The sequence below is a fragment of the Mizuhopecten yessoensis genome, unplaced genomic scaffold (genome assembly GCF_002113885.1).
Source record: "Mizuhopecten yessoensis strain PY_sf001 unplaced genomic scaffold, ASM211388v2 scaffold10383, whole genome shotgun sequence".
Taxonomy (NCBI): Eukaryota; Metazoa; Mollusca; class Bivalvia; order Pectinida; family Pectinidae; genus Mizuhopecten; species Mizuhopecten yessoensis.
The window spans coordinates 352,434-424,522 of record NW_018408519.1 but is presented as its reverse complement, the minus strand read 5'-3'; the positions used below and the strand labels follow the sequence as shown (position 1 = coordinate 424,522).

The 72,089-nt window shown below is 35.7% G+C and overlaps 2 protein-coding genes across 3 annotated transcripts; one reads left to right on the top strand and one right to left on the bottom strand.

The window, feature by feature from the left end:
* Positions 1–29,158: 29,158 nt before the first annotated feature.
* LOC110460403 (39S ribosomal protein L20, mitochondrial-like) lies at positions 29,159–37,890 on the bottom strand. Of its 2 annotated transcripts, XM_021513279.1 has the most exons (6): positions 37,722–37,890; positions 33,997–34,107; positions 32,795–32,872; positions 31,264–31,329; positions 29,279–29,411; positions 29,159–29,247 (listed from the first exon to the last, which is right to left on the bottom strand). In XM_021513279.1, the coding sequence occupies exons 1-5, from the start codon at positions 37,806–37,808 to the stop codon at positions 29,292–29,294; spliced, it is 462 nt and encodes a 153-aa protein (XP_021368954.1). In that variant the 5' UTR covers positions 37,809–37,890; the 3' UTR covers positions 29,159–29,247; positions 29,279–29,291. The 2 variants fall into 2 exon arrangements, with proteins under 2 accessions (XP_021368954.1, XP_021368953.1); XM_021513278.1 differs by having other exon boundaries at positions 29,159–29,411.
* Positions 37,891–38,145: 255 nt separating this feature from the next.
* LOC110460402 (6-phosphogluconate dehydrogenase, decarboxylating-like) lies at positions 38,146–69,380 on the top strand. The gene is made up of 13 exons (XM_021513277.1): positions 38,146–38,262; positions 45,139–45,214; positions 54,505–54,684; positions 55,188–55,253; positions 55,674–55,792; positions 56,308–56,374; positions 57,856–57,990; positions 59,401–59,526; positions 61,169–61,232; positions 62,886–63,016; positions 63,292–63,425; positions 64,340–64,562; positions 66,056–69,380. The coding sequence occupies exons 1-13, from the start codon at positions 38,249–38,251 to the stop codon at positions 66,173–66,175; spliced, it is 1,455 nt and encodes a 484-aa protein (XP_021368952.1). The 5' UTR covers positions 38,146–38,248; the 3' UTR covers positions 66,176–69,380.
* Positions 69,381–72,089: the final 2,709 nt, after the last annotated feature.

Sequence of the window (72,089 nt, the reverse complement as noted above, 5' to 3'; positions counted from 1 at the left end):
CTTTTGAACAATTGTTTACTGAGCGTTACACCTTTACTGAGGGTAAAATGATGTCAGTAATGAAAAGGATAACAAGGGGAATTCAGACGAGGTGCATCTTTTTGGACTAAGACAACTTGGAAAGGGTTCACAGGAGGTGAAATAAAATAGATTCAGCACAAGTGTAGTATATCATATACACTGTAACGACCGACCTAACACGTAATAATACAACATTTGATATAGCGCCCTATCTAGCTAGAATAAGCCACTCTAAAACGCTTTAAAGTACATAGATATACAGTTTATACAATCAATACAACTAGCTTATACATCAATAGCATACTTACTTGCCCAGACCGTATATTTCCTTACTCACAAATAATATCCTTTTCTATATGTGTTAACAAGTGAAAAGCTTACCAAGCGTAACAAAAATATCTCCGGTGTAACATAAAAAAGTAACCCGCGTAGAAAACTACCCGGGGTACTAATCTGGTCCAGTCAGAACCAACATATGTTAAAACACGACTGTTCGTCCCAGATTGCTTAGTTTTATTCGAGGAAGTTCCAGGTAAAATATCACCAACAGCTTTATTAATATACAGCATTAATCATTGCGATAACACCGCTAACACGTAAACAGATAACGTTTACGATACAAAACATAGAACTCGAGATGATATCACTAATAAACAAAATTAAACAACATTTAAAACTCTTTGAAAGGGAAGGAATTTATTCGGAGATGTTTAATTGGGGGAGGGGGGGGGGGGGTAAAGCTAGTTATGTTATGTCTGAGTTGAGTACCGGTATAGTGTTCGAGTAACACACACACACACACTCAAACACTCACACAAAACCCCTCCCCCGAAAAAAAAAAGGAGCGCTCTGATACGATCTCGGGGCCATTGTTAGTGTATAATTATGCTTTATTACTGATTCACTTTTATGTATTATCAATTCCAATTAAAACATATTACAGTATGAATAAAAAGCATCGGCGAATGTAGCGATTTTTACCTTTTACAACAAAACAAAATCTAGATAACCCAGAATTTTTGCCCCCGTCTTCTTAAAATAATGTACAGAAATGTAGTTTACAACGCTCTGTGTTTAAATGTTAGAGTGCTAAGAAAATATCTGGTTTCTAAAGGTTTTTTTTCTGTGACATTTTGTTATTTTATCGTATGGTCTCTAAAACGAACCTTATAAGAATTAGCAAGGGGGTGTCTTAAACCATGATACAAGAAAGGGTTATATGATTGAGGCGAATTATGTGTAGTGTTAGAAGTATTTGATTTGATCAATTATTGATACAACCACACTGTGTAGGGAAATAACGATCAATTATTGATACAACCTCACAGTGTAAGGTAGATAACGATCAATTATTGATAAAACCTCACAGTGTAAGGGAGATAACGATCAATTATTGATACAACCTCACTGTGTAAAGGAGATCACGATCAATTATTGATACAACCTCACAGTGTAAGGGAGATAACGATCAAGTATTGATACAACCTCACAGTGTAAGGTAGATAGCGATCAGTTATTGATACAACCTCACAGTGTAAGGGAGATCACGATCAATTATTGATACAACCTCACACTGTAAGGGAGATAACGATTAATTATTGATACAACCTCACTTTGTAAGAGAGATAACGATCAATTATTGATACAACCTCACTGTGTAAAGGAGATAATGATCAATTACTGATACAACCTCACTGTGTAAAGGAGATCACGATCAATTATTGATACGACCTCACAGTGTAAGGGAGATAACGATCAATTAATGATACAACCTCGCAGTGTAAGGGATATAACGATCAATTATTGATACAACCTCACAGTGTAAGGGAGATAACGATCAATTATTGATACAACCTCACAGTGTAAGGTAAATAACGATCAATTATTGAAACAACCTCACAGTGTAAGGGAGATAACGATCAATTATTGATACAACCTCGCAGTGTAAGGGATATAACGATCAATTATTGATACAACCTCACAGTGTAAGGTAGATAACGATCAATTATTGATACAACCTCACACTGTAAGGGAGATAACGATCAATTATTGATACAACCTCACTTTGTAAGAGAGATAACGATCAATTATTGATACAACCTCACACTGTAAGGGAGATAACGATCAATTATTGATACAACCTCGCAGTGTAAGGGAGATCACGATCAATTATTGATACAACCTCAGACTGTAAGGGAGATAACGATCAATTATTGATACAACCTCACTTTGTAAGAGAGATAACGATCAATTATTGATACAACCTCGCAGTGTAAGGGAGATCACGATCAAGTATTGATACAACCTCACAGTGTAAGGTAGATAGCGATCAGTTATTGATACAACCTCACAGTGTAGGGGAGATAACGATCAATTATTGATACAACCTCACACTGTAAGGGAGATAACGATCAGTTATTGATACAACCTCGCAGTGTAAGGGAGATCACGGTCAATTATTGATACAACCTCACACTGTAAGGTAGATAACGATCAATTATTGATACAACCTCACACTGTAAGGTAGATCACGATCAATTATTGATACAACCTCACTGTGTAAAGGAGATAACGATCAATTATTGATACAACCTCAAAGTGTAAGGGGTATAACGATCAATTATTGGTCTCACTAAATACGTCACTCATATTCTGTACTATATTGAAGATAATGTACAGAAATACTACAAACTAGCCATTTATTAAATACCGTAACTAAGATATAATATCGTGTTTGTTATAATTATCCACGACACAGACTCTATATTAAACTTTATGAAATGGACAAACGTATGAGACTCCACGTGGTTAAAACGACAGAATGGACTGCTCTTAGGATATCGCCAGTGTTACAATGTATACAAATTCCATCTTTTCTGTCTAAACCATACAATCTACCCGTTTCAGTATTCAACGTACAAATGTAAGCGATGACAACCGAATTTTAGCAACTATTTGTATGTTTTGTAATCCAATAGATTAATTGAATACTGTTTAATGCAAAAAATACCACAGATCCATTTATAAATCTAGAGACTCCTGTTAAAAATTGTCATGCATTCTACATTTAATGATACTCAGAATTTTACCTTCATTACCCTCTGTTTTCCATAAATACCCCAAACCTAACCTAAATAATTAATTTCTTATCTTATTTGTCCAATCGCTGCCCTTTTCAATCATCTCATCGTAACAAACCTTTAAAATGCAATTGTTCGAAATTCTGAGTTTAAGCCAATATTTAAAAATTCTAAATTTTCTTATTATATGTCAAGATAGTCCCCCTAATTCTTGATAAATCATTACAATAGGTGTGCTTTTCGTAAGCCCCAAAATTCGTTTACAAAAATTCACACTTTCTCAATATCTGGAACTTTGTGAAAGCCCAAACTTCAGCTCCATAGTTAAGGATACTGCACACAAAAGTATCAAAAACGCTAAGTTGGGTTTCAATATTGAAATATTTCCTTTTTCAAACATTGGATACAGCATATAGTGCTTTCCTACCTTGTTCTGCTTATTTCTCTTGTGTAATACTAAATTTACGGTTGAATTTCATTAGAATTCCAAGGTAGCTAAAACAATCAACATTTTCTAAAACATTACCATCATAAAACCATTTTTCTTCCTCCTTCAACTTACCACCATTTCTAAAAAACATGATTTTTCTTTTTCGACATTAACAGTTAAATTTCATTTCTTGGTGTATTGTAACAGTGTGTCTAACATCCATTGCAATCCCTCTGCCGATTCAGCTAACAAAAACGTATCATCTGAGTACATTAGAAGAAAATAAGTTAATAGTTTGGAGTTCTATAGAAGGACAGTTATCAGTTAAAAAATTCATTTCACAATCATTCACATAGAGAGAAAATAAAATCGGTGACAATAGTTCACCTTAGTACAGACCGTTCCTGCATTCGAAGAAATTAGACATTGAATTGTTGATTTTAGCACAATATTTTACATCATTATATAAAGAACGTTTCATATTTATCAGTTTACCTTCTACTCCTTCCTTAATTAGTTTAAACCACAAATTATATCTGTTAACAAAATCGAAAGCTTTCTTATAATCTATGAAACAGCAATATAGCTTCCTTTTCTTCTTTAAAGTTCTATTAATCAACGATTGCAAGGCAAACACACATCAATGGTTGACATATACTTCCTGAAACCAAATTGAGCGTCACTTATTTGGAATAAGCGGTATCAAATTATTTAAAGTTGCTGTAAATATTTTGGCTAAACAACTAACTAGAATAATTCCTTTATAATTATTTGTGTCATTCTTATCCCCATTTTTGAATAAGGGAATAATATTACCTATTGACCATATGGAAGGATAGTTACCAGATTTGAATTTTTTATGAAATAATTTAACAAGACAAGGTAATAAAACCTCTTTACCTCTGATAAAATAAACATGCTTTATCTGTGCTAAAGTTATTGATAACTTTACTAACTTCTTCATTAGAAATGTCAATGTCCAGTTCATAAAACATAGCATTAGGTATATTATTAGAGGCGTCATGATATCTCCAAAAATCGGTTACAGCCTTATTTTCACAAAGTTTCTTGAATGACAAATTACTAAAATGAAGATAAAAATCGTGTTCATCAAGTGAAGACTTCATATCATTCTTTCTGTTATTACAATATCTATGAAAATGTTTTGGGGTTTTTTTTCTCATGAAATTCAACATGTTTCCTTGATGTGTTTTGTACTGCCTCTTCAACTTAAATTCCATTTCACGAAGTTTGCAAATTTCACTGAACCAGTGTTTATCTTCTGTACCTTTTTTCTTATAATCACGTACAGGATGGGTAACAGCACTAAGAGGTAATAAAAGTTCTTTCAGAAGATCAGTAAACATTTTAACACTTTCATTGATACCAATTTGACTCATATCATTACTGTCACAACAATACGAAAACTCGTTTCTATTATTTTCGAAAATATGACGTAAAGTTTCTGTATTATTATCATTCCATCTTATACGTGTCAGATTCTGATTACCAACTTGTTCCTGGACATAATTTACAACATTTGAACGCAAAGTAACACATATCTGAGAATGGTCTGAGAAAGCATTAAATACGCCATTTTCAAAATTCCTAATATCTCCAATAACGGTATCAAAAATTAATACATAGTCAAAAAGACTAGTACCTCTACTATCATAGAAGGTAACACTGACATTTGGATAATTTGTATGCCTTCCATTAACTATTCTTAAGGCAGTAGTCTTGCACAAGGATAAACGTTGTCTACATAACTGATTAATAACTGGATCTGAATTGGAGCGTTTAGTTGGTACAGAATCTGGCACATAAGTTGCAATATTGGAGATAACATTGGCGGAAAACTCTGGGATACTGTCATTATTAATATAATCATTATTGTTACCCGTTCTGCTATTAAAATCACCAATCACAATTACCTTACCCATATCTTTGTACTGACACACCATTTCTTCTAGACTGGAAAACATATCATTTTCACATTTTTTATGACAAGAGGCCCATGGGCCTAAACGGTCACCTGAGTCCTACAGTATTTATTTTTGTTGTTGAAATATGTACCAATTTGAGTACAAAATAGTTAAGCATAACGTTAACTTAAGTTTGTCAGGACCATGAGCTGATCATTCCTAGACCGAGTTTCAGTTAAATCGGCCTATTAGAACTTGTTTTTAAGTTTGAATTTTTTTTTCAAAATGGCGGCCGTGTCGGCAATATTGGATTTTTGATCGACCCGAAAAATAACAACACTTTGTCAGGACCATGAGTCGATCATTCCAACAAAGTTTCAGTACAATTGGCCCAGCAGAACTTGACCTTAAGTTTGAAAAAGTTTTTCAAAATGGCGGCCGTGGCGGCCATATTGGATTTCTGATCGACCCGAAAAATAACAACACTTTGTCAGGACCATGAGTCAATCATTCCTACAAAGTTTCAGTTAAATCGGCCACGCAGAACTTGACTTTAAGTTTGAAATAGTTTTTCAAAATGGCGGCCGTGGCGGCCATATTGGATTTCTGATCGACCCGAAAAATAACAACACTTTGTCAAGACCATGAGTCGATCATTCCTACCAGGTTTCAGTTCAATCGGCCAAGCAGAACTTGACTTTAAGTTTGAAATAGTTTTTCAAAATAGCGGCCGTGGAGGCCATATTGGATTTCTGATCGACCCGATAAATAACAACACTTTGTCAGGACCATGAGTCGATCATTCCTACCAGGTTTCAGTTCAATCGGCCACGCAGAACTTGACTTTAAGTTTGAAATGTTTTTTTCAAAATGGCGGCCGTGGCGGCCATATTAATGAAATCCCTTTGCCAGTATTTCAGCTTAAGTTGAAAATGTTAAATGTTAACGGACGACGGACGACGGACGACGACGGACGAAGACGGATAGCAATAGGTCACTTGAGCTAAAGCTCAGTTGACCTAAAAAGGACTATTTACAGGCGGGAAATAACATGCAAAAAAATACAAATCGTCATTGTCATTAGTTACATAACGAGATACTTTCAGTAACACGATAGTCATTGTCATGACAATGTCAAGCAATCGAAGATCTAATAAAAATAGCAATGCCGCCACCTCTACCATGTAATCTATGGAAAATATGTGCTTCATAACTTAATAATTCAACAACATCTTCTTTATCGACCCAACACTCATACAAGCAAACAATATCATAAATATTTACAATATTTACAAAGTCTGGAGTTTCAAGCTTTTCAGAAAAAGACCCAGATAACACGGAAACACCCTCCACACTATTATAACAACACTTTTGTAGGGTATTGTTATACAATTTGAAAAGTAAAAGTTCTGGAGATGTTGTATGGTCCAAATATAAATTTATTAAAATAACTTTCTCTAGGTCGGTGGATGATTTCTGGAGTATCCAAAAACACACCCGTACAGTCCGATGCCTAGCTCCTAACTGAAGTTACAAATCATAATCGTGTCCTAAGTACATTTACACAAAAGCAATTAAGCGTCATTCATAGCAATCGGCCTTTCAGACTTCGGCCGTACCCGACCAGGTAAGCCAATTTAGCTGTCCTTTGTCTGAGACTGAATGCAGTGTCCGATCTGGTATGACCAGTTAATCCTGTTACGTAATATAATTAAGTTGAAAGATATATGGTATAAGATGGACAAAGTAAATGCATGAGTTAATCTGACAACAATGACACATGTCGACTTTAAAGGAAAAGCTTCATAAATAGAACTTATCTAAATTGACACAAGTTCAGGAGAAACAATTTACACATATAGTTCCAGGATATTAATTATATTTATGTCACACGATGGTATAGATTGAATGAAAGTTTATAGGTTAAAATACGCCAAATAACGAATATAATGATATATTAAATCAAAGTTCAAATTTAGCACTTTTATCATAAAATTCTTTATGATAATTTCCCTCCGGCTCCGGTAAAGACGCGTCCCGCGGCTTTGTTTTAACGATAAAAACCGCGTCCGTAATTTCGGTTGTAATATCCGGATCCTCTACCGTAGTTCTGTTGGTTTACAAAAACCGGCGTTGGTGGCACTAGACTTAGTTGTTGTTTTAATTGACATATTTCATTTTTAAGTTTGTCATTTATATCCAGCATTAACTTGCTTTGCACACACAGTTCTTCTGCACCTTGTAATTTATGTGTCAAATCTGCAATTTCTCCTTTTTGTTGGATGATCACTTCGTACAGACTGTTTTTGTGTGCATTGTCTTCGTTGACAGAAGTTAGTGCTACGCTTAGCTTTTTGTTGCTATCTGCTAGTTTTTCTTTCAATGTTGAATTTTCTGTTCTCAACAGCGTTGCTTGTTCCATGGTTATAAGGCACGTGTCACAGTCATTGGATTTTGATAGTAAAAGATTGTGGTCACTTTGTAATTGGTCACGCTGACTTGATAAGTCCGAAACTTTCTGTTTAAGTTTTAAAATTAAATTACATTCTGTTGATGTGGGAACACATGGTTTTGGTATCTCACTGTCAGGAATTGACGAAAATGGTAGCATACCTTGCAGATGTTTTCTTTCCTTGTACAGTGTCATTCTTTCATTGTCTCTCCTCCTTTTGGCGCGGGATTTGGACTTACTTTTGTTGCTCTGTTTCTCTGTTTGTCGCGATGTCACTGAAAGGTTTGTTAAGGGGGTGAGGCTATGGTTGTGAATTCTGGCGTTGGTGCCGTTATGAATCTGGGCGTCTGTGCCGTTGTCGATTCTTCTAGTATTGGGTAAGGGGGTGCTCGGTGACATCAAGGGTTGACGGAAGTTTCGTCGTCGGTAATCCTTTAAGAAACAGAGTCCAGAAAAGTGTCCATTTTTTCCACACTTAAAACACTGGGCTGATATTGCGGGGCATGTTCTAAGATGGCCGTTGTGAAACGTTAAGCCGCATCGGGTGCAATGTCTGTCGGTTTGCAATTCCCAGTTGTTTCGTCCAGTTCCGGTGTTATTCCAGAAACGTTGAGGAGTCTGATGAGATGAGTTGACGGCTCTCTGTTGAAACATGGTCGATCTTATCCACGTTAGTCTTGATGGTTGTAGGTGTGGGGAAATCTCGCTTGGCAGTGAAGGTTCGGTATCTTGTACGTAAATTGACTTACACAAATGAATGAGGCAAATTACTCCGGATTATTCCACCAATTATAACAACACTTTTGTAGGGTATTGTTATACAATTTGAAAAGTAAAAGTTCTGGAGATGTTGTATGGTCCAAATATAAATTTATTAAAATAACTTTCTCTAGGTCGGTGGATGATTTCTGGAGTATCCAAAAACACACCCGTACAGTCCGATGCCTAGCTCCTAACTGAAGTTACAAATCATAATCGTGTCCTAAGTACATTTACACAAAAGCAATTAAGCGTCATTCATAGCAATCGGCCTTTCAGACTTCGGCCGTACCCGACCAGGTAAGCCAATTTAGCTGTCCTTTGTCTGAGACTGAATGCAGTGTCCGATCTGGTATGACCAGTTAATCCTGTTACGTAATATAATTAAGTTGAAAGATATATGGTATAAGATGGACAAAGTAAATGCATGAGTTAATCTGACAACAATGACACATGTCGACTTTAAAGGAAAAGCTTCATAAATAGAACTTATCTAAATTGACACAAGTTCAGGAGAAACAATTTACACATATAGTTCCAGGATATTAATTATATTTATGTCACACGATTGTATAGATTGAATGAAAGTTTATAGGTTAAAATACGCCAAATAACGAATATAATGATATATTAAATCAAAGTTCAAATTTAGCACTTTTATCATAAAATTCTTTATGATACTATCCTGATATGGATTGTGAAGTGCAGCTTCTCGTGAATCGATGTCTTGTCCTGGTGAGTATCATTTGAGTATCATTTAACATTCATGATGACTTTATTGATGTTTACTTATTTTCAATCTTTCAAATTTAAATCATATTAAATTTTCCATCTTATGCGAAACGAAACTGGTGTTAATACAAGAAAGGTCATACAAAAGCTTCTAGTTCTATGCATTTAACGTGTATATAAGGGTGAACTTCTACATTATTCACCTCCACTTGCTATGTCCTCTGCTAAGTTGAACAACAGGAATGGTGAGATTACCTACAAGTCCCCTCTGTGCCATTTACTGCAAACGCCATTCCATCTTGCCAATCTCTCTGATTGTGATGCCTTAAACTTCGAGCGGATACTGGTGTGTAGATCACCTAAAATGGGAAATATTTGTATTTTGATAAAGGTCAGTGTTTGCACTACACTACAATTATCTACAGACTTAATTCAAAATTGAACAAAAAGAGAACGGAATTGAATATTAATTCCCATCAAATAAAATTGAAAGCTATAGGTACAGGGTTCCTATTTAATTGTTTAATATTATAAGAATGTAACGTAATATCTACAATAAAAAATTAAATAAAAAAATAGTATAGTATAGCTACACAGTGAACAATAAAGATAACAGATATTGGAAGAGTAAACCATAATGTTATTTTTTTTTCCTTTGACAGACAAATAAATCTAACGGTAGGCCTGTACTGATTGTATAACACTGGGTGTCTATTCAATTGTTAAATTCACAGGAGCCTTAAGCTCTGTCAAAAAATAATAATAACAGTCATACACAAAAAAACCTACAAAATCCTTAAAAAACAGACATAGGTATTTTTGTATTACTGTCATTATTAATTTTTGAAAGAACTTCAGGATCCTGCGTTCAATGTTACGAAATGAAGCTCAATATTTGCAATCAAAAAAGAAATTTATACAGCAATACGTCGTTGATCAATCAATAATTAAAATGCTGGAAAAGTTAACAAAATTGTTTCTTTGTTAATAATATCATTTATTTCCGCTTTAAAGGAAAAGTTAATGGAATTGACTATTTTCCAATTTTGACAGTACGGGTCTTAACCTAGTGACCAGTAACTATTTATTTTTTGATTTTCGTTATGAATAAAAAAAAAATAGAATCTATAAATACTAGTTATGTTATCATATAACGCAAGGTCAACTAGACCCTTTGACATCGTTACTCACTCTGTTGTCTGCCGAATTTATTCGTAATTTTGATCACGAACCAGTTTAAATACTGAACGCATATTTGACAGTTGTGGAGCTATTTCAGTATGTGTTATATCAGTTTCGTATTTTCCTTGAAGGCGTTTGATCAAGACCGAGCAGCATAACTGTACTGCTTCTGTTTTGTTTCCCTTTTCAAACGCGTTTGACTGTCCACTCATCAGTAGGTTCGAAGTCTATTTAGTGTAAACACGAGTTACATCCCTTGGACCAGTTCAAACTTTTTTTCACAGAACAATTCTCTTGCATATTACGCTGTTTTATGTTACCGTTTTTATCATAAGTTGTTCCTATCGTCAACAATGTCTGGGTTCACGGACATGAAGCATCGATCAAAACAGGGGTTGATGTTTGCGAGGATTTTTGTCATAAGCTTACAGTCTACAATAATAATGCCTACTTTTCTACATAGAAATCAAATATAATGTACCCCGGTATATGTTTATTTCACCAAATAGTAATGAATAAATTGAAATACTTACACTTACAATTTAGACGTTGTCAGCCTTCTGGGTCACATAGAAGCCGAAAGGTCAAATATCTTTGCGCGACAAAAAAGTTTGTCATTTCCGTTTTGACGATTATTTAGCAATACAGAGAAACGAAATGACTTCAAACTACTAAAACATGTTAAGGTCACTTCTTTCAGCATATTAACATATCTATTTGTGAAACGAATCTAATTCAGGTGGGTGTAAATCAGAGAATTGTCTTTGGTGATAGAGCGTGAGTAAGGAGACCGATAGAAAATTTCATTCATAAATTAGACTTTTAAAATTTTGACCAATCAGAGCAAAGTATTGCCAAATTCATCAATGGGATTAATGCCACAATTTCTCGCCATGTGGCATCGTAGATTTTGTCAGCTACAAGGTGATGATAAGGACTCCAACTCTCGTTTGTGTCAAACATGATTAAATTCGTTGTTGTTCTTGTCAAATTTACATATTAGATATAGATTAATAGTTCAACAGACATTTATATTTATTTATCTTAAATAAATAAATGGCCATCACCTCGACTATTTATCGTGTCCTTTATTCAAATACATAATTTTACATTTTCAAACACACTTTTTTTATATGATTGACAGTAGACTGAAGATTACACGTTGTGCATCCGGATTGTACCACACTCGAAGATTGTACCCAGGCAGACTGAAGTTAAATAGCCTTATGTTTTGTTCTACATTATGTAAAAAGATAAAAGGAGAAAGTATTTTATGTTTGATTTTGGATAAACTACGATAAATATGTAAAAATAAATGAATTACATTATAGTACAATATGTCATTGTATAGAACATTTCATTTTATAAAATCCTGTTTTGGGTAAACTGTTACATCGAACCTAACGAGCAAATTATTCAAAACAGTAATAATATAATAACAACAGACTCAATGGTCTTTCATCGTTCACTGGCAATTTTGGGAATACATTTCACACCTGTAAGGTAATTTGGAAAGATATTCCACAGGATGTCTGGTCCCTTTATGTTGATAACTGTTTTGTTCCTAAAGACTCAGAAGGTACTATTAGAATAGGGTAGACTTCTGCTCAGGTGGTTAAAAGTAAATATCATTTATAAATCAAATAAATCAATTTGACCATTTTCACCTGTACCTCATCCCCGGGAGGTTCAGCACTGTTATTTATATAATGTCCCTAATCGATGATATCTGCTACCATTACAATCGGTTGAAATCTGCCCAGTAGTTAATGAAAATATATCATTTTATCCAAATTAGCCGATTGAATACCTTTTACATGGCCTCTTAAGCCCGGGAGGGCCAGTCCATCTTTTTAACTTTTGATCCCTATTGGTTAAGCATGTTACCACTGCAATTAAATTGCAATCTGATCAGTGGTTCAGGTGAAGTAGTCATTGAAACAAATCAGTCAAATTTACACCTTCTTTTATTCCTCATCCACGGGAGGGTAAGCCCCTTTTTTGTTTTAGTTTTTTTTTTGCCAGGATAAAATTATATAATATTACAATTTGGTTAAAATACGTCCATCAGTTTCTGAGATGATACCAATAAAGCAAATCAGTCAATTTTACCCCTTTTTGCATGGTCCCTTGGCACCCAATAAGATCAGTCCATTTATTGTTTTTTTTATCCATTTACCTCATTATGATTAGCAACAAAGTTTGGTTAAATTATGTTCTGTTGATTTGGAGTAAATGCTATTTAAATCAACATTGACGCACGACAGACCAAGAACGAGAGACAAAATACGACCGACGACAGACAATAGACAACGTATGACAGAGGAAGTGCCATAACATAAGCGCACCTTTTATACCAGGTGCTCTAATCAATTACTCGTCATATCCATTTATATTTGAAACCACGTTTGAAAATACTGGTTTAAACCTGAAAACAAAATCGATCTACCAGGTTCTATGTACATGTACATGTAATAACATTTCCTACATGCAGTTGTTGGTACGCACCTGTTTTTGGTAACAGGGGTGTACACAACACTATGAGATAAGAGCCATAGGATCAGGTAGGGTCGGTTTGAAACGAAGTTTATGCGGGCTTTGACTATTGGCCTGATTGGGGAACACTTGAATATAAGCTTAATTAAATGAAGAAAAATCTTCAAAACTCCCATTCTGAAAATGGGTGTTACCCTTGCCACTAAGTCCATCCCCTTTAACCGCCAGGATAAGATATACGTCTATAGACATTTAAATGTAATACTTACGTGCTTTTTCCATGTATCATACCGGTATGGTGTCTATTTTTAACATGACTCGTTGAGGTATGCTGACTATAGATAATGCGTAACGTCGTAATACCTGTGCAGTAAATCAATAATGAGTGGACCTGGAGCTATAATGTTCAAACGAAATTGCCTGTCTGTGTTGCGTTAGTCAATAAAGCGTCTTCATTTACATAACAAGACAAAACACATAACATTGCTTTCCCGGGCAGTTGTTGTAGATCATACTGACGTTGTTTAACTTAAATAGAATGGGATATCTCATTCTAACCCACATTGCTCCGAAATGAATGAGCAGTAATCGGTTTATCGATATCCAGATGTTGCATAAGATTTGTTTAAGGCATAATGATATTCACTTCTATATTTCAATTTATTGATTTATTGAATATATGTAATGAAATTATATTAAGTTACATTTTTTGAAAGCTGTGTCTCAGTGAAGTGCTTTATGTAAAATTTGATATTCATTGATTGAATTGCCTGTTTCGAAAGACAATTGTATACGCTGTTCATCTCTGTATGAGTAGTGCAACAATGTGTTTCCAAGGATTTATTACGCTATCTTTATATATGTATTTTTCAAATAATAATAACAAATATATAATAAAATAAATAAATAATAAATCATAAACAACATTTGATATAGCACCATATCTAGCTAGAATATGCCACTCTTAAACGCTTTAATGTACATAGATATATAATTTATACAAACAATAAAATTATCTTATACATTAATCAATACAGTTTTGAGGAATTCGCAGGAGGTGCCTTATCAGGCGCTAACTACTTGTCCTGTGCCACCTGGCTAATACCTCCCAAAGTATGTATGCCTGCATGTGTGCTGGAGATGTATTGTGTTATGTTTGTAGTGGGACCGTGCTTCCAACGGTATCATTTCTAGTACCACATCACTTGAATGCTACAGCACAGATACCGCAACATCCACCCAAGACCATTTTATACTCCCAAATTGATCTGTAACATAAAGGATCTACGTAAAGGAGAAAGGCCTCAAACTGTCCATTCTCTCACAGAATGGGCAGTTTGGGGCTTTTCTCCTACTTAAAACACGGTACCCTTTTGTGCAAAATAATGGAAAGCTACTGAACACATTTGTTGGAATACTTGACAGTCACAGATAATACCCATTCAGTCAGCATACATGATCATGCATGACCGCAGACAGGTACATTTACAAGATGAGTGCATTTAGAAATTCACATGCTTTTCATGTCCACACGAGATGTAAGCACTAGTTGGGTATTGGTTTTTTTTATACAAATTTTAATTCCTCAGCATTTTGATATTCTCATTTTCATAGATCTTTGACATATGCATATGCGAATATTCAGTGGTTGTTTAAGGCTGCCAGAGTTGAGGAGCCCTGGGATCAGCTCCCCGAACAATAAAGTGTCCACTCGCAGGTGGTCTTTCACTATTCGTACACCTTACATTCAATAGCTATGTTTATACATGTGTTATATATAAATGTATATTTTATGTAGTTATATTAAGTTTGTAAGTTGTCCCCACGCATGCATGTATCAGCCACCCCAACACTGTATCCGTCTGCGTCATGTCCCTGTAAAGTCTTTTACTTGTTAGCACTAGTTAATGCACGTCCACTGGACTTTTCACTCAGTCCAGGTGTGTATGTACAGGTGACAACATGTCCTCATCAGGAGATGACCCCTTTGTAACATAGTTTGTCTATTCCGTCATTGGTCTGTGTGAGAAAATTACGTCGTTTTCTCAAATATTGATGACGTTATTCTCACAAACAAGTGACGTAACAATCAATACCTGCTCCCAAGAGAAGATAACTCTGCAATACGCAAAGACGGAATACCACTGTTGAAAACAATTCTACGGACGACGTACCTAGTGATTTGATGCAATTAATTTTACCTTAAAATGTGACATTTTTTCTGACATTTCTAATAAAGATACATTGATCAAAGTTAAACAGGATGCAGAAATCACTGGTAAACGATTTGGTCAAAAGAGGATATGCTATGAAAACAGAAAGCAAAAGTCGATGGGCGGTTACATTATTCAAGGCATGGCAAGAAGAACGAGAAGGAATTGAGGTTTCAGAAGTACTAACAATGACTAACAAACAGTTAAATGATCAGCTATGATTTTTCATAATTGAGGTCAGAACAACAACAGGAAAGGAATACAGACCTAACAGACTTTACGAGATCATCATATCGATTCAGCATTATATGCGACAATGCGGCCGCTTTGTTAGTTTTTTGTTTTTGGATGACAGCGACTTTCACTGAATGAAAAGTGTTTTGGATGCTAAAATGAAGGACTTTTCCAAACAGGGAATTGGTATTGACAAAAAAAAGGTGATAACGGAGAATCAGGAAAATAAACTCTGGGATAAAGGAATGTTAGGTATGGACACCCCCTAAAAACTAATCGAGACTCATTTTCCAACTAGGATTACATTTTGCGCTACGTGCTGGAATGGAGCACAGAAATCTCCGTGTTGGGATTAACTCGCATATTACAGCGAATGCAGATGTTGAAAAATTGAGATACCTTGAATATCGTGAAGATATTTCTAAAACAATCAACGGTGGATTATAGCACATAAAATTGCAGTCTAAAGTGAGGAGGGCTTACGAAAACCGTGATCACCCTGAAAGATAGGAAAAGTACATCAGTCTGAGGTAAATATCATAAATTAAAAATATGTGCAATGCTATACTTATGGGAAGGATTATATAAACATGAATGTGAGTATAATCACGAAAACGTCAATTTCACATGGTGTATAATCACATGTATGCTATTACAACGCAATACTAATTCACTACACAACTATGTACATATATTTGAACTTGCTGCCCATAAATGATGAGCCATTTCCTATATTGATAAGCTTGTGGTATCTAATAACAGTAATAAACCTTCAAAAGATCGGGGGAGGGGTGGGGTTGCTTGTCATTAGAGCCCAACATTAGAGATGTGGATGCCCTATATAGTAATCATAGTGTATGTCTCGTTTCCACAGATTATCTCAGATCTCTGTGGGGCACATGGCGGAGGACTTAATGACCTGTCAGTGTTCTAGTTCCATGTATTTATTATCTATTTTTAAAACAATAAATGCATTATCATTTAGATTATGTTAATTATTTTGTAGACCAACTGATGCAAAGAGTGATGCCCTATGTCTCAGACCTCGAAAATATCCCAGTGTAACTTGCTGAGTCCATACATGTATATTGCAGAAAACTGTAAAAAGTCTCTGTGAACAAGCTGGCTTTCAGGGACATTATACCAACCATTCGTTGAGGGCAACGGCTGCTTCCAGACTTTACAATGCCTGAATCGATGAATAGCTCGTAACGGAGAAAACATGTCATCGCTCTAATGCTGTCCGTACATACAAACGGACAACAGATGAACAGCTTAGTGACCTCAGTGATAGTTTACGTGGAAAACGATACAAACAGCAACAGGAATGTGTCGATGACAACAATAATGTCAGCAAAGATCATCACAAAGAAATTGATATTTCTACAGCTGGAGTAACAGTTAACATCAAATTTTGATGTGAAGTGAGTGAACTGGCTATTGGATTACATAATACAGTCTGTAAACTTAAGCTTGACAGTGGTGATCTTAAGTTAATTATTTCTTTCTTGACACGTACACGTGTGCTATTTTTTTTGATCAGATGGATGCTTTCAATCAAGGGTTCTGGTGGGGAAAACAAATCTTTACCTGAAAAAAAATCTGATTTTGTTTCTTGTTACTTTTAGCTGTCCATTATTTACCAAAAAAACGACACTAATTTAAAAATAACGAACAGTTGCTTCCTAATAATGAACACCTTCAGGTAAACATTAGATATAGGTCAGTGTTACTTCAGTTTGACAGTTGACCTCAATCTTTAGTACTCGAACAATGGTGTTCAGAGTATATTTCAGCTACTGTTTCATAAATGGTCATCCCACTTTGTGTATAGGTATACATGTACGTATATACTGAGAGAACAGTGTGTCGCATCCTACAACAAGATCACAGTGGCTTCAATTTTACCTTTAACCTCGATCTAAATTACTGAAATAATGTATTTTGGCAATTGCTTCATAAATTGGAAGCACACTTTTTATATAGGAAAAAAAATAGGGAATACAGTATCTATTAAAATGTAGACTGTTAAACTAAGGGATTCAAGATGGCTGCTATGGCCTTTGATTTGCTGCGACATCAACAGAAAATTGTCAAATTGGGGGATAAGTATGGCTGAGGCTTACAGTCCCCGTTTGTAGATTTATTAGAGAATAAATAGTATACCTATTTGCTTGCTAAGAAGGGACAACAATTCATCATACCAAGATAAGCCTAAGGTCCGCTTCTATCCATGGCATCTTCATTTCTGGTTTCAATGTCTAAGCAAGGAAACGGTTGAGATCTTAAATCATTTTTTGCTGGTTATGAAAAGACATTTAATACTCTCTTGCAACTGATAGATTGTGGTTCTGCTGATCCATTAGGAAAAGTAGAAATACCAGCGCTATTCAATACGATATTTGACATGAAAAATTAACACATATGCTACCCCAATGATCAGGGTTAAGCCCTTGACCCTGGGGATTTATTACAGCATCATCAAATTGAAATAGTTTAGATTCCAACCCTATAACCATACATGACCATACCACTGTCCTTAAAAGAGAGACGTTTTAAAAAATTGTGAACGCTTCTTTCTTGACAGTTCTTTTCAATTTCAAGGCATTTTTGAATATATATTTGACGAAGGAAGAAATGATCCTGTCTGCCTATTGTCGATACATATATTTTCATTACTTAATCCACAATTTATTCATTTTGGTTGCTTTAGCAGACAATGAGAATATGATATATACTAGGTTTCGGTTAGCTTGTAATTATACATAATATAGATAATATTAATAAAAAAAAGTAGCAAACAAAATATCTAAATTCCAACTGTGTCGGATGAAGAACAACTTAAATAGTAAAAAAAAACTACATGAGAGTCTTATTTTTGGAGAAATTCCACATTTTATCCGGACGTCTGCTCGTCAAATCTTTCGCGTCGTCTATTTTTAAAAAGTCAGTATCATGAACTTGCTTGTTTCTTATATTTTCACGCTCGGTATAAACGCTCAGACAACCTTCCGTCTGTTCATCAAATTTACGTTGGACATTTTTGAAAAGTGCCTAATCAACAATAAGAAGCGGTCCGTATTTCTTCTCCTCATTAATTATCCGTAAATATGCACAAATCACATCGGTTGGCAAACTTAGCATGAGTCGGATGTGCATACGGAATTACGTTGAAATATCTGCACAATATCTACAGCAATTATCACACGAAATCCAAAGAGTGCCCGAGATGGGTGGAAAGACAGAGGAACACAAAGATTGTTTTCAAGTTTGAAGGAATTTGGCAAATATTTGCTAGAGTTATTAAGCGGAAACTGCAGATAATGATGTTTTTCGTTACTGAAGGGGCCATAACTCCGCCAATTGGAGTCCGATTACAGTGGTTGTCAAAGAACAAGAATGAGAGTTAATGAACAGAAACGGCAGATCATGACGTTTTTCGTTATTCAAGGGCCCATAGCTCCGGTAAATAAAGTCCGCTGGAAGTGGTCATCACAGTTGGCCGAGCCCTTAAGAAATTTAACCCTGTCAGTAAGTTTGAAGAAAATCGGTAAACATTGGTTGCAGTTATTGCATGGAAACGAAGCGTGACAGACGTCCCAGGTGGTTTATAAACAAGAGGCCCAATGGGCCTGCATCGCATCGCTCACCTGGTATAAATCTCACACTTGTAACCTTAAAAGTGATCTAAAATAACGCCACAGGCAAAATATCAGTATTTATGATTAAAGTCATCCAAAAGAACCTGTTAAATTTTTTTAAAACATTTCACCCTTGTTACTTTGAAAGTCGAACAAAGTCATTATGTTGAACAAATTGTATAGCCTTTCATCTCAGTATGCTACTTGCAAAGTATCAACATCCTGGGACCCATGGTTATTCAGAAGAGGTCGTTTAAAGATTTTAAACAAATTTGACCCCTGTGACCTTGAATATAAGTCAAAGTCATTCACTTTAACAAACATAGTAGTCCTTGATCTGACTAAATATCAACATCCTGAGCCTTTTGGTTATTCAGAACAAGTTGTTTAAATATTTTGAACATATTTGCTCCTTGTGACCTTGAATATGATTCAATGTCATACATTTAAAATTTGTAGCCCTTCATCTCAGCATGCTAATGGCCAAATGTCATCACCCTGTGCATTTTGGTTATTCAGAAGAAGTTATTTAATATTTTTCACATATTTGACCCCTGTAACCTTGAATATAGGTAAAGGTCATTCAAAACAAACTTGATAGCCCTTTACCCCAGCATGCTACTGGCCAAATATCGTCACCCTGTGCATTATGTTTATTCAGAAGAAGTTGTTTAAAGTTTTTAAAATATCTGATACCTGTGAACTTTAGTATTGATGAAGGTCATTTATTTGAACAAACTTTATAGCCCTTCATCGCAGCATGCTACCGGCCAAATATCATCACCCTATGCATTATGGTTATTGAGAAGAAGTTGTTTAAAGTTTTTAACATATTTGACCCCTGTGACCTTGAGTATTGATGAAGGTCATTTATTTGAACAAACTTTATAGCCCTTCATCGCAGCATGCTACCGGCCAAATATCATCACCCTATGCATTATGGTTATTGAGAAGAAGTTGTTTAAAGTTTTTAACATATTTGACCCCTGTGACCTTGAATATGGGTGAAGGTCATTTATTTAAACAAACTTTGTAGCCCGTTATCTCAGCATGTTACTGGCTAATTATCATCACCCTGGGCATTTTGGTTATTCAGAAGAAGTTGTTTCAATTTTTTATTATATTTGACCCCTGTGACCTTGAAAATGGGTGAAGGTCATTAATTTTAACAAACTTTGTAGCCCTTTATCCCAGTTTGCTTCTGGCCAAATATCATCACCCTAGACCTTTTGGTTATTAAGAAGAAGTTGTTTAAAGTTTTTAACATATTTAACCCCTGTGACCTTCAATATGGGTGAAGGTCGTTGATTTGAACAAACTTTGTAGCCCTTTATCTCAGCATGCTACGGGCCAAATATCATCACCCTGGGCATTTTGGTTATTGAGAAGAAGTTGTTTAAAGTTTTTAACATATTTGACCCATGTGACCTTGAATATGGGTGAAGGTAATTCATTTGAACAAACTTGGTAGCCCTTCATCTCAGCATGCTACTGGCCAAATATCATCACCCTGGGCATTTTGGTTATTGAGAAGAAGTGGTTTAAAGGTTTTTGAAGACAATTGACCCCTGTGACCTTGAATATAATTGAAGGTCATTCATTTGAACAAACTTGGTAGCCCTTCACCCAAGCATGCTACTGGCCAAATATCATCTCCCTGGAAAGTTTGGTTATCGAGAAGAAGATGTTTAAAGTTTTTAACATATTTGACCCCTGTGACCTTGGCAATGGGTGAAGGTCATTAATTTTAATGAACTTTGTAGCCCTTCATCCCAGTTTGCTTCTGGCCAAATATCGACACCCTTGGCCTATCGGTTATTAAGAAGAAGTCGTTTAAAGTAAAATATTGATGTTGGACGCCGGACGCCGCGCCATGGCATAAGCTCACTTGGCACTTCGTGCCAGGTGAGCTAAAAATGTAAATTTTATTGCCCAATAGTCATCAGATCGCCCTTGAGGAAGGGGTTAAGTAAACTATAGTTTATATACAGAAGTAACACTTTCGGGTATATTTGATCCATTTTCAGCAGCTAGTCATTAAAACTTAGTTGGAATAACAATGATGAGATGGCAATGACATGGTATCAGACAATGAGTTTCTGTATCACCTCTAGAGCCAGAGAGGTTAATTACAGGAACCCAAAGACAGAAAAATTATAAAAGATATTTCAATTTCATATACGATTATCAAATACTCTTCATGAATGGAAAGATCCTCATGTGCTTCATACAGATAGTAGGTGTCATTAACCCAGGGTCGTTTGTTGACCCCTGATGAGCAGGTAGATTTTATTGTTAATGTATAATAAGGAAAACACAGCAGGTGTAATCATTAAAACTTTGTTGGAATAATTATGATGAGATGGAAATTAGATCGTATCAAAAAGAAAGATTCTCTATCAAACCTGGAGCCAGAGTGGCTGGGTCAAAATGGGGACAAAAATCGTTGGTAAAATTTACAATATCGATCTTCTTCTGCATGACAATCATCTAATTGTACAATGTGCTACATGTACTATTAAATATAATGTTCATGGATGGAAGGGCCCTTCATGCTTTATCTAAATTGTAAATATGATTACCCCTGGATAACTGTTCTCCTAGGTAAAGTTAATTTAGTTTCTATAGTTTATTTAGGGGAAATTATCACTTTGGGGCATATTGTATCCATTTTCTATGGGAAATAATTTAGGAGACTTCTTCCCAGGAGTGAAGAGAAGGATGTCAACCATATTTGGTTGGAATCATTTTCAGGTGGTGGGGACTCAATCTAAACAAAATTGCAAATGGAGGGATTAAAAAGTATTTTTAACTTTGACATTAACGAGATCCCCACCCTATATCTATGTATGCAATTGCTGAGCATCAATTGACAAACACAATCATGATATTATAATTGACTCTTGGGTCTCTCCCCACCTCTAGGGACTGGAGTCCTGGGTCATAAATTCTGAAGTCCTGGGTCATAAATTTGACAAACACAATTATGAAATTAGTATTGAATCTTGGATCTGGCCCACTCCTAGGGACATAATTTCTGAGCCATAACTTTGAACTCGGTTGAGATCCCCAACCCATAGCCATATAAACCATTGCTGGGCATAAAGATCAAGGCGAATGATACAGGCCATTTGTGCCTCGTTTTCTTTTTCGTCCTTTTTGTGACGTGACAAATATTCAGTGGTCCTTCAATTTCTGTTAACAAGGAGATATAGAAAGCCTAAAGCCACTAAAGAAAATAAGTTATTTCGGACAATTTTCACAAACTCTGGATGATCACTGCAATGTAATAATATAACCACACAATAGACTAGTGACGACGATAGATGCAAATGTAAGCAATCCTAAATGCAGACGTTCTATAAATCCTTAAAAGCCTTTAACCCGTTAAGGCTAAATATGGCATCAAATGATCACTGTGATATGTCGACAAACGTTTCAACAATGACTAGAATTTCAATTCCATCGTAGTTGAATATAAAAGTATATGGTAACTTGATGGCAATAAGCCCGTCTGCCTATATTTTTCATTTTATAACTTAATTCTTGATGCAGAAAAAGGACAATGTTATATATATTACGTTTCGGTTAGCTTGTAATAATAATAATAATAATTTGAGGTTCTTACATAGGTCGTCTCAAAGCGGTTCACAAATTATTATCGTGGTTATAGGGCCTTTTTAATACAACCAGCTCATATCTTTCTCGACTCCCTGGGGAGCATACAGCTTGTGCTGCCATTTCGGCGCTCACAGCTAGCATTCTACAATTACTAGCACTGCCCAACCACATACTCATTTACAGCCGAGTAGACTGAAAAAGCGGAGTTAAGTTTCTTGCTCAAAAGATACAACACCGTGCTTTGCCGTGACTCGAACCTGCAACCCTTCGGTCATGAGCCCGGCATCCTACCACTAGACTACCGTGCCTCACTGAATAAAACATGGCGGTCTATAGGGGAAGTATTTACATCAGAGACCAAGTTGAAATAAAGATATTACTTATGATAAGTATGATTCAATTATAAATATTCTAACAAGTGTTCTGTAAAATTATTCTTCCTTTCATGGTATGTTAACATATGTTTTCGTAATTCATGTTATCAACACTAAATATATTAAGTAGAATCATTCTGGTTAATGTCTGGTCTACATTTATCAACGTTTTTGCAGGTCTATATTATAAATATGTATATCACAGACCTATTGTAGAGTGTGTAACTTCTAAATTCTATGACGGAGGCTGGTTCTTACGACGGAAAGATGGGAGAAAACGAAGCCAGCCCTAGATCTAGACAAGCAGTGATTTGACAGTTCACTGTCGATTAAAAGCAAGGCTGTTCCAACATTTGGTCTTAGCTTATTATGACATGGCAGCCAGCAGTCCAGAAATCCAGAGATTGTCCAATTCTATTTCTTTACTACTATCGGTATATTTATAAACGAATGCAGTTTCTCTTTTTGACAACAGTGTTTTCCCATGACTTTCAGCAAATGATGACTTAACAGAACATAACTCATGTTTCAACTCAAGGAACACTGTTTATAAAAAACAAAAGGCCCAGAGAGCCTGTATCGCTCACCTGGAACTTTATGCCTATCAATGGTACAATGATACTTCCACACGGATTCCGACATCATCAGTATCGTTCGACATGTCATCAAGCCAACAACAGCTGGTCACTGTAAGTCAGTTATTCCTGTTAATTTAGTGTCCTTAAACTGTCGTTCAGTGAAGAATAAGTCATTGTCCATCGGGGAATTTGTAACATCTCAGGACATTGACATTCTTGCATTGACAGAAACCTGGTTAGGTTCAGATATCGATGACCAGGTCCTAGCTGAGCTACTACCAACAGGCTATGAATTCCACCACAATGCTAGACTCGGCAAACGTGGTGGTGGGGTGGCTGTTCTGTTTAAGAAAGGCCTAAGTGTGAGACATCTCTCTTCCAGCCATGATGATGTATACACACACCTTGAGCACATGACTTGTTCTGTCATTGCTGGTGATAAACAATTCAGATTGTGTATCATTTACAGGCCTCCACCATCTAAACAGAATGCTTTCCGAAATACTGTGTTTTTTGATGAATGGTCTACCTTTTTAGACCACCAAGTTGTTGTACCACAAGAGATTATTATCACGGGTGATCTAAATTTCCACTTAGACGATCTATCTAATGTTGATGCTCGCCAGTTCTCTGGTCTACTAGATTTCAGGGGTCTGATTCAGCATGTGACAGAAGCTACACACACCCATGGCCACACACTGGATGTGGTCATAACGAGGGAAGATAACTCAGTCATTCATGGAGCTATTTCAGTCATTGATCCATGTCTAAGTGATGTAAAGGGGAACCAATATGGTGATCATGTTGCTGTCCACACAACACTAAATTGTAGTAAGCCAGCTCGTTCAAGGAAAGAAGTGAGCTTCCGGAAATTCCGCGAAATTTCAATACCAGATTTCAACAATGACATTCAGTCTTGTTCCGCCCTTCAATCTACTGAAGGCAGGGTTGATGATCTTGTTAAAGCATACGCATTTGGTATAGAAGCCCTCATAGAGAAACACGCACCTCTGCAAACTAAGGTGATAACTGTGAGACCAAATGCCCCGTGGTATAATGAAAATCTCCGCGTGGAAAAACAGAAACGTAGACAAGCAGAGAGACAGTGGCGACGGACCAAATTAACCGTTCACCAACTGATTTATAGAGAGCAATGTCGGCTAGTTGGTTCACTGCTCTTTCAGTCAAAGAAGGCTTATTATTCGGAAAAAATCGAAGGATGTGGCAAGGATAAAAGACAACTTTTTAGACTCACCAAAAACCTAATGGGACAGAAAGGTGAAATTATCCTACCAAGCTGTAATTCTGAAAAAGACTTAGCAAGCAAGTTCAGTGATTACTTTCTGAATAAAATCAGCTCAATCAGGAAAAATATTACCGAAGTGAACACCTCTGCTGACATTGACATCTCTGTCATGACTGCTGACATTGCATTTGATGGGGAACCATTGACAAAGCTCTCACCAACAACCCAGGACGAGTTGCGCAACATTATCATGACCTCGCAATCGAAGTCCTGTGAGCTTGATCCACTGCCTACAGACCTATTAAAGCAATGTCTTGAAGCACTGCTTCCTTTGATTACCGCAATCATGAATAAATCATTGGTTGAGTCAAAGGTTCCATTATGTTTCAAGAAGGCACATGTCAGACCATTGTTAAAAAAGCCTGGAATGGACAAGGAGGAGTTGAAAAACTACCGCCCAGTTTCAAATCTGCCTTTTCTGTCTAAGATCTTGGAGAAGGTTGTGTCCCGGCGTTTAGAGGTTCATCTCCATGCAAACAGTCTCCATGACAACATGCAATCGGCCTACCGCATGGGACACTCTACTGAGACGGCCCTCCTACGTGTACATAGTGATATAGCTTCTGCATTGGATAACAAGTGCAGAGCGGTGCTTGTCATGCTGGACTTGTCAGCTGCATTTGACGTCATCGACCATGGCATACTTTATAAACGTCTGGAATACTCTTATGGAGTGACTGATACCGCACTATGCTGGATACAGTCATACCTGAGTGAACGACGACAGTGTGTTGCCATCGGATCTGCCACCTCACATGACAAAGTACTAGATTTCGGGGTTCCTCAAGGGTCGGTGTTAGGACCACGAAAATATTGTATGTACTCCAAACCGATTGGAGAGATTTGTCGTCGCCATAGCCTTCGCTATCATTGCTATGCTGATGACACACAAATTTACATGGTCATAAAACCACAGGACAGTTGGAATACAGTCTCAGAAAGTCTGGAAGCTTGTCTGACAGATATCAGTATCTGGATGAACGCCAACATGCTTAAACTTAATCAGGAAAAGACGGAACTAATCGTCTTTTCCCCAAAGTGTCAGCAAACAATGGCTCTCCAGCTCAAGGTTGGTGCCAGAACTATTGAGACTGTTCCAGCTGTTAAAAACCTAGGGGTATACTTTGACAGTTCTCTGAACATGGAGAAACAAGTGAACGCTATTGCCAAATCCTGTTACTACCAGATCAGGAACATCGGCTGTATTCGGCAGTTTCTAACTGCAGATGCATGCAAGATTTTGGTGCATTCACTTGTTACCTCTCGGTTGGATTATGGTAACGCCCTGCTCTGTGGTATATCTGACAAACTAACTAGTCGTCTGCAGAGGGTTCAGAACACTGCAGCACGGCTAGTTACTCGTACTCGAAAGAGAGAGCACATCACACCTGCGCTTTATTCGTTGCACTGGTTACCTGTACGATACAGGTCGCAGTACAAAATTCTGGTATACACATACAAGGCACTGAATGGAACAGCTCCTCAGTACCTACAGGAACTTGTTACCCTGTATCAGCCGTCAAGATCACTGCGGTCGGAGTCAGAATCTTTGTTGTGTGTCCCAAAATCTCGTACTGTGACCTACGGAAACAGATGCTTTGGGAGGGTTTCGGCTACGTTGTGGAATAGCTTACCATCTGCTATTAGGAAGTCGAATACCCTGGCCAAGTTCAAGAGGGACATAAAAACTCACCTCTTCACGTCTGCATTTTAGAATCTTTGCAAAGACGTCATGTAAATACCACCCTTTTATTTGTTCAATTATGTGCACATTGCTTGTTAAATGTATGAAAGTGATTGCAAGCCTTTGTTGTTTGTTTTCACAATTATAACCATTACTATTATCCATATGTTGTAAAGCGCCTTAGAGTAATTTTACAAATTATATAGGGCGCTATATAAATGCTGTATATTATTATTATTATTATTATAATGGCTATGGGTTGGGGATCTTAATTATTTCAAAGTAATGGGCCAGCCTAGGGGTGGGGCCAGACCCAAGTGTCAATACTATAAATAACATATTTGTGTTTGTCTCTTGATGCCAGGCAATAGTATAATGGTTATAGAGTGCGGTTCTCAACTGCATCAAAGTTATAGGTCAAAAATAAAGTCCCTAGGGGTGGGGCCAGACCCAAGTGTCAATATTAATAACATATTTGTGTTCGTCTCTTGATGCTAGGCAATAGTATACATGGTTATAGGTTGCGGATCTCAACTGCATCAAAGTTATAGATCAGAAATAAAGTCCCTAGGGCCACCGTGGGGCCAGACTCAAAAGTCAATAGTAATATCATGATTGTGTTTGAGTCTTGATGCACAGCAATGGAATAAAGTTAATTATTGGGTAGGGATCTCAACCCTTTCAAAGTTATGTCCAAAGAATCAAGTCCCTAGGGGTGGTGCCTGACCCGAAAGTCAATTATTATATCGTGACTGTGTTTGACTCTTGACTGATGCTCAGCAATTGTTTACAAGCTCCTAGTTATGATTGATATCTTTGACTTTCTTCCACAGAAGAAGAAGCTAAAAGCAATATGGCCAAATCACCCCATTTTTGACCACGCCCCTAGCTCAGCCCTTTCATTTGTACACTACTGAATCAATGCTTCAAATCAAATATGGTTGATATCCATCTCTCATTCCAAGAGAAGAACTTACTCAAGTAATATGGCTAATTTTACAGATCTTCCATTTGTCCAATTTTGAACCGTCACCACCTGATCAGCATGCTTGCAACCACATATTGATTGCTATCTATCCGATAGTTTCAGAGAAGAAAATGTTTCAAGCAATATGGCCATATTACCCCTTTTTGGCCCCTCAACCCTCCAGGGGGTTAGCCACTCCATTTGTGAAATTTTGAATCCACACTACCTGAGAATACTTCCAACCAAATATGGTTGATATTGTTCACTTACATCAAGGGAATAAGTCTCTTAAGGTCATTGGAGTGTATTGATAAACGGAAACAGGAAGTACATCCCGAGTTGAAAATCCATTGTAGGGAGACAGTATCACAATTTCCGCAAATTCTAATGTTTAATATTAAACTGATGAATATTGTATATTTATTATTGACAGAACATTGTGTTCTCTAAATATTAAAGTATTTCAAAGCAATCCAGGCATTAATTCAGGGTTTTTTTATCAATGCGTTACATGTGTCCATTGTTCTGTACTTCAGGAAACCGGCTACCTATTTCACTACTGTGAAGTTTTTCAAGAACGATAACTCTTACCTGCAATTACTATGTGTATATGGTTTTATTATAAAATGTCAATTTTTATATCGTGTATAGAGAATTAATTTTACACAAGTTCAGCATTTATTAAATAGATATACATTAATGCAATACTAATATATATGTCAGTATCATTTTTATTGACATTATTTTGTAAAAATATTGTGTCTTTCATTTTTTTTTCAAAATTCACTCCTTTTTACATACATTTCCCTTTTAAAATCCTTCAAATTCTGACAACCTATATTTTTTTTGAGGCAGAAAATTTTCTTTACTTTAAAGAAATATAACTACAAAATTTGAAGAAATTATACTGAGAAATGGTGGCACAATCCTATTACCTTAAAGGAAAATGGCCAAATTTGTGTGGACTACATATATTGAATAAGGTGAAATATTAATTATTCTCAGATCAGAATTTTAGTTGTTACTTTTTTAAATACACAGTAGAGAGTCACATAATTCTTAAATTATACACGGATATAAAAACATTTTTTCCTATTAAATCTGCTTTTTTTGTCTATATTCATGGACAATTTTAGGTTGTTGGCAATTTTAGAGATTAATTCAATACATTTTGAAAATTCTTCTGAGCATTAATGTTAAAGGATTGTTGACAAACTAAACATCCTGATCAGAGGTTAAGTTGATGAACCTTATAATCATGGTATTCATGCATCTTTTCCCTAAATCAGGATTTTTTTTTCAATTTATGAAACAGAAAGTATAATAAAATTATTTCTTTCAAATAATATATATAACTGAACTACAGTAAATGGGCAGGCAACTTCAAGTCGGAAACTGCTGAACAAAATGGAACTCGGCTTTCTTGTTCTCTTACTTAAAGTGATATTAATTCTAACACACCGCATTACAACAAACAACTTTAATCACAATATCAACCATCAATCAGTCAGATGAAGTCCACACATTTGCTATGTATATACAATGTCAATGTGACATATTGTTTCTTGTTCAAACACACAGAAGAATTAACCCTGCCTAGACACACGATTTAGGGAGGTCCAGCATTGCCCGTGTCAACACACGTTCTGTTCGCGGCTTAAGAGCATCTGTTAGTCCCATTTCTTCCACTCTTTGTTTCACAAATACCGTGAGACTCTGAAATAAAGAATCATTTGATAAGGCCAACATAGAAATACTGTAGTCATGTTTCAGAATAGGTCGATTGACAATAATGTGTCCTTTTCCAGACTTTAGCAGTAAAAACTCTATATAATGCCCCTCATTCTAATTCTAGCTGTCTAGTTATAGTATAAATAAAAGGTTATCCAACACTCCTTATGTAGAACTTTGTGGTAGCGTCCTAGGGTGGATTCTATAGAGCTGCCTACTAATAAAACATTAGGAGAAATAAAGGAATCTAAACACCACAAGGACGTTAAGTGTGAATCGCACAAAGCATCCTTGTGGTAATCACACTAAACATCCTTGTGGTGTTGAGATGCCTGTATTTCTCTATTAGCTGTCTAGTGGTTAACTACCATCATTTTCTAATGTTTCATTTTTCTGTTTTCTTTTCAAATCCTTTATATGAATCTTTCTTGACATGTCGACAAACTCTTGCTATACTGCTAAGATTCGTTTAACTAAATATGATGTTTTGCTACACATGAAATAAATTTATAACCTTTTACAGAATGATGTTTCAAGCAATATGGTGCTCTTCTAAAATTGGATAGCAGGAATTAAATTTTCAAGTCATATAATATATCAAAAGTTTTTATTTTACACACAAACAATGCATGCTTTAAACTTGTCACAATGTTTCAAACCTGGTAGCTTGACAAAGAGAGCAATCAGTCATGGAACGTTTCGACAAGTTTAATGCTTACATTGTTTGTGTCATCCTCGATATCCAGGGGTTACGCTCAACTTCGCTCTCTGCACCCCTGGAATATGTCATAGCAAAATTGAAGGCTCAGTGTGCACCACCTTGTTGATGAGAAAAGACGACTAGTTCGATCCTTTTATGTACATCAAAAGAATCTCACGGACGCATAATGGTAATAAAAGACAGACTTTGAATTCGAGTGTCGAAGCTTTGTAATCTTTAAAGGACATGTATCAGCGTCGCGATTGGTCAGTTTATTTTACCCGAGACCAATCAAACAGCTATCTTCGTGTCTTCAATTTTGCTATGACATATTCCAGGGGTGCAGAGAGCAAAAGTGAGCGAAAGTGAGCGAAACCCCTGGATATCGAGGATGTGTTTGTGTATAAACTAAAACATTGATATTTCCAAATAGAGGAATCTTATTTCAGATCTTTCAAGGCATACATTGTATCTAGATCTCCTGCTGTGATGTGCTTAATTCAATCTAATTAAAATTAGACTTGTAATTCTGTTATTTGTAATTACAAGTCTAATTTTGATTAGTTTGTATAGAGTAACTTCTAGTATATAAGTAATGACCAGCATAAGAGAAAGTACTCGACTACTATAAACAACCATGCATGAAGACTATGCACCAACCAATCAGCATTAAGGAAACACCTGCAATAAGCAGCAATGCCTGCAATAAGCAGCAACGTCTGCAATAAGCAGCATCGCCTGCAATAATTAACAGCAATGCCTGCAATAATTAAGCAGCAATGCCTGCAATAGTTAAGCAGCAATGCCCAAAAGATACCTCTACTATTGCTACTGCTGTCTTTAGAATTTTCTTTCAAATGTTCACAAACATCAGGAGCTTCAGTTGACCCATGACATTTTGCGATGTCAGAAGTGAGATAGAATTTTCCTGAATTTTGAAGTCAAAACAAATGTCAAACAGTCTTGTCCTTCAACACTCCAGTGACAACTCTCAGTTTTTTGGAGAAAAAATACTCTAAAGGGTCTATTGAAAGCCTTGAACATGAAATATATCAATTTGTTTGATTCTGAAAATTGATATTTTAATACCTGAGTTGTACCTGGTAGAATATAACTTGAATATAATAGTAACTTTACCTGAAATGTCCTCGGCTCATAAATGGCAAGATCTGCTAAAACCTTTCTGTTCAATGCTATATTCGACTGAAAAAAAGAGGTTTTAATTTTTTAACTTTCCTATAAACAATAGTGTATACACACACAAACACACATGTATTTTGTTTCAACAATTACATATATACATTGTATTAACTCATTCACCCCTGGAGTTTCATAATGAACTAGCTATTTCGTCCTTTGAATTGGAAGAGTTCAAATGTGTTTTCAGGGGTGAATGAGTTGAAACAAAAGATATATATTATATCTTGATCTATTATACCTCTACTGTGTTTTCCCTATATAAAAATAATACGATAAAATGTCCTATTTCCCTAAAACCACTTAAATCTCTCCATCTGAGGACTACTCCCTGCCAGGGAAAAGGACTACTCCCTCATGAATATTTGTTGGAGGAGCTTATAAAATTTCAACCAATGAAAACATTGGGCTGCTCCGTGACGCAGGTGACGTCACAATTTAGAACCAAACTAGAACTGTAAGCCAATGGCTAACTAATACCCCCGCTCCTACCTTAAAGAAGTGCTAGGAAACCAATGGTGACTATTAGATATGGTCTATATAAACAATTTTTGAATGATAGAAATGAAGATATCATCAACAACGATGCATACAGCACTTCAAATTATATTTTTTTCTCGTTGAAATTGTTTAAAGAAATGAAATAAGTAATTCATTTGTTAAATTGTCTTAATTTGTTTTCGTTATAATAAAACAGTCATAGAATGGTTTATTCGTGAAATAGCAAATTTATGGTCACCCTTGGTGAAAAACTATTTCCCTCAACGGCTTCATTTGCCGCCTCTTGAAATAGTTTTGCACCTCGGGGGACCATAAATTTGCTATTTCCCTCATACCCATTCTATATATTTCAAAGGTTTGATAAATGATAATACAAATACAAAAGTCCCAGAAGGCCTGTGTTGCTGACCTGTTTTTATTCATCATCTGAACCAATCATTTAAAAATGTTTTTGCCTATTTGAGGCATTGGTGGCAGCATTATGAAATTGTTCTTCTTGACCCAAACAATCAAATTTAACACACTTGGCAGGGCAAGTATATTTAGAACTGGACGAGTGAAAGTTAAGGAGGTAAAAAAAAAAAATTTCAATCAGTAGCTATAATGATCTTGGATCAAGACAATTACCGGTACAATATCATATTCAAACCAAATTAATATTGGATAAGAATTGGCCTGGTGAATCAAAATTTAAAAAAATGTCTCAGCAAATCGGAGGCTATTGGCAGCCACTTAAGATTTTGGATCTGCTCCACACAGTACCGTTTGCTCTTAAAGTAGTTCTTTTAAGATTATACCCTATTTCACTCCTATTTCTTCTATGGGGCACTTCTCCTTTGTCCCTATGTGAAATACATATTTCATTCATCTTACACTTCCTATCCTCACTCAGAAGTTCTATTAAAATGATCTCGGGTAAGAAATGCATACATGTATACCACATTTAACAAATTTTAATGCAAAATCATACCTCGGCCAGTGTGTTCATAAAGGTAGAATAATCAAGGCTGTGTTCTCCACACGCAGCTCCTATCCTCATTCTCCATATCTGAAAATATATAAAAACAAAATGGATTTTTTGTCAAACCGTCAATCATGAAAGCTGCTCAATATAGTTAAACTCAATTTTAAATATAGGTAAACATACAAAATATGGGCTACAGTGAAGTTACAATGTACATATATGTATAAATATTACAGTTTTCCCAGTATATTTAATCTCTTTGTCATTGATCCCACACACATGGTATCAGTGGTCAACGATGCTGCATCATGCGGTCGGTGAAAATTCAAAATATTTGAGCTATATCCTATTATATTAATTTTCTAACCTTGTTATTATGTACTGTAATTGTTTTGTGTTTTTTTCTGTGTCCCTATAAAGGAGTGGATTGCTCCGAAAATTTGACAACATCATAGTGTCTTTACTGTAAGAATTACATCCTTGCCCCATATAAAATTCTAAGTAATTTGCAAACATATGTTTGCAAGGATCCAGTGTTAATCTGCTGAAATAATTTAACCTGAAGTGGGATGCTGATGCTGATGCTGATGCTGGGTTGACTACATTAGCTCCCTTATCCCCGAATAGGGCAGCTAAAAATAGTAACATTCAGGAATAAACTTTACATCTCACCTGTAAATTAGTCACATGGGACTAAACTTGCTGACAAAGTCCTAGCCATGTTATGGAGAACCACTCACCTTGGTAAAGTCCTAGCCATGTTATGGAGAACCACTTACCTTGGTTAAGTCATAGCTATGTTATGGAGAACTACTCACCTTGGTTAAGTCATAGCCATGTTATGGAGAACTACTCACCTTTGTTAAGTCATTGCTATGTTCTGGAGAACCACTCACCTTGGTTAAGTCATCGCTATGTTATGGAGAACCACTCACCTTGGTAAAGTCCTAGCCATGTTATTGAGAACCACTCACCTTGGTAAAGTCCTAGCCATGTTATGGAGAACCACTCACCTTGGTTAAGTCATAGCCACGTTATGGAGAACTACTCACCTTGGTTAAGTCATAGACATGTTATGGAGAACCACTCACCTTGGTTAAGTCATAGCCATGTTATGGAGAACTACTCACCTTGGTTAAGTCATAGCCATGTTATGGAGAACCACTCACCTTGGTAAAGTCCTAGCCATGTTATGGAGAACCACTCACCTTGCTTATTACTTTTCTTTTTTTATATCTTGAGTTTGTCGAGTACATCATAGCTTTCCTTACAGATCTAACAGCAATGGAAAAGCACTGTCTCTTTCTCCCGTAATACAGCTGTAGAAAAGAAAAACACAGATATTAATACGATCACTTAGTGAGACTTTTGATGCACTTGTGTGAAATAACAGAAAGAATTCTAACAAGCAAGTTAAACTCACCTATATATGTTTCACTCAATTACAACAGTGCTGTCTTATGATTGAACCAATAAAGATGTGTCAATATTACTTTTATTCAGAAAACAATAACCAACAACAGCACTGCAAATGGATGCATGTATATATATAATACGCCCATCAGACCCTATCCAATGATTTTTGTTAAATTATATAAATCCATGTTGTCCTTCGTACAGCCCACATGTACATCCATGCCAAAATTAGGACAATAACACATGATCTGACTGAACTGTAGACCATTGAAGAAACTTGCACCTAAACTTTAACCAGACAGACAGGCGCAAACGATTTCCATAATACGTCCGTCGAATTTCGACGGGCGCATAATTTTTTTTATATGAAACAGGCATTTAGGATTATATTACAAGGTAAACATTGCGTCTGATTGGTCCACTCGTAGGAAATATTAAATTTTTCAAATATATTTTTTAACAAATGTTTAACAGTAATCTGAAATTGTTTTGCAATCTTATAATGTTTATAGTTCCTTTAATTTATACCACATTTTCAACTCAGTAAAGTTAGTTTAGACATAAACCATGAAAACTTTATCAAACTGATCATACATTATTATTGATCAAGGTTGGCTATCGGCGATGCAATAATAGCCTTGCGAAACTCGTATGTAACCTTTCTGATTTTTTCACATCAACATTTAAAAAAAAAAAAAAAAAAAAAAATATCTTTCAGACAGAAAATCTTGAGAAAATAGCTAGAAAATCCAATGTCAGAAATGTTCATATCAAGAACTAACATCTCAATTGTCAATTATACACTTGTAATATAAACTATTTATGTGTGTATTGACAAGGCGATGATAGTACCTGAAGGTTGATACAGCTATCACAGGGCTTTACAGCTATATAGCCTGTAGCAGTCTAGATTGAGAGATAAAAAAAAATCCTTTAATGTGATGTATATGATTTACCATATAAATCATGTAGTATAATTCATCAGTACGAATCAACCTGACACCATTGACAGAGTCGAGGCTAGTACAGGTCTGTGAATGCACCCCGACATAGAGCCTGAGTTTCTTCTGGCCCTAATACCAGACTTTGACATATATATATATTTATATATATGTCTAGTGTGGGGCCAGAGTGCACTGCTATATGAAAACATGAAATTCTACGACACTGTTTGGTATCAGAGAGTTATGAGGTGCAAACAACAGTAAGAGGCCCAAGTGCCTTAGCGGTCACCTGAGCTATATCATAGGTACTGGTAGCTTTATTTTATTGTTTAGATGTACATCTATATGTCAAAAGGTCTAAGTCTGGTGTTAGGGCCAGAAGAAACTTGGGCTACCCGACATAGAAATGGGTAGCCCAAGTTTCCTCTGTCCCTCACACCAGACTTAGACATTTTCCATCTAAACCCACGGAATATGGTTGCTATCTAAGTCTGTGCTAAGGCTTAGGGGGTTAAAGTGGAAAGTGGAGAGTTTTTAGACAGATATACTTTTAAAAGAGTTTTTTGTATCTTCTTCTTCTTCTTCTTTAGCGTACAGGGGCTCCATCAATAATGATGATTATGCCCTTGGGGGTCCTATCACAGAGGCGTGAAAAAACGGGTTATTTACAGTGTTTAGTTTGGGTGGGTTTTTTGTGTGCAAGGTATAGATAAAAAAAAAAAAAAAGCTGCGTATGCTTTAGCGTGTGATGAGGGCTTCAACGGCTGCATGGGGTGTATAGGTGTGCCTTGAAGTCCTCTAGTGTTGTGCATTGTACTGCTGCTATGGGAAGGAGATTCCATTGTGTTATTGTGTGTGGAAAGAATGAATATTTGTTGGTATCCTTTGTAGCAGATATTTGTTTGTATGCATGAGGGTGTGCATGTCTGGTTCGATGGTCTACCGGTGTGAGTATATGTGTTGGGTTTATGGCTATACTGTTTGGTGTATAATTTTGTGAAAAAGGATAATTCTTGTGTGACAGCGCCGTGTTTGTAGTGTTAGCCATTGTAGTTTGTGGGTCATGTCTGTTACTGAGCTGGTTTTGGGGTATTCGTTGTTTACGTAGCATGCTGCTCTTCTTTGTGTTTTTTCTATTTGTTTAATTTGGTTTGTGTGGATCCCAAATGGAAGAGCAGTATTCAAGTTTTGGTCTTACTAGTGCTTTGTATGCATGTTCTTTTATGTGTGGTGAGTTTATTTTTAAGTTGCGTTTTAGAAAACCTAGGGACCTATTGGCATTGGCTGTGATGTTGTTAATATGCTTGTCCCATCGTAGGTTATTTTGTAATGTTAAGCCTAAGTATTTGCTTGATTCTACTTGGTGTAATGTGTGGTTGTGTAGTTTGTAGTCATAGTGTATTTTGTTGCGTTTCGGTGTAATGTTGAGTATGTTGCATTTGTCAGGGTGAAATTTCATTAGCCAGTCCGTCTCCCATTGACCTGCTGCGTCAAGGTCATGTTGTTGTTTCAGTGTGTTTTCTTTGTTGTTTATCGTCTTGTATATGATGCTGTCGTCTGCAAACAGTCTAAGTGTACTGTATTTCATGTATTCGTGGAAGTCATTGATGTAGATCTATATGTTATACTCCACAGAGACCAAAATGGCTTTAAGGACATTCCTATAGGCTGTTACACCAAACTGGATATCAAATTCAATAATGAATTCCGTTAGCAAGAAACATTCTGTGTCACAAAATAATCCTCCTCCAATATTTCTCAAACATAATTGAGGTACATTTACACTAAATTTCAGAAAAAACAGTCAATAAATGATGAAAAAGCCTCCCTTTTATATGTCCATTTTCCAAGCTAAATGAAAGTCACAATTCAGGATTTTTTTTTATTTAAACTTGTAAATATCAAAAGGTTGGAAAAACTGTAAGAAAAAGTGTCAAATCTCTAGAATAATGGCATATATTTCCCCCGAATAAATCGATATCACAACGGAGCACAAAGCGGACATGGCTGACTGAGGATGGAAAAAAACATACAAAGCAAGTGAGATTTTACCTGTACACCATTCACTACAAGTTGTCACTGAGGTTACTGGCTCGACTTGTATCAAAAGCCTTGTTAGCTTGATGAATTATTGTAAAATATCAAATCAAAATACATGTCATCATTCTCGAGATTTAAAGCATTTTCTCACATTTTTCTCTACAAATGCATCTCCATGGATATCCAACCTTATGATATTTACAAGTTAAAATGTTTTTTTTCCTGAATTGTGACTTAGAGCTTGGAAAATGAACATATGAAAAGTGAGTTTTTTCATCAGGTTATCAACTTATTGAAATTTGAATGGGTTTTTTTCTGAAATTTAGTGTGCATGTACCTCAATTAAGTTTGAGAAATATTGGATGAGGATTATTTTGTGACAGTGATTGTTTAATGCTAACGGAATGAATTATTGAATTCGAGGGCATAAACATCAACATTGATGGAGCCCCCGGGCCCGTAAAATAAAGAAGATATACAGTAGGTGTGACAGACATATTGGAATGTAGATGAGGAAGAGTATTCAGGCGTACCCATGACATCCGTAAATACATCCGTTTTCTCCATGCTCTATCCGGTCCTCTTGACCTTGCAAGGTTTAGTGGAGTTAGAAAAACCATAATTATATCGGGAATATCGTGCTAATAATCAGTTGTCGGCCATGCTTGTTTGCTGGAAATCACACTACTGAAAAAGTGGTGACGGTGAGTGACACATTTCCGGATAATCGGTTTTGATATATTTTTATTTTGCAAGTACTATTATAAAATACCCATCTTTTGTGAAGAGATAATAAATAGTAATGCAATGGGAATTAAATACATTAGAATTTGCTATATATGCACCGAATAAACCCATTGAACTACGGCGTGATATTCAATATTACCGTATTATGTTTTTTTGTTTAGTTTGTTTCAAAGTGAAACTAGTGACTTCCGTTTCCGTTTGACCTTTCAGAGTCACACAGCCGGTCGATTGAGAAACCGGATCAGTCTACAAGTTGACGTTAGAAAGTGTGACAGTGGAAAGCGCAACTTTATTTTCCTCTTGAACAAGCAACATGGGTGAACCTAAGTAAGTAGTTATTGTATATTGTGGAATATGTCTGGACTTGTTTCCTGATAAAAAAGAATGGTTTATCTACTGTATATTATATGAAAAGGTACTTAATTGTAAAATGTGTAGGCCTAACACAATCAGTACCGGTTCGTGACTTGCAACTTTTCACTGTTTGCTTTTCGTGTTAGCTACTATAAGAGTTTAACTCTTTAATGAGTTGAAACAAAAATACATGTAACACTTATTTCAATCTCAAAACTGAAATTACATTAAAAATAGGTCATGTAGCTTTTCATAATTTTGGATTGTATGCTTCACTGTATGAAGTAGGAAGTAATATGACTTGTATTCATCCAGGATATGGTTTTGTCTGTTCATGATTGACCATCCCATATTAGTACTCAGTGCCGATTGGTCAAACCGTCAACAGCATCACCAGTAGCAGGAATGGGATGCTAGTTTGACGTTAGTCAAATTATTCAAGACATTTATGGGTAATTTGTTATGTATTTTCTGTGTCACTTAGAAATGGAGAACCTTGAGTTTAAACTAAGAACCTAATAATTATAGCCCCAGTCATAATACTGTATACGATGTGCATTGATTATGTTGCCTTAGTTACAAGCGTCAGCTGTGGGGATTTCCCCTTCTGACTCTATGGTAGAGCATCGGGCTGGAGAGCCAAGGGTCGCAGGTTCCAGGCCCGGGCCCAGTGACAGCACTATCTTTATCACTGTTCCTTGTCCTACTACAATACAGCAGATATTGCTGCAAGGTTTTGAAGGAAATTAGATACAAGGTAAACTGACAAATGTCAATAAGAAATTTCCAGAAATATTGATGACAATATTTCTACATGAAGAATTCAAACATAGGATTTTTTGTTTATTCTTAAAGTAGATGGGGTTTAACAAGCTCTTGCTTACCATGTTTGACTTGCAGACTCCAAGTGATTAAGTACATATGTATACATGTAAGGCATACAGAAGGTTTCATCAGGCATGCATGCTGAGAGAGGAAATAAATTGAAATATATATCAAATGACATTTTAATGTTTTATTGAAAATCCAAATGTTGATCTGCTCAAACCAGTTTCTTCCTATCAGAGTTCACTCTATAAATTAAAAAAAATGTAAGTGTTTGAGACTTTTGTTCATGGCGAAAAAACTTTATGACTGTGAAATGATCCTGAGACTTCTTGTAAAATCATGTATTCAGTGTGATATGTACGAGTAGCAACTTTTAGCTGGTGTTAATTATAGGTTTATAGGCTTATGCTGCCTCTGTAGCAGTTAATTGCTTGCTTTGATAATTATTGTTTTGTTGTTGGAAGTGAAAAGTTTGGTTACACAGATAATGTTAAGCATTAAACAACATAATAAACTTACCACTCACTAAATCTCTGGAATTTAAAGGGGCAGGTCGGGGAAAAAATGTCATACTTGCTAAAATGACATACCTATGTTTAAAATACCTTCTTATGAATTATACCGATACAAATTTTGCTGAAATTCACTCCCTAAGAGTAAAAATTATAATCATATTAAAGAAATCCTGAATCGTCACCTGACAGTCTAAAACTCCCAATTGACCCAGATCGGTGATGTAATTTTACCGCACGCGCGTCATCAACAACATCGCGGCGAAAGAGAAATTTGCATGCAAAAGTCATGACAGGTACGAGGTATCAATACCGTTATATATAACAACAACATATAGGTAGGAATACTACACTTGCATCATACATGACCTTTGAAAACAATTATTTACGTATAGTATTGCTGTCTTGTCCGCTAGTTGAGTCCGACATGGCACATGACGGCGTGCTATTGTTGTTATCTTCACTGCCTCACTTTCAAAACAACCACGTGACATATAGATTTCAGTGGTCAAAACTGGACATTGCAAGCAGAATTCAACCATCATATTGCCGTGGTATAACTTTTGGAAGGCCAGAGAACGCATGTAGACCCATTTATTTTGTAATTTTCCCCCGACCAGCCCCTTTAAATACAAGGAAATAATAAAAAAATAAAAACAATATTTTTAATTGTTTTGCTTTTCCTTTGAATTGGGGCAAACAGTGAATGTTTCTTTTTTTGCCTTCCATATAAAAGTTTAGAAATGACTGGTAGCAGCATTTTGGATAGATCATTATATATATATATATAGCCTACCTATATATATATATAGTTACTAATTGGTGCTACCAAAAACGGATCATTGGTCAACGTCCCCTTTCAAATACTTTTTAAATTATGATATTTATAATACTTAAAATAACTTATCATAATTGAGTCCTTATATATTAAAAAAAAAAGGAATTTGAATTATCTTTATTTAGTTTAACCCCTACATAATCATCTTAGACATAATAGAGTTAAATATAAAAAAAAAAAATTTTCCTTTTAAGCTAAATATGTGTACAACTGATTTCTGAATAATTGTTGCTGACGTGTCAAATACCAAGTGTGGATCAAATCATTGAACCCATCATGTCAGCTGTTCCGGTCCAGTGGGTTGTAATTCTTGTGCTGCAGTCAAGTATAATCTGGTGTTGTAAGGGTAGGAAAAAAAGAAAAATAAGTATTTTGTACATTACTGTATTAAATGTCCAAGTGGCAATTAAGTACATATATCTGAACCTAATAAATATAGACCTATAAGTAAACTATTTTGTTATTATTTTTAATGATAAAAAGTTGCTACAGTGTATCAAATGATGGCTTTTTATCATGGTTGAACAAGCAGCTGGTTATTATAAGTACTGTATATGATATGGTTTTGAATCATTATTTTGGAGTATCGTTAGTCTGGTTCTGTTATAAACGACAAGAAAATTTCAAAACATATGTGCAGCAACCATGAAAAAATCAATTAAGATTTAAAGTACATTTGATAACTTTTTAACGTTTCTGTAAAATAGCGAAGTATTAGCTACTAAGTTATATGTACTAGTTAAGTGAGATCTCTAAGGCCGAAGATTTTTTTTTATGTTTCTGGTAACCCTACTTTCACTAGTTTTTTTGCCTATCCTTAACATTTTGAGGCAGTTTTCAAAGAAGCTCAGTGTTGGAGTCAAGATGAGAGATCAATATGCTATGTACACCATATAAAATTGATTTTGTTCCACTAGCATAACCTATATAGCTTTCATAGTATATTGAAAATTTTACTAGTTTGCACTTAATATAGATCTAAACTAGCCCCGGGCTTCAGGCAAGTGGGATAGTAATACAATGTACCCTGATTTATAATATTTTTAAATAAGTGGCTCTGTAGTAATAAATATAAACAAAAGGTTTTAAATGCATTTAATACTGTAAGAAAATTCTCTAAAACCAGGATTTTGTTTTCACATCAACTAAATTAATAATCAGATTTGTTTTCTTCATCGATAATAAACCCATAAATAGTAAGAATTTGACCTGGGCCCATATTCATGAAACTGTTCTCACGCTTAAGCATGGATTTTGTGCTCAAGCCTAATTTCTTGTTCTGTTAATGAATTAAAAGTGAAAATTAATTCTGCCAAAGATTGAAAGAAAAAACTTTTTAAGTTAAAGTCAAATACTGTTTTCAGTGTTTACATTTGACTTTTTGATCATTTGGCTTGATGTAATTAAGTGAGTAACAAGAAAGTTTGTTTTTAAAAGCACAAAATCCATGCTTGGGCATGAGAATGGTTTCATGAATACGGGCCCTCGATTATAATAAAATTAGATGCCTCACTCAGTACTTAAGTAAATACAGTGAAAAATATTGATCAAGATTTTTTTTCCCATGATAATGGCTTATATATACAATATATATACCTTAACCTTATAATACAACTGTCATACATACATGTATACAGGGATCATGCTGGAAGGAGATTTTGAGAGTTTCTCAGACGCTGTTACAAGAATACGAAGTCCCATTTGGACCTGCCTAATAAGCTTGGTGACCTCTATCTGACATCTCCCGACCTATATCTTGAAATAAAAACAAATTTTAGTGATAAACTTAAAATTCACATCTGGTTATATACAAACACCCAGAGTTAAAATCTTGAGCTCTGTGTCACATTTCAGTTGAGTTGTTCAGATGAAATGCTTCTGTATCTATAACTTCATGTTTGAAGTATTAATCGTACAGAAATCGATACCAGCCTGCTCCACTTTGAAGTTTAAATTCTGTTTAAAATTAGTTTAGTGTTGAAAAGGTTTAAATCCTCGACCGATCACCAATATACACTGTACGAGTTCAAGCTTGATGCTTAATGTAAATCATTATATTCAGCAGTCCAGTTAGGAAAGTTCATGTTTCATTTTTGTATTTTTTCAAAACATGTTACTTTACAAAGGTCTCTCAATAAAGTTCAAAACTTTGATTGTTGTATTGAAACTCTAATGTTTAATAGTATAAACCTTATAAATAATGAAAATTTATCTATTATGGGTAAAGCTGTTTTCTAAATCATCATCTGTCAGGTAAGTTTATGTATCATTGTATGATATGTAAACAACCGAACAGAACCCATGAAACTGAAGTTTACTAATCAAATTGTGATGAGATGTAAATTTAAAGTTGTTGAAATGATTAAATTATGCTGTGACAGTGTCAAACAAATCTGACAGATTTGAATTTTCACAAGGTGTTGCAATTATAAAAAAAGAAATCCACAATTAACAATCCAAATATCATAGAAAACAGTTGTTTTTTCACGATTTGGTAGTCCATATATACAGAATGTGTGTTCACTTAGATGCCAGGTTTTTAAATTGGACAAATGTTTAGTTTACTTTCGCTGGTATACATTATATAGGCCAAATAAAAACATCTTCTGTTTCTGCTGATTAACCCTAACCCTAAAGTTTGTGTTGGCATTTAGTGATAATACATGTACACGGTAATAAAACCAGAACTCCTGCTCTCTATAATGCTCTATAGAAGCATACTTAAGTAGTAAAACTATTTTCCGAAATTTAAAAAAAATGCCTTCCTAGCTATTCCGTCTTTGCGTATTGCAGAGTTATCTTCTCTTGTGAGCAGGTATTGATTGTTACATCATTTGTTTGTGTGAGAAAGTTACGTCGTTTTCTCAAAAATTGATGACGTACGTTAATCTCACAAACTGATGACGTAATAATCAATACCTGCTCACAAGTGCAGATAACTCGACTGCAATACGAAAAGACGGAATTGTCTGTCCCTAATTTTTCTGAGGATGATAGCAGATAGGTGTCAAGTTGTTTGTCTTTCGCCTAAATGCCAAGTAATCCTTAAAGATATCATAATCTGATGGATACACACATGTTGTTGATCTTCATAATTAGATATGTATACAGCTCGGTTAAACTTAAAGGATTTGTTATAAGAAGACGGACGTACACACGTTGTTGAAACATTTTATACTAAGGTCGCAATATACTTTTGAGACATGGATAACAAAGCCTATTTAACAGGCTGTTTTTATCATGTGTGTAATACCTATGTAAGTTGATATTTGATCTATATATTATAAGTAGGTGGCAGTCTATTAGAGCTATAGATGTACACTGTACAAACATTTACCTATAAGGTCATTGTTTAAGATTGAAGTTTTCCTAATTAATATGAAGAATATTCTAAGCTTAAACTACCAAATATGATCAGCATATAATTCTATGGTTGAGCACCCTTGTTATAGAACAGGCTCCATCCATAATTTAGATCTAAGTATGGTATCTATATGTCACAGGAAAGAAAATAGTGTGCTTCCACCGGGGATCCCTAGGTTCCTAGTCGGACGCTCTTCCACTGAGCTAAAGGAAAATTCCCTCTAGCCCGAAGCTAGAAGACGACCGTAATCCTATGTACATGTGATTTAAAATCTGCCCCACTATCTCCCCCCCCACCTTTTTTTAAACACCACAACCCAGGTTCTAACTCCCTGGCACCACAGGGAGGGCCTCGAATACCATTTGTGACAGCAAAGCATGAATCGAACCCTCGATCTCCACGTTCCTAAGTCGGGCGCACTACTACTCGGCCAAAGGGAAAGTTCCTTTAGCTCAAAGCTAGAAGGCGACCGGAATCCTATGTACAATTAAAATCTGCCATTTATTTGAAACTGGTCACATTCAAGGGTTGAAGTTTAACATGCAGTTGTGGGCAAATATATAGTTAGATTAATGCTTGCCTCTGAAACTACCAGGTAAACATTTTTTAGCAGTGTTTGACACTAACACCGAGTCTAGCTAGGTAGATCTAGTTTGAGACTAGTAGATTTCTGCAAGGACGTCTAGTGAATCACCTGACCTATATATGTGGTCCTTAAATTAGGACCTCACTGTCAGCTGGCCTCTGATTTCTTATGGTTAACATCATTGCACTTAAATGGTAAAAAATACTCTTTGTGAAAGTAAGTGTTGTAAAATGAAATGAAACTCATTTTTTTTGCTATAGTGCTTTTCCTTTTTAGCTTTATTGAAATCGAATTATAAAGATTCATGAACTGTAATAAAAAAAATCATGATTTATTCAAAGTGTACTTCACTTTGACCCATTTGTTATCTTGTCTAATCATTGAATACTTTGAATAAGTACTGCACTGTATAGCTGTGTGTCAGTGTGCTGCACTTCAAGTCAACTTGTCACTAACATTATATACTACAATATTAGGAAGTCTTAATTTATCATTGGTAAGCTCTGTCAATTTTATCTTGAAACCGATAGTATGTGCAGGGGGAATGGTCATATTGCCATACCTTGTTGAAATTAACAGTTTAAAAAAAAAAAAAATCTTCTCAAATGTACACTGATATAATAAAAAGAGAATATTCGATCAGCATTGCTGACCCCATGTAGCCTTTCTTTTCATCTGTGTTTATTAATTAAACAAAGTGTTCAATTATTTTATTTTGTAGGGGAGACATCGCTTTGATTGGATTGGCCGTGATGGGACAGAATATCATCCTTAACATGAATGACCACGGCTTTACGGTATGTTGTCTGTTAGCACTAGCAGATCAGATTGACAAATCTGTGATCGTGAGCGCAACACATTATGCACACAAGTAATAGATGAACACGCTATTTTATTTTACTCCTAACCTAGATTTTTACAAACAAGAAGGAGGCAGCTTTAGGTTAGATCATGGCCAAATCTAAGTTATCAATTTCATTGTCATTTTTTTCAAATTTCATGTTTTGTTTAGTACAAACTTTTATGTCAGTCATTTAAAGTTTAATAAAATGATCTTTTGATGTTTTAAAGAATTAAAAGATGAAACAATTGAAGTGTACCAAAATCTTGGTAACTTTAATTTGTTCAGTCAATAGCACTAATTGTTTGTATACAAAACTCCATCTTTAAAAAAAAATCTTTAAAATTAATTTACATTGTCCTCAAGAAACGCATTAACAACATCCAAATAGTGTTAATTTATTAGAATGTCAAATAGCTAGTTCATGTAATTACCTTGGCTATTCAAAGTAATTAACAGCAGTTATACATGTATATAAATGTAGATTCACATCACATTAGCAGAAATTAAGTGCTAATGTTTACATCAATTGAAACCAGGAAAAAGGTTTTAATTTCATTCTGAGACACATAACTCTGGTACCTTGGGATAGCAGTGCTAAAATTTCTGTGTAAACATGTACAGCCAGTAGGAGCTTTCCTGCTCTAGGCACCTAGGACTAGGAATCTATTTACTGAGTGAAAATGATTTCATACAGTTGAATTTAATTAAGGCCAAGCAATAAAAATGTTTGTTTCCTGTACGTGTCTGAAAAAAGTAGGATAGGATGTAGCTTTAGGTAGGTTCATTTTTGTTGCACTCGATCGCCGCCAGGAAGTAATGGAAGCAAGACTAAGGTGTAATACCGACAGCGGCATGAACAATAAGTTTTTGTGTTTAAGTTAGTTTAACTGAAACTATAAGTGCTAGACCAACCAAACTTGGACTGTACATGCATGTACATGCATCTTAGGTAGTACTTCTCAACCCATACATATCAAATGCTTGATGTAGCCTACCTGTCATGGTCCATTGACTTTGTCAGCATCTCCATCAGCATAAGTTGTTGCGGTTAAGTTAGTTTCTCTGAAACTATAAGTGCTAGCTATAGACCAACCAAACTTAACGTGTGCGCATGCATTGATGGTCAAAGCAGGGCACAGGCGAGACATATCAATCCGAATGGCTTGTTTAAGGAGAATGATCTTGACTTTAACACTATGCTAGAGCTTCTTTGAAAATTAACTAATTCAGGGAATTGGCACAAAAAATTAGAGTAGGTAAAATAACCGGAAACAAACAATTGTTTTTTTGGCCTAACAATTAACTGAAAAGTCAACAGATCAAATTGAATTTAAAAGGATCTATATTTCCAATTATCTTATATAAACAGCACAGGTGCTTATAGGAGGAAAAATATACTGTTACACATTCTAGGGAAATTAAATTACCTCAGATATTATATCTAATACAGCAGAATTCACATTTGGTGCTGGAAGGAGTTTTGAAATTGATTGTTATCTGGACAAAAATGTCAGTTCACTGCTTGGGATTGAGATGCAGATGTACCTCGCTAGCTATACTTTGTAATCTTCAAAATCATTCATGGTTGAGCAATCTTAACAATTTCTAAAAGGCAATTACAATGTCCCTATTTGTGAAAATAAATGGGTAAAATAGGCTGTTTTGTACAATGAATTACCCTGGTAATTGTATTTTGAGTAAATTAAAAACAAGGTATAGTATAGAAAATTTGTAAGGAGAAAATTTAATGTATAATGCAAGCTGACGAGGAATTCAAATTCACAAGGTCACCATTTCTCCTGTATTAATAGTGACGGTGCTAAATTATACCATCCTAACAGCCTCATCAGTCAGGCAACAGTAAGTCCTCGCCCTGATTTTTGTTTATAAAAACCTTGGTTTGTTTGTGTAGTTCCAATACTGCTAGTATACTGACTATATATATATACCTCACACTTATTATATATAATAAACATCCAAATGTACCCTCACACCAAACTTCTGACATTTGTTTAATTTGTTGAGATATGAATTAGTGAATTAAGAATCTAACCACAAAATCAATGAAAATGTATTACCCATGAAAATTAATCAATTAACAGTGCATATATTTACCACTACTATCTATATATATATATGTCATTTTTTTTTCAAATTTTCTTCTTCATATTCGTTCTTTATGCAAAGATTCTGAAACAGTTGATTTTTTTTTACTTTTGATAGTTCATATATATATATAATATTTAAAGCAAGTTGCCTCCAAAGGACAATTTCTTTTTTAAAATGGAATTTGTGATGTTAAGTCTAATGTAGAACAATTGCAGTGTTTAATTTTAAAATTTTAAAGATAAATGAGGGTTTTATTCCAGAAGAATGCATTAATGAAGTGACTTACACAGTATATTATCAGAGACTCAATTAGGTGTACCATCGGTTTCTAAATTAGAAGGTCATAAAAAAATCATTATAACTACAAATATTTAGTACATCCTATACCGGGGGGGGAGGCTCTCGGACTCTCAGAGGTGTATTCTGTAATAAATAAAACTGTGCTACACAGTACAGGAAAGGCCTTATAACACATTGGTGACCCATCATCTGTAATTATTTCCTGTGGGATGTTCTGGTGTACTGCAAGGATGTGTGATGTGTGTAGACCTGTTATATCTTGTCGCTCATCCTAAAGCCTATAGCTAGTGAGCTTAATATCTCAGCTTTACTTTGAATTTTCAAGATATATCTATTTGTTAAAAATACATCAGTTGAGTAGTTGCTGTTTCTCCATTTCTCTAGATGAAGGCTTATTTCATTTGTGAACATTAAAAAAAAATATGCATACAAATTTGATATCTGAATATCTTTGATTCTGGTGATTAAGTTGACTAAGCTTTGAGAATTTTGGATGATGTTATGTTTGTGTGACATGAGTGAATTTGACTGAAGTTTTTAAATGACTTGTACTTTTGACAAAATCTTGTAATTCTATATAGATACATGATGATGTTGCTCCCAGTCCTGGTATTTATATTTCCTCCTACATGAGAAGGGAGGGTGTATTAGCTATGAGCTTCTGAAACATGTCAAGCGGAATGCAAACGTTCTGGAGCTTTTGAAATGTACTTAATGTTACGAAATATCTCATAATGGCTACAGAATGAGTCGCATAATGTAATGTAGATCATGAACTTGAAAAATTCCAGACACTGCAGTTATTTTCTTTTGATCTGAAGAGAAATTTACAACTACCCTTCAATGTATTAGATTCTACTTTGTTCAGTGTTGCACTTACTCATGTGAGTTATTGCAATTGAATGCTAGATCATTGTGTTTCCAAGGCTTTTAAAGGTGAGTCTGTCATCTGCATGCAGGCCTTGCAAACGACCAGGTGCATTCGATGCATTCTGTCGTTAAAAGCATTTACTTTGTTTCATTTTCCTTCCTTCGGCATCATTATCTTTGTATCAATGAATGTAATTATTGCGTTATTAGGGCCCCACATTAATACGGCTGACCTATAGTAATCATTAAGTGTCTGTCCGTCAGCACTTCAGTTTCCTGAGATTATCTCATGATCCAGATGGCCAAAATCTCTGAAATTTTACATGGTTATACACTGTGATGTTCAGATGTGCAAAAGGGGTTTAAAAGTTCATAAGGTCAAGGTCACTGTTACTAAAAATAGAATTGGGAATATGTAACTGTCAAAAATACATCATATAAGGTGCCAACAGAAGGCCATTACATTTCTGAAATTTCTTATGATGAAACATTGTGGTTATATGCAGATGTGCAATAGTGATTTAAAAAAATTATAGGTCAAGGTTGTTGTTACTAAAAATAGAATCAGGAATATTCAGTCAAAATGACATCAGATAAGAGACTTACAGAAGGCCAGCTTTCTGCAATTTCTTGTGATGATACAATGTAATTATATGCAGATGTGCAATAGTGGTGTAAACATTTCTTAAGGTCAAGGTCGCTCTTACTAAAAAACACAAATGGGAATATACTGTCAAAAATACATGATATAAGGTATTTAAAGGTCCCTACAGAAGGTTGGAGATACACTGTCAGGCATACAGTACGGGAGATACACTGTCAGGCATACAGTACGGGAGATACACTGTCAGGCATACAGTACGGGAGATATGTATACACTGTCAGGCATACAGCGGGGCCCTCAGTTGCTGACCTAGGTCAGTATGATTCATCAACTATAAAGCTGTCGGGTATATAGCTGTAATGTTTGTCCGGGGTGTACAGCTGTGTACCTGGTGTGTGTGGGAGTAAGGAGTTGATATAGAGTTACTTTTGGCACCATTTAAGTTTGTTGTGTCGGCTAAAAATCTGTTAGCTGTTGCGTGTCGTTAAAGATCATGTGACATACATATACCCTGTATTGATGATAGGATACTATTGTTAAAAAATAAAAACTCGGCAAGATGATACGTTCACTTAAACATTTAAAAATGTTTTCTTTTCTATTAGTCATCCTAATTTTTAAGGCCAGAACAGTTTAGCTTTATTAACTTCCTGAAACTTCCTACTTTTTTATTATCGTTATTTTTATTTATTTTTTGATTCAATTCAAAATAGTTATATAATAATGGTACACTATCAGAGCATAAATATTTTGTTTTAATTCTAATCATTTTGAAAATATTATAGTGATTCAAATGTCCTTCAATATGCCATGAAGCTGTTAAATCTGTATGGTATTGGGTATACCGTCGTGCAATAAACTCTGGATGGTTTGAGTATGTGATACTCGGATTACATTTTTGTATGTGATTGCATGGCTGACTGAGTCCGTACACGTACTGCTCTAGATTGCAGGACGACATTTTTTTGTACCTGACTGTCTTTTCAGTGAAAAAAATATTGCTGATTTAGTTTTTATTAAAATTTTATGAATGTGTATCACTTCTAACCTGTAGATTTCATGGAGATTTGTCAAGGGTTGGATGGGTGTAAGAGAAATCGGTGAATTTCAGCCTCAGGTCACTAACCCTGCTTACCTACAAATCAGTTCCTACATTTGTATATTTTCACATACCTTGTATTTGATAGTGTGTTGGATGTTTATCTATAGTGCTGTAGTTTGTTTGCTAAGGGGTTATAATCAAGAGTATACTTATAGGACTCATTCCCTTTCAAAACGGGTGATTTTCCCAATTTTCCTTTTTAAAACTCGCAACTCACAGGGAAATATGAGAAAAAAAATCATGAATATGAATAAATTTCTTAAGATGGATTGAGTTCTCAAAATGCAGCATATAAAAGTTAAACAGACTAATTATATGTATTCACAGTTGTTTAATGGTCATCAGAATTTCCCAAAATGGTTTTTATAAGTGAATGATTTTTTTTCCTAATTTTTCATTCCATGTTGGTTTCCTAAACCCCCCTGTTAACAGTCTATAATGAGGTCAGAGGAGAACACTGTCAGTCGTCCTCCATTCAGCTGTCCGTCTGTTTGTATACAGTTCTGATATCAGCAATAGATCAATAATTGGCCGAGCTTGAACCAATATATTCATGTCGGAACTACATGAATAAACTGATTATTGCTCATTAGCAGACGCTAGGCTAGCTACAGGCACCTGGTTGTATGATTAGCCTGAGAGTTCTTGTTGATTTCATTATACATTGTATAGTCAATACTGTACAGGTTTTTAGTTCTTGGGGAAGAAAAAGAACAGTGTTAACGTTGTTTATAAGTTGTTTGTACATTAGTTTCAATTTTGTCAATTTGTTGAAGTTCTTTTATAATGGAAGCAATCATATATTTGATCTAATGTTCTAAACGAAATCTTTTTAATCTGAAACGATCAGATATGATATTGCAGTCAACAGTATTGTCTGAAAGCTGACAGATAATAAATGTGTTGTATGTTTGTATCGCAAACAGAGCCATAACACACTTACCAGGTACAGCTGTATATCAAAGCACACATACCAGGTACAGCTGTATATCAAACACACTTACCAGGTACAGCTGTATACCAAAGCACACTTACCAGGTACAGCTGTATACCAAAGCACACTTACCAGGTACAGCTGTATACCAAAGCACACTTACCAGGTACAGCTGTATACCAAAGCACACTTACCAGGTACAGCTGTATACCAAAGCACACTTACCAGGTACAGCTGTATACCAAAGCACACTTACCAGGTACAGCTGTATACCAAAGCACACTTACCAGGTACAGCTGTATACCAAAGCACACTTACCAGGTACAGCTGTATACCAAAGCACACTTACCAGGTACAGCTGTATACCAAAGCACACTTACCAGGTACAGCTGTATACCAAAGCACACTTACCAGGTACAGCTGTATACCAAAGCACACTTACCAGGTACAGCTGTATACCAAAGCACACTTAACAGGTACAGCTGTATACCAAAGCACACTTACCAGGTACAGCTGTATATCAAAGCACACTTAACAGGTACAGCTGTATACCAAAGTACACTTACCAGGTACAGCTGTATATCAAAGTACACTTACCAGGTACAGCTGTATACCAAAGCACACTTACCAGGTACAGCTGTATATCAAACACACTTACCAGGTACAGCTGTATACTAAAGCACACTTACCATGTACACCTGTATATCAAAGCACACTTACCAGGTCCAGCTGTATACCAAAGCACGCCTACCAGGTACAGCTGTATTCCAAAGCACACTTACCATGTACGCCTGTATATCAAAGCACACTTACCAGGGACAGCGGTATACCAAAGCACACATACCAGGTACAGCTGTATATCAAAGTACACTTACCAGGTAAAGCTGTATACCAAAGCACACCTACCCGGTACAGCTGTATACCAAACCACACTTACCAGGTTCAGCTCTATACCAAAGAACACTTACCAGGTACAGCGGGATACCAAAGCACACATACCAGGCACAGCTGTATACCAAAGCACACTTACCAGGTACAGCTGTATACCAAAGCACACTTACCAGGTTCAGCTGTATACCAAAGCACACTTACCAGGTACAGCGGTATACCAAAGCACACATACCAGGTACAGCTGTATACCAAAACACGCTTACCAGGTACAGCTGTATACCAAAGCACACTTACCAGGTACAGCGGGATACCAAAGCACACATACCAGGCACAGCTGTATACCAAAGCTCACTTACCAGGTACAGCTGAATACCAAAGCACACTTACCAGGTACAGCTGTATACCAAAGCACACTTACCACTGGTGCAGCTGTATACCAAAGCACACTTACCAGGTACAGCTGTTTATCAAAGCACACTTACCAGGTACAGCTGTATACCAAAGCACGCTTACCAGGTACAGCTGAATACCAAAGCACACTTACCAGGTACAGCTGTATACCAAGCACACTTACCAAGTACAGCTGTATACAAAATCACACTTACCAGGTACAGCTGTATACTAAAGCACACTTCCCTGGTACAGCGGTATATCAAACACACTTACCAGGTACAGCTGTATACCAAAGCACACTTACCAGGTACAGCTGGATACCAAAGCACACTTACCAGGTACAGCTGTATATCAAAATATTTATTGCAAATAAAGCCACTACACAACAAATTAGATTTATATAGTATCCATCAGAGACCACCTGTCTTATGACATCGCTTGAGTTAAGAGATCACCTGTGTTAGGAGACCACCTGTGTTAAGAGACCACCTGTGTTAAGAGACCACCTGTGTTAAGAGACCACATGTGTTAAGAGACCACCTGTGTTAAGAGACCACCTGTGTTAAGAGATCAACTATGATTAGAAACCACCTATGATAATTAAAAGACCACCTGTGTTAATAAACCACCTATGTTTAGAGACCACCTGTGATAAGAGACCACTGGTGATAAGAGACCTCCTGTGTTAAGAGACCATCTATGTTAAGAGACCACCTGTGATAAGAGACCACCTGTGATAAGAGACCACCTATGTTAAGAGACCACCTGTGATAAGAGACCACCTGTATAAGGAAATCACCTGTGTTAAGAGATAGAGGTGTAATGATTCGCCTATGCATCAATGAATCATTTTGTTTCTTGAGTGCCTATGCATCGTGGCATTCGCCGATAGTATCGCGATACTTTAAAAAAGTTATACATGGCCAGTTAAGACTGGTTCATTACCAGTCCTATATTGCGACCATTTATCGGCAAAGTACTTGCAGCAATAAACTGGTAAAATTTTGCGTAATAATTTTTGAATGTATGACTTATTTTACCATCACAACCATTCGTAATTATAAGCTATATATTACATGGAAAAATAAGAAAAAAATCTGAAGTACATAAGGCCAAAATTTCAGATCTTCCGACGATTTGAACTGATAAGTATACTAAGCTGCGATAACGTAGCTTTTTGACGTGATGTTTTTTGTATATATTGCGGTAGGGGCAGAAGAGGCCGGGTATATTTAGATATTAGATCTATGATAAGTACAGCAATTGGGAAAATTATTATAATGTCGGCATATTGCATCGTAATTTTAATACTCTCAGATGGAAAATGCTGTTCTTGTGTAAACTTATGATTCAATATTCAATTTTGGCTGTTCAATTGCGCCAAAATGAGACGTGGAAATTAAAGTCGCGAAGTTAGCGGTTTTGTGTATTGTAAAGAGTCTAGGTCGTGATATATTATTGACCGGCAGGAACTCGCAGGTTCACATAATTGCGGAATGAACCGGCAATCATCATATGTCAATTAGAGTTTAAAAAATGATTATTTAGGGACTGAAAACAGTCAAATACATTTCATTTTTGTCTCTTAGGAGAAGGAAAAGCTGAAATCTAAAGAGTTTGGTAGTTTTATGTCTCTATAATTCTGCTGTTAGCGGTCCTCGTCGGTATTTGGCTGACTGCCTTAAAGTTAAAACACACTCTTCCAGTATCGCTGTCATTATACCCATCAATAGGATCGAAGTTTCCCTTTTCAAAACAAACAGCACCTGCTCTGCCCATTCCAGATGGCACCAGATCTCCTCCTACTCGAAAGGACACCAGTCAACACCTATCTTACCGTTAATGTAACGATGAGGCATATTAGTGTGATCAGACAACCAATTAGTTTTAGTGTGTTTTAATCAACTGAACTGGCAATTCCGTCACTCTAATTTTTTATTTTTCATGAGAAATTTTAAATCATATTGATAGTTCATATGTATACCGATGTTTTGATGTGTGTATCATGCTGACCTTTGTACTACAACCTTTACCCTTTAGGTGGTGGCCTTCAACCGAACTGTCTCCAAGGTCGATGACTTCATGAAAAACGAGGCCAAGGGAACAAACATCATAGGGGCTAAGTCTATGGAGGAAATGGTCAAGCTGCTCAAAAAGCCGAGACGTGTCATGTTATTGGTCAAGGCTGGAGCTGCTGTTGATGCCTTCATCGACAAACTGGTATATATTTTCGATTTATTCTTGACCATTACCGTTTCGAAGTCAGGAACATCTGTTAGCATTCATTAAACACATTCAACCCTAAAGTCACATTTGAACATTACCAAATCTATAAACGGGCAAGTCCAGTTCAGATATGTAGGAATGAATTGTGTGAATAATTTGTCCTACTTCAGCTATCTCTCCTTAATTTTTATTTGGGTGTTACCAATAAAGAGGTTGCAAGATTGTGTCTTAATTCCTTCAGTAGGGCCTAAAATCCACTGTGCTTTTTTGTTCTGTCTTCCATACTTGAAAGCAATCCTGAAAACAATGATCATTAACAATAATGAATTAATACCTGTCTAATTCAACACCTGAGCATAACAACACTCTGTCATATCCATCATACAGCTGTGTTATGGTTCATTATAACAGGTACTTGTGTATTCTGACACCCTGTCTATTCAAACCAATTACAATGAAACCTGCTCATGCTACCAATGTTGATGTGTTTGTTTCAGGTGCCTTTATTAGAGAAGGGAGACATCATCATCGACGGAGGGAACTCCGAATACACCGACACAAATGTAAGGTCACACAGGTCATTACAGATGACTGTAACACATAGTGTACCTGTAATTTGGCTAGAGTTACCTCCCTTTGACACTTTTTCATGAATGTTTTTTGAGACATTAATGATGATTGTATACCGTACCGTTATCATTCTGCATGAATTTTTGCTTTCCTTTTAAATGTTTGTCATAGAAAATTAACAAAGTCGAAAAAAGATTATATACATTGCAAGCTTTTCTTAACCTGTGGTACTCTATTTCACAAGAAGATGAAAGTCACAGTCAAGTAGCAAAAAATATTTGTGTTGACTCATTTACCCCTGAAGACACATTTGAACTTTTCGAATTCAAAGGTTGGAATAGCTCATTATGAAATTTTAGGTGTGAATGAGTTAAATGCTGACACCATTGTTTACGTCCTGTTTGTGTTTGTAGAGGAGATGTAAATCTCTGGCAGAGAAAGGTCTATTGTTTGTGGGGAGTGGAGTCAGTGGGGGCGAGGACGGAGCCAGGTACGGACCCTCTCTTATGCCTGGTGGGGCAGCTGAAGCCTGGTAAGTAAAATATGTGTTTTTTTTCTTTTCTTTCATAATGCTGCATCCAATGAAATCTGAATTATGTGAAATTGAAAAGCATTACAACAAACATATTTGGGAAGTAGCCACTGTTCTTCAAAAAAGAAATGAAAAATGTTATAAAAAAAAAAAGAAATTCACAAAACAAAATGTACTCTTATTTTATATTTTTAAGATTATCTTGATATTGTTTATCTTTGCTAGCCCATAGTGAAAATACTTACTATGTATTAAATTTAATTTTAGATGTGTGTTTTTAAAATAAAATATAAAAATAGCAGTTGTAGATAAAAAGGTCCTTTTCCTTAATAAAAAAAAAAAGAAAGAAAAAGAGCATATATTTGTGAAAAACTGAACAATATACAAAGAATGAAATAGAAAAAAATGTGATTTGGGAGTACTATACTTTGTAACATAGTGTAAATAAAATGTTAGTAAAAATAAGTTAATTTCTAGAAATCTCTTCAATAATTATGCTACATTAACATTTTCAGGCCACATATCAAGAACATTTTCCAGTCCATATCTGCCAAGTCTGGAAATGAGCCTTGCTGTGACTGGGTAAGCTTTTAGCATAATTTTCACTACATTGGTTTAAAACGTTCTGTCATCTAGATCATACTTTAACTTGCATTAAGCAAAATCCTATATTGGATAAACAATAAAACAACTATCACACCTCTCAGTCCAAATAATTCAACCCTCTGGCTTCTTCAAGGGCAAAAGTCAGCAATTGATTCATGTTACATCCATCTTAATTATCTTCAGAAGTGGAGGTTTGCAATGCCCATATATTACATTTCCTCCACTTTCGAGGAAACAAGATGGACAGCACATAGCTTGAATCTGTCATTGACTTAAACCCTTAGCTTGAAAAAGGCCAAAATATTGGGACTGAGAGTGGAAATCAATTGTTGTTTAATATATTTGATACTCTTAAATTTATTCTGATGAAACCCGAAACCTACATTGTAACTTCCAAGGGAACCCTTATAAAGGCTAAGTCTGCTGTTTGTTCAAATTTATTTGAAAAGAAAAAAAAAATCACGGTTATTGAAGAGTCAACTGGCACAGCACAGTTGCAGCAAACTGTTTATGTTTCAAGGCTTTAACTCTTTCCCCCCTAGGTAACTTTAGTGGACTCTACCATGCATTTATTGGGATGAGTTCATTATGGTCTACAGTGGTGAAAGGAATAAAATTGTTCAATCACAACATAGAAAATGGTCACTTAATTTGTCTTTGGGAGCTAAATTTAAAGAATGATATTTGAGAATCTTGATGAAAGTTAAGGAGAACTTGAGTCTAAGTGAGAGCTCTGATAAGCTTAATGTTTAAATGAGCTAAAATCTGGATGAGCTTTATTAAAGTCAGTTAAGGTCTTGGTGAGCTTGATGGTAACTTGTGAGCTTATTTCTGAGTGAGCTTGAGAAGACTGATGTTAAAGCAAGCTTAACTCGAGCTCATTCATGGTACCCCTGAAGACACTTTTGAACTCTTCCAATTCAATGGTTGGAATAGTTCATTATGAAATTTCAGGGATGAATGAGTTAATGGGTAGACTCTTAAGGATCAGTCTCAAAGCTTAGATGATGTAAAATTTAGACAAGCTAGACTCAGTTATTGCTATGTCTACTAAAATTGATATGGATCTTTAAAATCCGAATATTTAACATAAAAAGCAAAAGTTGACAATATACTATTGTATATATACAGTTTGAATAAAGAGTATATTTCTGTAAAATATTTTAATTTTATGTATTTTACAACAATTATGTTATTATAAGTTGTTTCAACTGATATTAACCACCTTGTTGGCCTGGATGTTAGCACACAAGGGAGAGGAAATCTTGGTTGACCAAGTGACCTCATACCTTTTCACGTCCGATTCCTGGACGCCTTGGCGAAAGGCAAGTGCGCTGTCCACTGCGCCACCTGACTACCAACAATTACGTCCAGTTAGGACTCAAATGTACAGTTATACAGAAAAATTTAAACAGAAATAAATTCAAGTGTGTGAAATTCTTTATGCTACATTACAGGTGGGAAGTGACGGTGCTGGACACTTTGTGAAAATGGTCCACAACGGTATTGAGTACGGAGACATGCAGCTCATCTGTGAGGCTTACAACGTAATGAAGGATGGACTCGGCATGGGCCAACTAGAGATGGCCGACGTAAGTACACCATACAGTGGTGTGTCATTCCAACTTAAGAACAACCATCTATAATTGAAAATTCATCTGTTCCACAACCTTTGCAGTACTTTTTAGGGGAGTACAGTGAACATTTCTGCTTTTCTGAATTGAAAAAGGTATCGTTAATAAATGCAAGCAGTTAAACTATCGAGCTGCTGTTACGATGGCTGTGAACATGACTGGATGACTGAGGCTTAATTTGGTTGTTTTATAACACTGAGGCTCGCAAAATATTCCGATAGAAAATTAAACAAATCTGCACTTCAAAATTTTGTAGGTATCCACTCATTGTGTTGTCACTATCTTACAGTTGTGGGATTGCACATATCATGATGTGCAGTGTGCAACTAGGTGATATCTATCACACAGTTGATAAATAGGTATCCATGGTTAATATGATATTAAAGAATGGCTTTATTTCACACCAGGCTTCCATACTTTTTTCATTCAATCAAATATTCTTACCACATTGCACATATATATGTGTATGTTTTATCACACAACGGGTCGATTGATTGTTGAGTCGCACAGTTGTGCACATTATATATGGGGACGATGTGCGCATGATGTATGTACAATGTTCACAGTAAATTTGGTGTGTTGTGCGATCACACAACTATAAATAGATTTGGGTCATGATCATGGTAAAAGATAAAGATACCTTTTTCGGTGGTGAATTTATGTCAGTTACCTGCATGGGAGCTTGTACTCTTTATGATGGCCTATATACGTACTCAACTGATTGAGAACTGTGTGAAGTATCTCATAAAGGAATTGAGTAGTGACTGATGAGGAATGGTTCAAGTTGTTCTGGTTAATGTATTCAATAACAATAATAAATACATTCAACTGATCTCACTCAGGGTTCAATTTTACTGTAAAAAGTTGTTTTTTTCCACAGATTTGCTAAAAAGGAATTTCATAAACTATAAAGGGCACTCTGTAGAAGATGTGTAACTTGACTTTTGTTCTGTTTTGGTTTTACTGTGTTGTCACGCGTTACATTATGAATAGTCTGAAGACAATACAGTCTGTAACAGCAAGGACAGTCAATATATTCTCCCATACTTCAAAGGTGCATTCCAGTTTTGCTGGGGGAAAGATATAGCTCCATTTCGCTGAATCTAATAATCTGAAATTTCAGGTTGAGTGGGCAGCTGGATTCAATGTGCTACAATTATGATGAATTAATTTGTCATTTCCAAGGGTTGTAACACTTTTGCATAAAATATCTTGCTGCAAAAACTTAGAACCCCACAAAAAAAGCAATGACTACAATAATTGTTACCGATAGATGATATTAATGACATTTCAGGCAGCTATTGCATTTTATTATTATATCTTAGAAAAATATACCAGTCATCAGTTAAGATTTATTTCTGTCGATAGGTTTTCGAGAAATGGAATAAAGAGGAACTGGATTCTTTCCTCATTGAAATCACACGGGATATCCTCAAGTTCAAGAACAAGGACGGCAGTTTTCTGTTGGAACAGATCAGAGATACAGCCGGACAGGTATGTATTTTATTGCAGTGATTATAACCAACAAATTGAATTCCTTTTTTACGCCTCCAACTACAAAGATGATGGGGTATTATAAGTGTTTGCCATTTAACTGTTGGTCTGGCTATAAAACATCTTGGATGGTTTTAAGCTCACCTGGCCCCGAAGGGCCATGTGAGCTTATGCCGTACTGCGGCGTCCATCGTCCGTCCGTCGACTTTTTCTTTTAAACGACTTCTTCTGTTGGAGAACTGGAGGACCTAGAGTCATGATATTTGGCCAGTAGGTACCTGGAATGGAGTGCTATAACGTTTCCTCATTAAAATGACCTACTTTCAAGGTCACAGGGGTCAAATATGTTCAAAAATTCAAACAACAATATCCTAAGAACCGATTAGACTAGAGTCATGATACTTGGGTATGTTATGGAGACCAGCAGTGCGAATCTTTTTCTTAATTTCAGTAATGAGGGCAAAGGTCAACTTAAAGTGCTAGTCAGGGGTCAAATGTCAACATGGGTTAAAAGCTTTAACAATCTTCTTAAGTTCCATAAGGCCCAGGGTCATGATATTTGGCCAGTAGGTACCGGGGATAGAGTGCTATACAGTTTCTTCTTTAAAATGACCTTCACCTACTTTCAAGGTCACAGGAGTCAAAAATGTAAAAATACTTCAAACGAGGATATTTCAAGAAGCATTTAGTCTAGAGATATGATACTTTGGTATGTTATGTAGACCAGCAATGCAAATCTCTTTCTTAATTACAGTAATGAATTCAAATGTCAACTTTAAGTGCTAGCCGGAGTCAAAGATCAACGTGGGTTAAAAGCTTCAAAATTACAATTTCAAATTTCAAACAACAATATCTTGAGAAGCGTTTAAGAGATTAAAATGTCTTGTGTTCTAGTTATCGAATTTGGTCTGAAGTTACCTATATGTCAGTTTCATGTAACAAAAGAAACAGGTGAGCGATACAGGCCCTCTGGGCCTCTTGTTGAATTCAGCTTCCTTATTTCTGTAATGCTACATGTATATGGCTATATGCCTTGCAGTCAAAGCTAAATACTCTATACCGGGAAATTTTCACTGCAGTTTAAAACACCTTTTTTGTTCTCTGCATTGAGGGTATAATGTATTATTACAGCGAACATTTGTAAACAACATCGTATACATAGTAAATAAATGTGAAGGGCAAATTTAATAGTGGGCAAAAATGTTTTTTTACCGTCAATGGGTGAAAACTTTCTGGTCTACAGTCTGCAAATACATCACTATGTGACAGATGGGTCATTGTGACCTATATTTTCTGCTTCACCGACTTTGGTTGGACTTTTCCTTCATTTTCACTTTAAGCAAAGTGGGAGTTGGGGTCACATGTATGTTTTGAAAACGTTTCTTGTTCTTATAGATATATTTATATTTGACACTTTTTTTAAGTGTGATTGCATTTTTCTCTTTTTTTTTAAGGATAGCAACACCACTTAGCAAATCCTGTCCTTTTCAAAAAGGGTTTCCTACCAGAACTTAAGATAACAGTGCATGTTTTAAAATTTATCGGGAAATCTTTCATAGAAATATCTAAGGATAAATCTGCTGAAATCACACAAATCACAATCAGAAACTTCATTGCAATTAATTTGTTTTGCTATTTCCAGAAAGGAACAGGAAAATGGACGGCCATATCTGCCCTAGAGTTTGGTGTTCCTGTGTCTCTTATAGGTAAGTTAACCTATATATATATGATGTGGCAAATCAGTGGATTACTTGATATCTTCTGTGTGGAGGATAATTTTGCAGGTGTTTAAGAAATGATCGTAAATATAACATATGTTATACTCCGATATGTTTACCCTGAGAGCAGAGAAGCAAAGCCCAAGTAAAGAAAAAAAACACTATAATATTTAATTGGCAACTCAAACCTTATGGTTAAACGGTTTTAATGTATTTAGTCATGGAGCATTCTTAAGCAAAGAAAATTAAACTTTATATTAACTCCCAACTCCCAACCTCTACCCCCACTACCTCAGGGCAGATAGGCAGGGCCCAGAAAGGGAAATTAGGGTTGATCTTTAAAAGGTTAAATTACATAAGTACAAGTTAAGATACTTTGACTTTGTTTGGAATCGAGGATCTCTAGGCCAAAGGAATTCAATGTTGTGTAGCGGAACTGGACTGGGTCAATCACCAGCGACCAGATAGCTCAATTAGTAGAGTGTCCGTCTTGGAGTTTGGAGTGTCCCTGGTTCGAACCCCGGTCTGCAGACCGTGCGTTTTTTGCTCCTACTGCAGTTATATAAATGAAGGGTCGGTCTAAAAGTGGTGGAAGTGGTTATCATGTCTTATATATGTTCCTGGCAATGTCCTAACTAAAATGTTTTTCTCCATTCTTCAAGTCAGTACAATATTTGATATAGCCACCATGCATGGATGGTCTCAAATGTTAGAAGAAAGATTTGAACCTAAGTATGTAGCTAGTTAGAAAAGAAATTATAAGATACTTGATGCAGACTTAATTAGTGAGCCTCATGTTGTTTAAATATCCTGATATCAGTAACATTAAAAAAGCACAACATGTAAGGGGTGCATGGAGATAAAATTGCAGAGGTAAAGTTGCTCTTGGATGGTCTTCTGTAATCGTGGGGTCCTCCATAGGGTTTATCTATTGATTGCAGTGTTAAAACTTTGGACAGAACCCAAATCTATATTGTCGACATTAAAGGACCATCTTTTATAAAAGTCAATACATCACACACTTGCTCCAGTCTTCCACCTCAGTCTGACAATATCAAGGGACATAACTCCTATCACCTAAACTGTCTGTACATACATGAAGCAATACAGGAGATGTACATTTTTTCACTACCCTGTAGATCCTGCTGGGACTTATGAAAAGCCATCCTCGATATCCAGGGGTCATTTTTGCTCTCTGCACCCCTAGAATATGTCAAAACAAAATTGAAGGCTCAGTGTGCGCCACCTTGTAGATGAGACAAGAAGACTAGTTCGATCTGATGTACATCAAAAGAATATCGCTGTCAGGTAACAGTAAGAATTGACAGGCTGTGAAGTAGGGCGTCTCTCCTTTGTAATCTTCAGAGGACAGGTATCAGCCTAGCGATTTGTCAGTTTTTTTTTACCCGAGACCAATCAAACAGCTATCTTCGTGCATTCCATTTTGCTATGATATAGTCCAGGGGTGTAGAGAGCGAAAGTGAGCGACGTAAGTGGGCGTAACCCCTGGATATCGAGGTTGATGGAAAACCTTAACAGCTCTTATTTGGAATAGTTATGGAACACAGTAAAATAGCACTAAAACAACATTACATTTACTTTAATCTGACTACGATCTTGATCGCCTTGGAATCGCTCTAGGTGAGGCTGTGTTTGCTCGATGTCTGTCTGCCCTGCAAAAGGAGAGGATTGAAGCCAGTAAACACATCAAGGGACCAGAGAAAACCAGATACGAAGGTGACAAGGTGGCATTTCTTAAAGATCTCAAGCAGGTGAGTAATTGTTTATTAATCTACCTGTATGTAGAACAATGCATTGATTTATCAGAAATAAGTAAACCTCCGCCTAGTCCATGGCCAGCCACTATTGGTACAATTGGTATGCCATCCAGCAATTGATTTTGACTTGATTTCTCTTTTTGATGCCCCACCTTTTGTGTGCTATCAACGTTGTTGTATCATCTTGTAAGACATGGTTCGTTTTTCCTGTAAGACATGGTTCGTTTTTCCTATATATGTACATGTTAATATGATTTATCCCATTTCAGGCCCTGTATGCCTCCAAGATTGTCTCCTACGCTCAGGGGTTCATGTTGATGCGTGAGGCAGGATCCGAGCTGAATTGGGACCTTAACTTTGGTGGCATTGCATTGATGTGGCGAGGAGGATGCATCATCCGCAGGTTTGTTAAATCCGAAATAAGAGTCACCAGTTTGTTACGAATAATAAAAAAGCTAAGTTTGTTTTGAACACAAACAGGAATTGAAATGTTATTTTGCAAGCTTTCGAAAATTTCTGCTTCCTTTGCCCTTTTAAGAAAATAATGTAAATGACCATGCAGAGTCTCCACTCTAAACAGCTGAAAATAACTCACTATTTAGTCACAGTGTGCCGAATCATCAAAATCAGCTGTCAAAATTGGGCAAAATGTCTCTACGATTTTTGACTTTAATTTACTGATTCATCCCACTGTGGCTTATTGAGTTGTTAGCCTTTAGGTTTGTAAAATGTTTTAGTTGTAAAGACTACCATCAAATTAAAATTATCTAATATCTACAGATAAATATGTACATGAAATCATTAGTTTTAATTTGTTGATGAGTTTTTAGGCCACCTGAGCTTTAGCTCAAGTGACCTATTGCTATCCTTCTTCTTCCGTCGTCGTCCGTCATGCGTTAATATTTTACATTTTCAACATAAGCTGAAATCCTGGCAAAGGGATTTCATTAATATTTCATGGGAAGGTTACTGACATCTCCCTGACCAACTGTTGTTATTTTTTGGGTCAAACAGAAATCCAATATGGCCACCACGGCCGCCATTTTGAAAAACTATTTCAAACTTAAAACCAAGTCCTAATAGGCTGATTTAACTGAAACTTAGTCTAGGAATGATCAGCTCATGGTCCTGACAAACTTAAATTAACGTTATACTTAACTATTTTTTACTCAAATTGGTACATATTTCAACAACAAAAATAAATACTGTAGGACTCAGGTGACCGTTAAGGCCCATGGGCCTCTTGTTTGTGGATATGCTTTAAAGCACATTAACAAATTAGAATTCTTTCAAGAAACTTCTTTTGATTTATTTCAGTCATTTCCTTGGTGATATAAAGAGTGCCTTTGACAAAAACCCTAAGCTGAGCAATCTCCTCTTGGATGACTTCTTCAAAACAGCAATAGAGAATTGTCAGGCCGCGTGGCGGAGGGTTGTGTCCACCGCCGTCCTGCTTGGAATTCCGACACCTGCCTTTAGTACAGCACTTGCTTTCTTTGATGGCTACCGGTCAGCGAGACTGCCCGCCAACCTCCTACAGGTAAGGAATTGTATACAGTGAATTTTATTTATTTTTTTATTGATTTTTTATTGATTTTTTTCATTTCATAGACATATACATATTAGACATACATCAACATATTATACAAGTAATTTCAAACACACATCAAATACATACATATATCCACATCTGTGCTCCTGTCTCCACACCGTCTCACCTTCAATTCATATAAGCCTTAGTACATAATTAGGCCCACATTCCTATACTCAAAAGTATGCTTAAGCACATATACATACAACATATACACACAAGATACACACATATATACACATACATACGCACACACACACATACATACATACTCCACACACACTGCATATACATACATGCATCATTCATACATACATGTACATACATCTGCACACACATCCTACAGTGAATTCTTAATAGACCTAATGAATAGGAAAGTACTGGATAACAGAGGTTAAATTTACATATTTACATCAAAGGATCTAATAGAAGGTCTTGTTTATACATTTCTGACTTTCCTATTTCAAAGGTTAATTTTACCCCTCTCACATCCTCAATACTCCAGGGGTTACGCTCGCTTTCTCTCTCTGCTCCCCTGGAATTTATCGTAGCAAAATCAAAGGCTCCGTGTGCACCACCTTGTGGATGAGAGGAGCATACTAGCTTGATCCTTTGATGTACATCAACATAATCTGTTGGTCGTGTAAGGGTAAAACTGACAGGCTTCGAAGTCAGGTGTTGCTCCTTTGTAATCTTCAAAAGACAGGTATCAGCCTAGCTATTGGTCAGATTGTTTTACCCGAGACCAATCAAATACCCGGTAGCTAGCCGTGGGCCTGCAATTTTGCTAGGACATGCAGAGAGCGAATGTGAGCGTAACCTCTAGAGCATCCAGGATGGCCCCATCACCGAGTCTACCAATATGTCCATTGTAAAATATAACTGTAGAAGATTTCTCATTGGCCCTTCAGCAGACTGATCATATCAGGTTTACAGTATGGTAATTGATAATAAGTTCTAACATGATGATATGTATACATGTATGTGGTCATCTGTCAAGATTGAAGTATGTCAAGTCTGAAAGTTAAAAAGTCACATCTCTTGACCCTTAACAGATTCAGTTCATCTCTAAACTATTACATAGTATTAAGTTTCCTCTGGCCCTGACATTATAGACAATTTTTTCAGATATATGTCTGGTGTCGGGGCCACAGGAAAGTGGGGCTTAGTACATGTGTTAATACCAAGGTATTATACCACACTATTAGATTTTGATGGTCATTTTGCAAGGTTAAACAGACTATAGTCACATTTGACCATTCGTGGGGTTGAGGGGTACATCTTTGTCAGCCTCCACTTACTTCTTACTTTGTTTTATTGGTGATTATGACATTTTATTTAAAAAAAATTGGGGCAGCAGTTTCATTCGCTTAAATTACAACTTTTGTTGTGTTTTTTTCGTATCATATCCCATTTGCTTATGCTGAGATCTTACACTTCAGGCACAGAGGGACTACTTCGGAGCTCACACCTATGAACTTCTGGCTTCTCCTGGTAAATTCATCCACACAAACTGGACTGGACACGGAGGCAACGTGTCTTCCAGTACTTATGATGCGTAAAGATGATTGACAACGTTATTCACCTGTCATTTCTGAAGTGCTATAAGGAATTGTGGACGTGTGTGTCGTAGTTTTATAGTTTAGTCTGGGTCAGGTTGTTCGGAACTTTACATCTAAGCTGAAGTTTTCAATTTATTTTTTAAAAATCTTTAAGCATTCGGAGAAATATCAATCATTTTACAATTTTGTATGTTTGGTCTTCAGACAAACATTTAAGTTTATAATTTAAACTATTTTTATAAATATTATCGATTTACTTTAAGGTTACATGCCACAGTAACCTTTTATAATCTCCTTAACAAAAGAGTTCAAACATTCAGAAAGAGATTTTAAACCAATATCTTTGTGTTTGACTACATTTGGACTAAGATAATTAATTGGTAATTAAAACACATTAAAGGTGCAAAATAATACCTGTTAGCAAAAATTTTCCAAGGGAAGTAATTTTGAATTAGTAGTGTTTTCAAGGGAGAGTAGCATATATCCTGGAGTACATGTAGTTGCTGAGATAAGAATTGTTAACAAAGGGAGATAACTCATGAAACAGATTTCTTTGTGGTCATTGTATTGTAATATATATAGTTGTTGTTTTGTGGAAAAGATAAGTACAGAAAAATGTCGGGTAGTCTTCATTAGTGACATTTAACAACTGAATTATATACAATGTAAACCTATATATTCGGATCTTCTTACTAATGCTTGTTAGAAGTAACCATATCATTGTAGCATTGTACAAATGGGATCATCAAATTTAAAGATACAAAAAAAAATACACAAAAAAATGAAAAATATTAACTAAAACCAACAGATGTCATTGAAATTGGGTCGAGATGGACTGCCGTTTTCATAAACTTGGCAAGACAATCGATGACGTCCAGTTCTAGACAGGTATACAGAACAGAGCCAAGATATGAAAATTTCATTATGTATTGTTATTGTGACTGCAACAATATAGCATATAGGTGGATACAGATCAAGCATGCCCTGTTAATTGTACTGAATACATATCAAACTTCACGTGTGTTGATGACCACCGCAGACAAAATGCATTGATCAATTTATTTACCACAGAAGCTGTTCCGAGGTTAATGTTTGTTAATGCATATTCAAGTTGATTTTAAATTTAACTTCTGAATAAGCAATAAGTATTTATCAGAATGAGGCTTTTTGGTGAATTGTTACATGAAATATATAATTGATTTTAACGTGTGAAGGAGAATTTCTGTTTCGTTAATCTAAATGAAGTGTCTTTTCATTATCCATTGTTTTGCTTTCGTTTCAGTTTTCATTGAAATTAAATATTCAAATTTTGTTAATTTGTTTTGTTCAATTATGTACTTTTGGTTCCAAACATATTCTCAAATTAGTGGAAACAATCATGTTAATTTTGCTTGAAATCCATCTAGGAAGTTCTGTTTCAAAAAATTCCTAAATATATTTACCGAAGTTATATAATTTTTGTTACACATTTAAATTATAGTGCTACATCTGTTAAATTAATGGTAATATATATATTTATCAAAATCATTGACAACGTTTATGATGATGATTTCTCCACAAAATGAATCTGTGATCTTTAAAAAAATATCTGTTTATGATAATTGTTAAAGTATTCCTAGTTTGTTGAGATTTTGGTATCGTAGATACATTATTTATAAGAAAATCAATACTATGTAATATTTCCTTGAATCTTTGTGTTCGTGTGAGTGATAAATCATATCCAGATGTCAACAGTGTGGTATTATTCAGTGTCCTATTTATCTTTTGATAAAAAATAATGGGTCCTTCATTTTCAACAATCACAAATTTTGCCATACCCTGACCGCCAATTTGACTTGAATGTTATTACCTGCATGTTCACAATGTGTAATTTATAAAACCAGTATTAAAAATTGGTTCATAGTATTTCATTTTGCCAAAATCATGAATTTATAACACACTGAATAGCCTTGAATATATAGCAGTGTCATTTTCATGTTAAGGTAGAGAGTCCCTGCACTGTTTTGTATCTCCAACAAAGAAGAGTTCCAATTTGATAAATTGGGTTTTTTTTCCAGTTAGTTGCCAATTTACTATAAAAGTAAAGGGTTATAACAAAGAAATATGGTTTTAATATTATGGTTTTAATATTATGAATATTTCCCTGTTTCACAAAAGCATTTCCATCAAGGGAATTTGATCCCTGAACTGAAAGTCTTCATTATAAGCAGGAATGTTATCCTCTGCACTATGGGTCGTAGCATTTGTTAATTTGTGCTCCTAAATAATGATGTACGTTATGGGAATAATTCCAAAACACTTTTAACTCTTTAAACAGGGCCACAGCCTATGTTTGTGGTAATTTAGAGATTTAACACAAAGTATATTGTAAATGACTGACGTATACTTACCTCATTATGAAATATTTTACAAAGTTTTAAAATCGGGATTTCAAGATTGGTTGGTATGTTCAGTGGTTCTTCACTCTAAATATTTGCAGTCTTCTTAAATTTGAATATTATTTTTACTGTGAAAATAACATGCACATAAATTACCATGTGTACAATATTTGATAATAGAATCAAATTCTTTGTTTCGGGTTTGAATTCTCAATAATCAATTTTACATTTGTAATACCATTACATTATCAGTGCAATATGATTCCAAACTTAATTGATAACTACCATTATAGAAAAGCGATTGAAAATGACCAAAAAAAATATGAATAAATCAGACTTAAAAATTGTTAGAACTTCTTATATTCATTTCTGATATCAATTAATATTTGATATTATAAAAAAAGTATGGATCTTAGAGACATATGTTTGCATCATAATCAGATGTTTTTTTTGTTAAGTTTGATGTTCGAACCACCTGTTCATAATACAATGTATTGGACCTGTTTTGTTTCAGTAGAAGCAGTACTTTGCTCTCTTACAGAGATGTAAATGTGAATCATGTTTTTAATATTAATTGCTTTGTCATTGTAAAAAACTATGAAATGTGCTCACAAAATGTTGAGCCACGAAAAACAATTTATACAAATATGCATATTAATATATATTCATGTACATGAACAAAATGCATTTCCTAACTTTATATACATTTGTAACACAGAATATTTTTTCCTGTAAGGAACACATACATTTGTGAACTGTAGAATATCTGCATTAAATGTGAATGATGATCTTCTTTCTAAATCTATGATTAAAGCTGCTCTTTGTAATTTTGTTTTGTGTCCTTTTTGAAAAGAATTGGAATTGATCGTCGGGGTTGAGGGCTTTGAAACCGACAACTTTCTAATAATAGAAAGGTTTTCTCCTTCTTACTAGTTCAGCTAACACAAAGTGCATGTAAGCTTATGGTATGGACTGGTGTCCATCTGTCAACTTTTTTCAACAGCTTCTTATATATATAATTATTCAGAACTGAAAAACCCAGGGTCATGATATTTGGTTATTAGCCACCTTGGCCAGAGTGAACTCAAATTTCTCAAAAAAGTCATCTTGACCTCAAATGTGTTAAAAGTGGCATTGCCTAAAAGGCTGTAAAGATTAAAGCCATTGTATTTTAGAATCAGATATAAAAAAGCCATCTGCATCATTTTCAGGTTTTATGTTCAAGCCAACGACCAATTTTACAAGCTGACTAGGGTGAAAAAAATCAGATTCTCAATTTTCCAGAAAGCCTAGCTGGCCGTTGGTCACAATATTTGTCCGCTACATTTAGCTACCTTGACGAAGTACAATTAGTTTCCTTTTATTAATGACCTTGAACTACTATCATTGTCGCCCAGGTAAAATTTGTTACTAAGTTCAAACATCATCATCTGGGTAGATCCATGGTACATGTAAGTTATGGAAACCAGACATGCTCACTGTTTTTAGCTCACCTGGCCCAAAGGGCCAAGTGAGCTTATGCCGTGGTGCGGCGTCCGTCGTCCGTCCGTCAACTTTTAAGTTTAAACAACTTCTTCTCAGTAACCAAAAAGGCTAGGGTAATGATATTTGGCCAGAAGCATGCTGGGATAAAGGGCTACCAAGTTTGTTCAAATAAATGACCTTGACTTATGTTCAAGGTCACAGGGGTCAAATATGTTTTAAACCTTTAAACGACTTCTTCTAAATTACTGAGATGCCTAGGATGATGATATTTGGCCAGTAACATGCTTGGATGAAGGGCTACCAAGTTTGTTCAAATAAATGACCTTGATTTATATTCAAGGTCACTGGGGTCAAATATGTTCAAAATCTTTAAACGACTTCTTCTGAATAACCGAGAGGCCTAGGGTGACGATATTTGGCCAGTAACATGCTGGGATAAAGGGCTACCAAGTTTGTTCAAATAAATGACCTTGATTTATATTCAAGGTCACTGGAGTCAAATATCTTTAAAACCTTTAAACGACTTCTCCTGAATAACCAAGAGGCTTAGGATGATGATATTTGGCTAGTTACATGCTGAAATAAAGGGCTACCAAGTTTGTTCAAATAAATGACCTTGATTTATGCTCAATGTCACAGGGGTCAAATATGTTTTAAACCTTTAAACGACTTCTTCTAAATTACTGAGATGCCTAGGATGATGATATTTGGCCAGTAACATGCTTGGATGAAGGGCTACCAAGTTTGTTCAAATAAATGACATTGATTTATATTCAAGGTCACAGGGGTCAAATATGTTAAAAACCTTTAAACGACTTCTTCTGAATAACCGAGAGGCCTAGGGTGATGATATTTGGCCAGTAACATGTTGGGATGAAGGGCTTCCAAGTTTGTTCAAATAAATGACCTTGATTTAAATTCAAGGTCACAGGGGTCAAATATGTTTGAAAGCCTTTAAACGACTTCTTCTAAATAACCAAGAGGCTGGGATGAAGGGCTACCATGTTTATTCAAATGAATGACCTTTGCCCATTTTTTCTGAATTACTTTAAACTTTAAGTCAACACGCTGATATTTTGCCTGTAGCTTTATTTTAGTCCTCTTTTAAGGTTACAATTGTGAGATTAATACCAGGTGAGCGATGCAGGCCCATTGGGCCTCTGGTTTTAATATACTTTGTGATTTTAGAGGTAAAGTTTAAGATCAAGCTTGGTTATGGTCAAAGACCAATCTACCTCCCGTAAGACATATATTTAGGGATTGAATGGATTTTTTTTTCATGTACATTGCCGCAATGAATAGCAGAAGCTGATCTACATATCAAGAATGTAAATATATATATATACCTAGAAAAGAATGGCTGTAGGGTTACACAAATGAATTATCTTTCTTGATCTTTAAATGAATGAAATATTTACACATGGAAACCTCAAATCAAATTGCCTTAAATAGGTCTTTTATAGTTTGTAACAAATACACAAACAAGACATGTTCGACTTTTTTTTAAATATTGTATTTAGGTCGGACCAGGATCATGTCAAATAAGAATAGTTATTGTTGACAAAAAGGATTAATGAAAGTTTCAGACGGTCAAGGGTTTTGATAAACTACTAGTATCGTCTGGGATTGAAATATGCCTCAAATAAATCAAATTGTTTTCCAGTTTCAAAATTTGGTGGATTCACCTGCGTACCAGTGTATAGACAACTACATATACGCTGGCCTATTACATTGCCTCCCATGATACCAATAAGAATATATCCCTGGGGATACACATGTACAGATTATAAGACTTTTTCATGCCCAGGGGCGTAGGATTTGGAAATTCCACTTGAGAGGTTTTCAAATTTGCTAAAACCCGATGATCTTGCCAAAGAAAACCCCGAGGGTGGAATTTCCCTATCCCTTGCTGTCGGTACACCCGCTATGATGTTTAAATGTTGACCAGCATATGATATATATTAAGTTAAGGGCTACAGAAATAGTCCATTAGGTAATCTCACTTAGTTTGCTGCACATACTTGCATATGTACTGAGCTTCACATAGTGAC

Coding starts and splice junctions, on each gene's coding strand:
- LOC110460403 (XM_021513278.1), bottom strand. CDS start 37,808: ATGGTTTTTCTAACTCCACTAAACCTTGCAAGGTCAAGAGGACCGGAT. Junction 34,108..37,721: donor TGTATTTACGGATGTCATGG/GTACGCCTGAAT, acceptor TCTTTTCTACAG/CTGTATTACGGGAGAAAGAG. Junction 29,412..31,263: donor ATGAGCCGAGGACATTTCAG/GTAAAGTTACTA, acceptor TCTTTATTTCAG/AGTCTCACGGTATTTGTGAA.
- LOC110460402 (XM_021513277.1), top strand. Junction 45,215..54,504: donor TGAATGACCACGGCTTTACG/GTATGTTGTCTG, acceptor TTTACCCTTTAG/GTGGTGGCCTTCAACCGAAC. Junction 56,375..57,855: donor ATGAGCCTTGCTGTGACTGG/GTAAGCTTTTAG, acceptor GCTACATTACAG/GTGGGAAGTGACGGTGCTGG.